This window comes from Salvia hispanica, chromosome 3 (assembly GCF_023119035.1).
Source record: "Salvia hispanica cultivar TCC Black 2014 chromosome 3, UniMelb_Shisp_WGS_1.0, whole genome shotgun sequence".
Classification (NCBI taxonomy): Eukaryota; Viridiplantae; Streptophyta; class Magnoliopsida; order Lamiales; family Lamiaceae; genus Salvia; species Salvia hispanica.
In genome coordinates, this window is record NC_062967.1 from 8,312,885 (window position 1) to 8,382,482 (window position 69,598).

Consider the following 69,598-nt stretch of genomic DNA (forward strand, 5'->3'; position numbering starts at 1 on the left):
TCAATTCCAAAGCCCAACGAGCTGATTGGGCCGTGGGATCAAACTGACCACACCAGCCTATTTCATTTAAATTTGTTTGTTATATATTAGATGCATAGTACTTCTTATTGTATTATAATTAAAATTGGTTGAAAAGGTAACTTAATTCAAAATATGTAATTTTATTTATTTAAAAGCAAATAGTGTATTTGTTTTAGAGAGAAAAAGGCTTTATTTTCTTGTAGGTAATCCATGAATACAACGAATATTTGGTCTCATCGCAATTTTTAATTTTATTATTATCTCGTTCTCTTATTATTTATAGTCCGATAATTTTAATTGTAATTGAATTAAAATATACAACAAAAACAATAAAGTAAAATTTGTCCACTAAAAAGTGTCCGCTATTGCTGCGGACACTTTTTTTTGTGGCTGTGGACAAATAAAATGGGGCTATGGACAAAAAAAAAAGTTGTCCACCAAAAGTTGTCCACCTATAGTGGATGCTCTTACTACTCCCTCCGTTCCTTCATAGTTGAGTCATTTTTCCATTTCGGGAAGTTCCCTCATAGTTGAGTCATTTCCATATATAGTAACTTTTTCATCTTTCTTACTTTACTCTCTCTCTTACTTTATTCACTTTTTACTTTATTCTCTCTACTTTTTTCTCTTTCTTACTTTTTTATCTATTTATTTAACACACTCAACATTCATTTCTTAAACTCCGTGCCGAAAAGTTCTGCCTCAACTATGAGGGAACGGAGGGAGTATAAAATAAAGAACAAAAGTCACTTTAACATACAAAGCATATGAATAATTAACAATATATTTAAATCATGAATTACAAAAATCTAAATGTAAATATGTGAGATAGAGACAGGTTCAAATAAAAACTCATTTTTATTGCATTTTGTAATTCAGTCGTGAAGGCATACGATGGATGAGAATTATTTTCAGTCCTTTGATCGCGAGTTAGATCAACGTGTCAAAATTTCTAAAATTTCACTATGATAAAGGAATATGTTTTCACAAGAATGACAAATAAATACTCCACCTGTTTATTTATAAACATACACATGGTAACAATAATGTGTCTAAAAAATGAGAAGGGAATGCATATAAATACCTAATAAATTTCATTGTGATAAAAGGAATATGTTTATCACAAGAATCACTAATAAATACTCCCTGTTTATTTATAAACATACACATGTTAACAATATTGTGTCCAAAGAATGAGAAGGGAATACATATAGTTCACTGCATGGATGCACCAAAAATCCCACCAAAAATTCATAAAAATTTCATCACAAAACTTTAACCAACTAACAAAATGAAATGCAATGTCACACAACTACAACAACCACTATATAAGCTAGAGAAAATATCAAAAGGGAAACAATATTATTCCTATCCTATAATATTTATGATACTTATGCTCCTTCATCAATTGTTTCTTCTTCAACTGTATAACATGCTCTCCTGCATTTCTTCTGTGCTTTCCTGCCAGTATTTGCTGACAGAAATCGCGGGCGAATACACCAAAACAGAGCAAGCAAGCAATCTTGTGTACATTTGTTTTTTGGTAAAGATACAGATACAGGAATGTGAGAGGCAGAGAGATGCTCATCATCATAAGTCAAGAGCTCGGAACAATGGTGCCAACGTATCCGAGCCCCGCGATTGTGAAGGTGATGACTTGAAGAAACAGGTATATGAAGTAGCAGTTCTTCCCATACATGAAGTCATAGCAGCCACAGATGAAGAGAAACACAGCAAATCCGAGCTCGTGCAGGTTGATCCTGAAATAAACCAACTGTTTTATCAACATTTCTGTTCTTGCATAGGTGTTTAATCATGCTTCGAATGTGACAAACATTCTTACCTATCTCCTAGCAACTTAGATAAGGATATTTTAGATGCTATTTTGCCTGCTTTGCTGTTCTTGAGTGTGTCTCCGAGTTTCTCAGTCACCACCCATTCATTCACCCTTGCAGCTTCCAATAGACCGATAAATGTGGCCTTTGAGCGATGGAACGACATCACATTCTCGAACAGTACCCAATAGAACAATAGATGAAATGACCTGAGTGAAAAAAAGGTTCTAGTGATTTTGCTCATCAGTAATTATTAGAATGGTTAACTTATGTTAGAATGTGTACCTTGGAGTTCCGACTGAGTTGAGGGCCGTGATGATGCAGGGAAGGTAGATGGATCCCCATTTAGGAACGTAGACTTCTGGGACGAGGATTGACAATGGAAGAACAACGCAGTAGAAGAAGAAAGTGAACAAGTGAGCTATGATCTTTCGAACGAAGAAGAAGCTGTAGATCACATAGAACTTCTTGTACAAAGTGACTTTCTGCATTCACAAACAAACAGTTTCTTGATATCAGTTAAAGGTTAGGAGAAGATGAAAAAAGAGACATTCTTGAACTAAACAAACCTTATTTGTTGCAATGTCCACCACCATTTTCCTGAACAAATTGGCAGGGCCACAAGACCACCTGTGCTGCTGGAACCTGAATGCTTTGAAAGTACTTGGGAGTTCACTCTTCACCTATTGTTATGCAATAAAAATTAGTTGATCGCGTTTGAAGATAAAGAAAACGATGAAAATGAAGGAAAATAAGGCTTTAGAAAATGTACTTGTAGATCTCCTAAGTAGAGAAATTTCCAGCCCTTGAGACCAGCCCTAACCGCAAGGTCCATGTCCTCCACTGTGGTCCTGTCCTTCCATCCCCCGGCCTCGTTTATGGCCGCGATCCTCCATATCCCTCCAGTTCCTGAGACATTACCGCACTATTAGCCCTCTTCATTTATTTCTATAAACGGCTGTGGTGGTCTACATAGTCACTACACTCATTTGCCACCCAAATCATCACTAGAAAGTGGGAAGTTTTTTAGCAAATGATGTCTCTTAGTAGCAAAGGAAGTGACCACATTTATGATGGCATCATTTGTTATCATTCATCACAATAAATATTCTCGTTAGGCTGCATAATCTTACACAGTTATATGCATAGTTCCTTTTTTAAACATCTAGACTACATGAGCAAGAATATATTAAAATAAAAGGGGCTTCTCATTAAAAAAATCCCAACTTAGACTAAAGGAACAATAGTATGATGCTTCAGTCACAATTAAAGCATTACCATTGAAGCCAAAGAATGCATGAGTGGCTGATCCAACTTCTTGCTCAACTTTAAAATGGTAATCCAATGACATTTCTTGCATCCTCGTCAGCAAGCATTCGTTTGAATTCACTGCCAAAAAAATAAAAAATGATTTAGTACAGTAAATTAGAAAAAACAAAAAAGTCAAAAGCCATTTCATTAATTAAATAGTCACACAAAAAATGAAAATGAAAATAAAAATAAAAATAGGAAACAATAGTGTACTTTAATTCTGACACCACGTGACACGACAGCTAATCGATGCCACGTCAGACGTTGACAACCTGGCTATGTCACTGATGGTTGATTCTAGTTTTTGCTTGTCTAATTTGTCGGTGTTGACAACTGGGGTCAAAAACAATACAATAGGCTAATTAAATCTAGCCAGTGCGGCTCCACCATTGGTGTCTGCGGCTCTGCACAGAGCATCACACCACGTGGGTGAGCGAATTCCCAACTATAGCCCTATTCACTTGTCGGTTTGGGGGGATAAAATGACCAAACTGCCCCGAAAATCTACCACTTAATTTGCATTGCCGAGTAGTAGAGCATGCAATTTAACGGGGATTATTCTGTCATTTTATTATTTCCAAGAAAGGATACTTTTATCTTACTGCTCCACTCCACACATCGAGAAAAGCGAATTTTGTTGAATAATTCCTACGCCTAAATTCACGTTTTATTTATTCTATTGAACAACATTAACACCACCAATAATAGTTCTACTTAATAATTCGTGTAATTATTCAAGATTTAAATAGAACAGTTATATGACTCAGTGTCAACACCATCCAATAAGTACATAGGAAAACGAGTTATTCTACTCAATAGCTCATGTTACTCTGTTTGACTAAAATTTAGAGTGTAACATTTTAATGCGTCGTGCTAACCATAACTAGAATATAAAAATAACTTACAATTAAGTAATTCTCACACTCCGCCATAAAAGCAGTGACTTGTATATTCTCTTTTGTCTATTTAATGGGGTATAAAAAGAAGGAGAATTGAAGAAGTAAATGTGTTGATTTTATATGTTTATATGTCTGAATTATTTATTAAAAATCAATCAGCAAAGAGAAACTAACGCCGTGAATTGTGGTAGTTAATAAAGAGGAAAGCAGGCTAAAAACGGCCCCACGGCGTGGGGAATCCCCCGTCAAATGGGCCCCACCGAAATAAGATAATTTGTGCACCCTATACTATATAAATAAATTGATGTTACTATTGAATTCACTAACACCACCGACACTTCACGTACACAACAACTTACCTAAAAAAATATTTAAATTAAATCAAAATTTTGTGACATTTTCATACTATAAATTGTGAGCATAAGTGGACACCTAAATTTGTTTCAATAGAGATTATATATTCTACTTCAATATTTTTTTTATATTCTAATAGCTTTATAGCAGTGATGATACGAATAAAAAATAACTTAATAAAGGCTTAAGTCATTTGTTGTTTCTAAATATATCAACCAATGATCATGAAACGCATGTCCAACAAAAACAATTAAGCACATAATCAAGGTAGCGCGGCTTACCGAATCGCCAACGGGCCTGGACGAGAGCAATCTTGGGGTTGTGGATGAGGAACGGCACAGATCGTCGGAGAAAATCAGGCTCGGGCCGGAAATCCGCATCGAAGATGACGACGTACTCACACGGTTTAACGTAATCGCGCTTGAGCCCTTCTTTAAGTGCTCCGGCCTTGTAGCCGCCCCTCGTCTCTCTAATTTGGTAGGTGATATTTATGCCCTTGTTTGCCCATCTTATGCACTCCCTCTCAACCATATCCTAAAAGAAATAAATTGCAGTTTTCATTTAAATTTTTTGGCTAATTATTATCTTTGGTAATACAAGGATAAAACAATTAATGAGGCAACATTCGCTAATTATGGTTTGCTGTCAGGGTTAGTTACAAAATGGTTGCACATCAATAAATGTGAAATCATGGCAAAAAAAATAAATAACTAAATAAAATTATTGTGTTTCTCTTTCAGCGGAAAATGAAAAGTACAAAAATGAAAAAGCTCCAATGGTGAGGAGAGCGTAATGATTGAATTTTATGAAGAAATCAAGTGAGAATTTGAGTAGAAGAAGAAGAAATCAATTGAATTCCAAAACTGATAACTACAAAGAAACGAATTCCTAAATCAGGAGTTACTCGTTTCATCCAACCAATTGAAATCGCTACTTAAGATTTCATCATCTCTCTCTCATCACACATACCTTCACGATTGGATCAGTAGAATCATCTAGAACCTGGATTACAAGCCGATCAGCAGGCCACGAGAGATTGCAAGCTGCGCCAATGGAGATCTTATAAACCTGCCGACAAAAAACACAAAACAGAGCAACAATTCGTGAGTTTCTCTTCTCACACATACCCGTGCGTGTGCGTGTGCGTGTGCGTGTGTGTGTGAAATGGAGAAGAGAAACATTACCTCTTTTTCATTGAACATGGGGATCTGAACAAGGACGATAGGGTAGCCGGCGTTGCCGCTCTCCAAATCGTCCTTCATCGGCTCATATCTGTAGCGCTTCTCCGGCTTCTTCCAGAAGAGGTGGACCAGGACGATGACGACGCCCATGTACAGCCGCTCGATGAACACCATTATCGACATCGCCAGGCAAATGTAGACGCAGACGGTGAGCAGCGGCACGATCAATGGCGCCTTGATTAGCTCCCACAGCAGACCGATTTGCCCCGCGATGTCCGGCGTGTAGCCCTGGAACTGCTCCGGTATGAAATTTTTCCCCGATATTTCCGCCATTGTTGCTCACTTTTCCCCCTCTTTTTCAGATGAGAAATTGAAAAATAAAACAGGGGAAATTGCTCTGCTCAGCTTCTCTCTCTCACTCTGGATTACTGAAACTCAATAGATCTGTTATGACTCCATGAAATTGACGAGTTTCAGATCCAATTTTTTGCAATGCTTCAGCGTTTCTTCACAACAGAAGAGAGACGTCAAAGCATTGCGGCATTGTGAGGAGAGAGAAGGAGGAGAGAGAGAGAGCAATGGTGGTGAGGGAGAGAGTGAGGAGTGAGGGGATTTATAGTCGTTATTTGGTTTGATTAACGACTTCTGCTACTAATATCTCTACTTTCTTTTTTTCCTAATTATTTAAACAAAATCATGGAGATGGTGGGACACTATTTCTTTTATTTAATAATTTAAGGAAATTACTGAAAAGATGAGTGACTGATTTAGTGGTAAATAATAATACTACTGGGTATTATGTGTTTTACTATAAGTGATGTGGACTTTATAGTTTAGGGATGTTATGCCATGCCAAAATATGGAGTGATCCAAGAAGGTGGCATTTCTATGATTGTAGATTGATGAATTGGAATAACATGCAAGTTTGATTGGGTGCTTTTTGGCATGTTTCATTTTGTTGCTATGAATCAGTAATTACTGCATTTTTAGCTAATGGCGGATCCACGTATGGTCGGTGGAGTCGACTGATCTCATCGCCGTCCCATAAGGATTGGAAAATTCTATTAAATCCTGGTAGACTTGGTGCGGTCAACTAGATAGCTCCATTAAATCTAGACGGGGTCAATGGAGTCGGCCGATCCGTAAAGACTAAAAAACTTCATTAAATTTGATTTTTTGAGTTGTTACTGACCCCACAATTCCAAAAGGTCTGCATTTTGCCTTAAATTTATGGTGCCAACGACAATCTTGTTAGCTGTGTTCGATTCTATAGAATTGATTCTATAGAATTTATTTTCTAGGCTCGCTATTGTTTTTAAGTATATGATTATATTGAGCAATGTTGTATGTTAGAGGAGCAAATGAAAAGGAAAATATAGATGTTATTGTTTAAAGTAAATGTGAATGGTTTGGGTGATGTGTATATGGTGAAGTATAGGTGAAGAAAAGTGGCATATTTTGCAAGATTCATGTGAGAAAAGTGTAGCTAGTTCATGTGTGAGATAGAGATGATTTGTTAGTGTGATTATTTCAGTATATTATAATATACTAGAATATAATATACTTTTTGTCTTATAAGTCGGAGCACTATCATACGTTACACAAATAAAGTTGCATTGTGATTATATAAATAAATCGATTTATTTTATATGGGGGACACAATATGATAAAAATCAACTCACATGTTAGTTATAGAGTAGGAGTAGTTGTAATTTTCTTACTTTTAGCTTGGATATTTTGAAATTTTTGCTTGATTATTTTTTTGGAATATTTTAGTCTTATTTTAGTTAATAAAAGTTTTTGTAACATATTTTTTTTAGTTATGTACACTTTTTTTCCTCTTCAAAAAAAATTAAATTACATATATTTCTTGAATTTCCATCTTTTTGACGGAAAATGCATTTAAAGATGAACAAATCGAATAAGAACGTTGTTGTAAAACTTGAAAGGTGAATTAAATTTTAATAATTACATATTCCTTTTCGAAAATGGTGGGAAATTATTTGGCACATTGATTTACGCAATTAAGTTCGCGGTACCAATGGAAACGGCGCCTTACATTTGCCAATAAAGGTTTGAATTATAGCATAATAACATCTCACCTCCCTAGTTTATTTTCGAATTGCAAACGGCACCCAATATGAGGGGCTGAATTGTAAATGTGATAAAACTGCACTTTAATGGCATTTAAATAATTTAATGTATATTTCTACGTTTGAAAGAATTTTTATGTTAATTACTACTCAGTCATTCAATAAAAAGATGGTCACGCTTTTTTGAGGTTTATCTGAAATTTGTCAACTTTCTATTTATGAAAACAAGTAAATCAATTTAATTACTACTCCCTCATTCAATGAAAAGATTATACGCTTATTTTAGGTTTATCTCAAACACGTCAACTTTCTATTTATGAAAATAAGTCAATCAACATTAATATAGTTAACCATTTTTTTTATCTCTATAATTATCTTATTTTATCTCTATAATTATAAATTCAGATAGTACTATTTTTTATCTTTCTGCTTAACACACTTACATTATTACCTTCAGAAATCTCATGTTATTGATCAAATTTAACATTATAAAGAGAATATATAAGATATTATAATAATGGTACAATAATAAAACAAGGGCACTTAATATTCATTTATTTTCCATTGACTACACCTTTTGGCTTAATCTTAACCCTTAACCACCCATCACCCTCCATCGAAGAATCTTACGGAATGTGGATTCAGGAATGTAAACAGCAATCGTCGCTAAGAATAGATGGCTAACGATGAACGGAAGTTAATCTCAACCTTTAAGAATTGGTGCAGTGTAGGGTAAAGGCAACTCTAATACTGAATTAATGAAATTTTTCGGCCCTCATAAAATAACAATAGGATCAACTAACCCCCTCCCAATTTCACCCGAATCCGCCTTCCCGTTCAAAAGTGCAATGACGACTTTCCATATCTATTCCTATAAAATGGTAGTTTATGGAAATATATCTAAATGATGAATAATCACTTTCTTTTCAAATCTAGGCAAAGCATATAGTAGTACTAGTAACTAATAATGGGTCGATCGCATAATTGTACGTGTTAGCTTTGTAAAATCATTCCTGCTCTAATATGTAACATAATGAACATTTGCCTAACAGACCTTTGCTACTTTTCAAGTCACCAACAATAACCTTTTAACAATTCTTGAAAGAAGAAAAAAAGTTAGTAACTAATTTGGTTGTTGTGGTCAAATACACAAGTTGCAATTCCATTAAATACCAACATGATAGTATGTGGCACGAATACATGCGCTATCATGAAAATAATTCATTTCAATATTTAAATCAATATTTTCATATGTGAATAGTTCATGTTGCACTATTATACCACATATATCTAGTAGTTAATTTTTAATTGGTGTTGATAAATTTTAACTTTTTAACTAAAAAAAGATGATAAATTTTAGTAATTTTTTTGTTGTCTCTGTTATATTACTATAAAGTAAAAATGAGAATAAATCAATTTGACTATAACAATGGCTATCTGCAATAGCAAACAAAAAAAAATGACTGATTTGATTATTCTTATGTTGAATTAAGGAACAATTAGCCACTCGACTCTTTTTCTAAATCTAGGTTAGATTAGGTATCAAAAACAGTATTAGGGTCGCTTTCTTATTTCATTAGAAAATTATACGTAGGCCCTCTACCTATTTGAATTTTTGACTCCCTCCATTATCAAGTTTCACTTTTGCAATTTTAGTTTGTCTACACATAAATATTCCCAAAAATTACAATTTGGATTAGCCACTAATCTAATTTCTTACCTCACCATACACTTAACCATTTTAATTAAAATATATTCATGTTGCATTTCATAATTTCATTATGTCTTTTTTAAGAAATTTAATAAAGTTTTTTAAATTTTGACCAATTTAGTCAGAAATGGACTGAAAGCAGCGCATGAAATTGCGAGATTTGTTGCCCAAAACCCAAAACCTCAACAAATGTCTTTTTTGTCGGTCGTATTCGTCTCCTTAATTCACTCCACCTATTTGTATTAATTATTTAATCTTTTTAATCCACTCCTAATTTGATTCGATTTTAATCGTTCCATCTTATTTTTGCTATATTAGTAAATAAATATGGAGTGATAATAATTAATTATTTTGTGTTAGGGGGGCTTAGCACAAGAAACGTAATTTGTCGATTTAAAAAATGAAGACGTGAATCAAAATTATGCTCTTTGACATAAATAAAAAAGGTAGTTACAACTAAATTGTCTTAGAAGACTCTCAATAATTTAAGCTTAAGTACATATGGTGGAACGACTTATTGATGTATCTTATAAGATTGAAATTTAATTCAAATTTGCCTCTAACATATTAGGTGACCGTTTATTTTCTAGTAATAGTATCTAAAGGTTTTATTAATCTCAGTACCCTTCCTAATTATAGAGTATGTTGTTATTTCCCAAGTCAACATTGTTGCCTTTTTTTTTCCTCCAAAGAGTGTTAGAGCATCTCCAATGGTCGGCTAGCGACCGGCTAGCCGATTCGTCGCGCTGGCCGATCGGCTAGCCGAACCATTGGAGGCGGCCAGCGCGAACCGGCGAGCGGACCGGCGTGGGCTGGCCGATCGCTCGGCTGCTGCCGATGCGCTGGCCGATCGGCTAGCCGCCATTGTGGCGGCCCGATCGGCCAGCGCCGAATTTTGATATATATATATTTTTTTAAACCTATATAAACGCGATTTTCGTTTCATTTTCATTTGCACCACTTGTTTTAACGAGTTTTCTCTCTCTCTAACTTTCTCACACAAGAGCATCATCGAGCGATGAGTAACGCGTGTGGTAGCGGTGGTGGGGATGCCGAGGAGTACGAACGGAGGATGAACGAGGCTATGAATGCCTACATGAACCGCGAGATGGAGCGGTACATGCGTATGGTGGAACAGCAGGCGATACCTCGCCCTCCACGGGTTATCCACCGCCGAGCGCTGATTGATCGGGATCACGCCGCTGCACATCAGCGGCTGTACGACGACTACTTTTTAGAGAACCCGCGGTTTCCCGCCAACTTGTTCCGGCGGCGTTTTAGAATGCGCAGGGAGTTGTTTATGCGCATCGTTGGCGCATTAGAGCGTCGATATCCGTGTTTCCGCTTTAGGCACGATGCGGCCGGGCAGACCCGGCCACACCCCTATTCAAAAGTTCACGGCGGCAATCAGGCAGTTGACCTACGGAGAGTCGGTGAGTACCTCCACATCGGTGAGTCGACGGCCCTGGAATGTCTCGAAGGATTTCCTTGTGGGGGCGTGATAAGCGTTTTTCGGTGAGCAAAAGTACCTTCAAGCCCTACTCCCTAGGATTGTCAATTTGATGCGAGATGCACGGGGAGAAGCATGGGTTCCCGAGGATGTTAGGCAGCATCATAGACTGTATACATTGAGAGTGGAAGAACTGTCCAACTGGCTGGAAGGGGGCCTACACGACCGGCTACAAGTCAAAGAATCCCACGATAATCCTCGAGGCCGTAGCTGATTACCGGTTGTGGATCTGGCATGCGTATTTTGGGGTAGCTACTTTGGAGTCATTGGGTCGAACAACGACCTCAACGTCTTGAACTCGTCTCCCCTCTTCAACGAAGTGTCGAACAACGGCCTCAGCGTCCCGAACTCGTCTCCCCTCTTCAACGAGAAGTGTCGGGGGCGTCGGTCCATCCGTCTCATTTGTGGCCAACGGCAACCAACATGATATGGGCTACTACTGGGCGGATGGGATATACCTCGGTGGCCGGTCTTTGTGAAGACGATCAGGCAAACAAGTGATGAAAAGAAGGCCTGCTTTGCGGAACGACAGGCAGTCGACGCGCAAGGACGTGGAGCGCGCATTTGGTGTGCTCCGGTCTCGATGGGCGGCAATTAAGGGTCCAACGCGTTTGTGGGATGTCGGATGCGTTTCCCAGATAATGTACGCCTGCATTATCCTGCACAACATGATCGTCGAAGACGAAGGCGTACAAGCCGACTAGTTGGGCCAATGATAATGAAGCCGGTCCAAGCCACGCAGCGGCCACCCCTAGTGTACGACGTGGGGTACCTCTCGATGAAGCCGGCCGCCTCGGAATTTGCCAACATGCGCCAAGTGGATGCTCATATTCAACTCCAAAAGGATATAATTGAAGAGTTGTGGGCACGGAGGATTGCACGACGATAGTTTTTTTTCTTTATTATGTACCTTTTTAAATGTAATTTTTTTTATATATGTACCTTTTTTAAATGCAATTAATGAATTTTCCCATATATGTCTCGTAAATTTAATTTCGTAATTTAATCGTAATTTTAATTCCGTAAATGTAGTATTTTTTGAATTATTTTTATTGCGGCTGGCCTATGGGTGGCTTAAATCTGATATTGGCGGGTGGATTTTTAGTGCTGCTGACGTGGCAGGGGGAAAATCTGCTGGCCGATTTCTAGCCGAAGTACCATTGGAGATGCTCTTAAAGACCAAATATGAGAAATGGTCCTAAGAGACTACTCTATCAAACGATAGAACCTATTTTTTTTATAGACTCCATGCTAATCGACTTGTATAATCTATATAAAACACCAGCGTCAGTAAAGATTGACTTTCCATAAGGGCCTTGGTCACTAGCTACTAGCTTTTTTAAGGATTGATATCACCTTATTATAAGAAATAAAATATATATGTGAAAACAATTTATTAGCAAAGATCCGCTATAGAATAAAAGGTAAATGGAAATAGACATCTCAGCTAATCACTATATTATTCAATCACGTTCATTTTCATCCTAACATCAATTTAATTATAATAAGATAGTATACATGTAACAAGTTTTACATTTTTTTATCAAGAAGGTGTATGTTAATGTAGTATATAGTAGTAATAAAGTATAAACTCTAAATATGGTATGACTTGGAAAACATTCTAATAAAATGATAAGTGGGGAAGACCCACCCAACCATTTTTATATTTTTTTATTTTGTATAAAATCGTCAAATACGTATTGAATTCGGGATATGTATGGATTCGTTTTAATTACTAAATAATTCAATTTAAATGCAAGATTCCAAATTAGGCTATAGAGATTTTTTTTCAAATTTAAATAATAATGAGATTTGGAAAATTATGAGATGTTATGGGACCGTCGGTGGCTTTCTAACGTTAATATACAATGTGCCAAATCAAAACTGGTTGGTTCAATAATCCATTGATTTCTTATTTGATTTCATGGCCCATTGATATTTTGAGGAATGCCTAATGTAATTTGGCAATATTTAATTATTGTGTAATACCTTCTTTAAATACAGGGTGGACGTTACAAATTTTACATTAAAAATTTTTAAAATAGAAAAGAAATATTGAAAAAGTGAATTGTGTGTATTGCTAGTGAAGATTCAAACTTATCTCATTAGAAATATGACAGTCTATAAGAATAAAAACAAAATCAAGATTAGAATAAAAATTATTTACAAACTTATCTCATTAGAAATATGACAAAGTTTATAAGAATAAAAACAAAATCAAGATTAGAATTAAAATTATTTACAGATAAGAAGTAAAACATTTTTGTCTTTATATAATGATAAAGTATTAATTATAACATGGCTACCAATAGGGCAGGTAGTTCGGTCATCGGTTAGTCGGTTAACCGATAACCGAACCGTTTATCACATTTCTCGGTTAACCGATAACCGAAAAATTCGGTTATCGGTTCGGTTCGGTTCGGTTCCAAAAGAAAGGTGTCTTTCGGTTATCGGTTCGGTTCGGTTCCAATCGGTTAGAACCGATTGGAACCGATTAGAACCGAATTACACATTTAATATTTATTTTTATTAAGTATATTCTAAATAGGTTGTTTTTATTTTTTAAATTTCTAATACAAAGCACCTACATAATTTTTTCTACAAATTTAAATACCAAAAACTCAATGCAGCGCAAATGGTGGTGGCTAGGATGAGAATTTTTCGTATGCAGATTGATACCTATGAACTGCATATATATATTTTTTTAATAATTCGGTTCCGGTTCGGTTAACCGGAACCGAACCGACCCTATTCGGTTAGGAACCGAACCGAACCGAGGCCAATTCGGTTTCGGTTTCGGTGCTTCAATCTCGGTTACTTTTGTGCTCGGTTAACCGGGTTGTCGGTTCGGTTCTAACCGAACCGACCGAATTACCTGCCCTAGCTACCAAACAGAGCAAAGTATTCCAGTCAAACACCAATGTCCATCGTCGCCAACGGGAAATGATGCCCTCAACGTACCCATTTTGATGTGTTACAAAATATTGAACCGAAAAGATGATAATAACAAAATAGCAGTCAATATAGAAGCAATTTAAAATAAAAATAACAATAAAAATTTATGAAAATCAATTTACCAATTAAGTGGTAGGATTTTATTGCTTGAAAAATAGGAATTCATATTGTTACTTATAACCGTGCGAACATTGCAAATTCGGATTAGCATTGCATTAATTTTCAATTGTTAAACTAGCAAAAATAAAGGTATAGTTAAGGATCTATTTATAGAGTCCCATTATTCATAAATCCACTCTTAAAGACCGAACCACCAAACCCTACTAAATTAGGGCTTTTAGATCTAGTTTTTTATGGATAAGATACAGAAATTTATAAATTATTTTCGCCTTCATCACGAGCCTATTTTAATTCATCCGAAGGTAAATAAGTCATACTAACATGTAACGAAGATTTAACTTCGTTCCAGAATATATTACTTCATTCTAGTAGGTTTTTACTTTATTCCAGTAGGTTTTTACTTCATTCCAGTACGTAAATGTGGTTTCGCCGTCGCGTGCCGTTCTTTTTCTCTACAATATCTATCACCACCGCCATGGCACTAATATTGGTTTAATAAACACATGGAATAATGTAATAAATTATTGGAGTGAAGTATGTGTAGAAGCATTTGAAGTCCTACTGGAATGAAGTAAAAATCTTATCCAATGAAGTAATAACGTTCACTGAATGAAGTAATAAACTCACTTGAATAAATTGCATTTTTAAATGTTAATCAAGCAAAAACCCACGTCAATGAATTTGAATGAAACATATGTTGAATCATTTCAAAACCTACTAGAAGCAAGTAAAAACATGTTGTAGTTTCAAGGTATTAGGTATAGAATGAAGTAATAAATCTATACAATGAAGTAAAATGGGCTAGTAATGAAGCAGACTAAATTTTCACAGCAAGACATCTCATCAAAAAACTAGATCTAATGGCCCAGATTTGGTCTCTAGTTCGGTCTTTAAAATTGGTTCGACATTGATCACAACTCCCTATTTTTTTATATATATATATATACATAGGGGATATATATATATATATATATATATATATATTAATATTATTCCATAAAATATCACCCTCTACTGATGTTATACTCTCATAATGTTTATTTAATTTAGAATTGACATATCAACTTCTATGGTACTAGAAAAATTTAAATAACAAAATCACAGTGTCACACTGATATTTGGTAGCTTCTTTTACGTAAAACTATTGCAAACCGTAAAAAAAAAAAATTAAGTAAATACTACTAGTAATAGATCCAAAAAGAATTTGTCTCGAAAGCAATAATAGTTGAAAACATGCTCATAATAAAATACTCTAGTAGTAATAAAAAAAAAAGAAGCAAGCATATATTTATGATTTTGAGGCAAATCACTCATGCATTGATTAACTATTCATGATTTTGAATTACTTATACTAAATGTAAGAAAATATTATTAACTATTCATGATTAAGCCATAATTATTTTGAAGTACATAAGCTTGGGTTAAGCATTGATTTAGGGCACGCCAACAATATGCAGCCGACAAGTCGACAACTTTATTTTCAGGTCCCTACTTCCTAGTCAAAATTTCATATTAGGTCCCTTGCTTTTCCCTAAATTAATAAACCAGGACAATATTTTTTTTAATTTATCATCGTGAAACTTATTTATTGATAACACGATTTCCTCAATCAAGAGCTAGTATATAAATACGTGGATTTCGTAAAAACGAGCAAAAATTATAGGTGTATCAATATAATTATGCATTCATATTGTTGACTAGCCATGGGTTAAATTCATTTTTCAATCTTTTTACATTATTATTATTTTCTGCTTACTCTAGTGAGTTATGATACAATGACTAAAATGAAAGAGTATAATATTCATAAATAAAAATCACTAAGTCGCTTAGGTCAAAGATTTAGAATTCAAGTCCATAGTAACGCGATCTTCAAATTTATATTCATTTATCTATTAATTTGACCAATGCGTAATTTGACAAAAGGCATTCTTAAATCATGTGAATTTATGGTTGATTCATGCGTAATTTGTGTATATTATCATTTAAAATTAACCCAACAAAATATTAATCATGTAGTTATAGCACCAGTGGTGCAATCTATGCTACTAATCAAAACATACTAAAATGAAAAAACCATACATTAAGCTTAAGCACATTTGATTTCATCCTTCTAATTCTATGTAAGCAACGTATAAAAAAATATTGCTATAGTGTAAAGTGTAATACAATTAAAATACAACACCAAACTAGAGAGTTATTCCTATGTCACCCATCATTTGTTAGCATTTTCTATAAAATTCGTAAACATTTGTTTCACCAGAAACGCTATTGTTGCAATGTCGGTCTGCAGTTTTTTAAGACGAAGAAGCTGTCCAACGATATCGATTTTGTTTTTTATAAATAAGCAAATTGTGAAAATACAGTTAACCGTCGTTACAAAAAAAAAGCTTCTTCCCCATATCGTTTACTTCAAACTGCAATCCATTTTCACCTAACGAATTTGCCCCTTAAAATTATGTTTAGAGTCCGCAACTATGATCGACACAGACTAAGAGTCTCTAGTGTTTACCGAAGATGCTCACAAATGACTAGCAACATATAAATACTCATAGATGGACAAGAAGTAAATAAGAAGGATTGCATTGGCATGATATATGGAATATTCTATATATGCCATGGATCAAGGGAAAGGTCACACTTACTGAAGCCATGGTCCCATTGTTATTACTATATTTCAGTGCAGAAATTAATGAGACAACATAAAATAAGACGTGGAGCAGTCGATGAAGAAAGACACCCCTCGTTAAACGGGTTAATTAATTCAACTATTTTATTACATATAAGTAAAGTAATCATGTAGTACCATTATTTATAGAGTCGAAACCAGTTAAAATGGTTTGGAATTAAAGCGTATCAAAAATTTCAACATTTAGGAGTTTTTTAATTAAAGTATTTTAATAGTGATTATAAATATTTTAATTATAGTGGAGACTTTCATCTACGTTTATTACCGAAAAATGCGGGAGATCTACCTATGAGATAAAGTTATATATTTGCGCCACGTTGACATTAGAGAGTTTTCAATTTTTATTTTTGTTTTAATGTAGTGGTTATTAAGGTTGGAAAAAAAGGAATTAAAATTCGTCATGTTTTATTATATTACAAGATCGGATCACCTAAATTTCGTATTTCAGTCAGTCACCTAACAAATTTGAATTCATTCTTACTGAGCCAATTTCTACTAGTACTAATTATATTTTGATTTTATACTTGTAAAAATCACTTATATTTGACTAGATAGCATCTCATGTATAGTCCAATTCCTATGCCTTAATAAGAACGCTCATTGTTTATTTTGAGTTTAATAATTGTAACCTTTTCAAATGTTTAACATTGCGGTGAGATCATTTTTCTTTAGTGTACGAGGATTGACAGATCACGTTAAGATATGTGTTGCTTTTTGCTTATATTTCACTGTTGTTTTATCATGTGTTTTATGTTTGTTGTTTTAACTTTGATTTTGTTTAGAGTTGTTGTGAGATTATTCTATTGTTGTAGGTGAACAAATGGTTTTGTTGGATTATGTGGATGTGTGTGTTTATATGTTTGGATAAAAGTGTTCGCTCTACAATTTTTGGCTTAAATGTTTTTACATATAAAAAAATTGAACTTTGACTTTAAAGTCTCTAAATTTTGTACTGCTATTTAAGATTTTTTTTCATTAGCAAAATTAAACCTTACACAAAATCAAACCGCAAAAACTTGTAATTGTTTTTTAATCCTAAACTTGTAGTACTACTTAGAAAGTACATGCCACTAATGCACCTAAATAAAGCAATAAATGCATAATAGAAACAAATTTATATAGGTGTAAAAGTGGTGTATTATTTATACATACAAAATATATATACTTATATTACTTGATGGACATAATTGGCTAGTTAGAACTTAGATTTGTGATTGGATCAAATGTGTGTTTTATAGTGTGGAGTGACACCAATATACTTGGAGTGCCATCTAGCATGCATGTTAATATGCAGGTTCAGCACATGGCTTATCATAATTAACTGACAAAAAAATTCCAACTTATCATATTATTTGATTATTGCCAGCCCCTATTTTTAATCATTTTATTTCATTTATGCAATATATATGTGTGTGTATATATTATAATTGATCTTGAATTATTTGTGAATGGTATCCATTCGAGAACTATACTATTTTATTATACATTTCATGTAACAACCATAAATTTATTATTCGTGTTTATTTTTACCCTTCTTTAAAGAGAATCGAATAGTAGAGGGGTTAGGTAAGGAGCTTATTCCGCATTCAAAATGTGATATCATAACCTTATTAAGCCTTAATTAATTTCTTAATGCATGTTCTTGTGTTATTGTAGAAAGAGGTTGACCTACAATTACTTCCTAAGACGTCGTTGGTGGTGACTTGGTGGCTGGGTACGTGGATTAGGGCCTTAAGGGATGGTGCCCGAATTTTGTCGGAATGATTATATGACAAGTTGGGCGAAGTCAGAGTATGAGCGGGAACAACGAACTCACAAAGAAATAGAATATCGTTATAGTCTTGCTTATGATATGTTTACTTGGTTCCTCGTGTGTTTTACTTCCATTGGTTGCGGTTGGTTTCTGTCTTTTGATTTTGTTACATTTCTGGGTATTGTTTATGTGTTTTATGTCTCTTGAATTGTTTATTGTCGTGGGCTTTTGGTTTGCTTTAGTTGGGCGGGTGTAGCTATTTGTTTTTACTCTGTCCTTGTTGTCGTCTTTAATTAAGATAGTTGACTCGTCTAAACAATTAGTTGTTTTATGCTTTTTTTCTTATATACTTACATCGCCAACTTTAACGTCTCAATGGTTATTTTGTAGTATAAAATATATTCATTAGTCTTTTTTATAATGGGTAGGGATATATTTGGATTGGAGTATTCGTGGAAAATGAAAACGATGATGAAAACATACAAAATCAACGAAACAAGCACATACAAATTAATGAACAAGAAATGAATAAATAAATGTAATGCATTCATACAATAATTCTCACACAAATTAATATTGAACAAGAAATGAACAAATAAATGTAATGCATTCATACAATAATTCTCACACGATCCTCAAAATTATAAAAAATCTCTAACTTTGATTTATTTTAATATAACACAATATTAAATGCATATATACGTGACTACATTGTTTATAAACAAATTAAAATAGGAGATATAAAGGTCCTATAACTATATGACACTGTCACCAAACACTTATATACTAGTAGTACAAAATGAATCATAAAAATATTTTTGGCATGTGGCACCAAATTTATACGACTAGCCCACAGAGAGTAGCATCTCAAGTTGGGGTCAATTATTTAATTTCTTGTTCCACAAAATAATACTATAATATGCTTTTTGCAGATACGTTGCTTGTAATATGAGCTATAGAATTTTACTTTTAACACTGTCGGCAATCATATAATATAAATATTGGTGTATTTATTTAGGGCCCATTTACAGAGAATTTTGTCAGATTCATAGTGTAACTACTTTTAATTTCACATAGTAACAATGCACCAAATATTATTCAATACATGGATATTGGATGGTACAATAACCTTCCAATACCAATCATTGTACATTATAATTGTACTTCATAAAATTAAATAACCTTAAAAATACTCCTTATTTCAGTTGTACATTTCTTAATATGTTTTGTTGCCTTATGTGGGTTTTGTTTTAATTAATTATACAATTTATACAAAATACTAGTACTATTATTGTATAAATTATAATTACTATATATACTAGAGTTGTTTTGGTATGTGACAGTGCCAACCCATTTTGAGATCTTCCATAGCTGTTAGCTTGGTTATTGTTACAACATTATTTGTTTATTACTTGTTGCAATTTTATTTGGTTTGGTGACAGTGGAAAATGTTGATCCAATTGTTTTACTTGTTCACCTATGTATGTTTTTCATTTTTAATTCTTCTTGGTAAATGTGGGAGCTTGATTGATTTTACGATTTTTATGGCTTAGATTTTTGTAGACATCAAAATAATTTATAATCTTATCTTAATGGAATGGTTAAACTCGCAAAATTTAATAATTAAGTTTGTTTTTTTACCCTAAGATAATTTCCTTGATCTTTATTTCTCAAATTTCATTATTTAATTGGAGGAAACTCAACATCAAAAATACAAATAAACCAATAATCGCTAAATTGCTAGAAAAATCAGGAACTTTGATTTGTCCGTGACTATGAAAATCAGCCATAAAATGAATTTTAATAGTTTTTCTCAAAGGTCCCCAAGAGGTCTAAATTGGGTTAAATTGTAGCAAGTACTATCTTATGTGACATCCAAAAAGTTCAACGAGGACAAAATCACGGTGAATTTTACCATTTTCTTCATAACACTTAACAAATGTCACCAATTTGAAATATGTGTGCGCGCACCAATCAACAACATATCACAAACACAAAATCATACCCTCTCCATCTCACTATACTAGATGCATTTCTTTTTTTAGCACTCATTTTGAAAAAATTATAGTAGTAGTAATAAATAGTTGAAGTGGTGACAGAGTAAAGTAAGAGAGATAATAATATAGAAAAAACTTCTTTACATTATTATCTCTCTCATTTCACTCTTTCTTCACTATAACTATTTATGAGTATCATTTTTTCAAAATAAGTCCTCAAACGAAATGCATCTACTATAGCAGAGTGGAAGGAGTAACATCTTGTCATAGAAACTTTGAGAAAATTGTTATGATTCATTATTTTTACAACTAATTTTCAAAGATGCAAAATGGACCAAAATCTGAACAAAACTTATAGTAGTACTACTTTTTATAGCAATTTGGCCTGATATCAACAATGTTTGGCGAATTTTGCCCATTAATTGGATATTGACACAGGTTTTTGTATTATTGGAACATCGCAAACTCGAATAAATCTTCTGCTTTGAAATGCTATATAAGATCAAGAATTCAAAATAACACCAAATGAATACTAAAACAACAGGAATCTTCAATATCCAATAACCAAAATTACAAAATAATGGTGAACAAATATGGTGTTGTAGCTAGTTTTATTCTCAAGAATCAATGTTGGCATAATAAGAATCACAAATTTGTGGCAAAACTGAAACAGAATAATTCAGCTCAAATCTTGCTAGTAATGTGTCAGCAAGCATGTGGCTGCTTTGCGCATTGAAGGAGACAGGCAAGTGTGTATGGAGCATCAGTTGCACTTGTGTAAAATGGCCTCATTTGACGACAACTCCAAATTCTTGCTATCTATTTTACGAGAGTGTGGATTAGCACATAAAACTATTGTTTTGACCTTTTTAAAGAGTGAAAACAACGATTGCTTTATAGTTTGCTTGATGCAATGCAATCTAGCTTGTCACAAGCAGGAGAAATTTTGATTGGATTAAAATGTTATTTTAATAAAGCTGACTCGAGCAGAGTCTTTCAAGAAGGGGAATATAATGCAGTTCTAGAATATATGACTTGAAGGTTAAGCAAGTTATTATTCATGTTTTATTTACTTCCTAGTTAATAGAATTAGTAGATGGAATGAGAAATTATTTTTTCCTCTTAACAAATTAATTTTCATTTTTTGATTATTTCCTTTTAATTATTTCATATTAGTTATTTTTCTTTTAGTTTTATTTTCCGATTTCTCTTTTGCTTTGTAAAAACCCTCATTGTTAAACTTAAACGAATAATATTATTTTTAATTTTTATATAAAAATGTAGATATTGTATAATCTTGAAAATATCTCACGGTTCTACTATAAAAATAAGTTAAATTATTTGCATGCATACCGTCGCCGCCTCCTCTGTGAAAATCAGCAAACGCCTTGGCCGATCCTCTCCTTGTCGTCGACGAGTGGTGCAGAAGACGGTTGGTGCAGGGGAGTGTGTTGAAGAAGGTTCTGGAATCGATCAAGGAGCTAGTAACCGATGCCAACTTCCACTGCTCCCCCACCGGTTTGTCGCTGCAGGCTTTCGATTCCAGCCACGTGGCGCTGGTGGCGCTGCTGCTCCGTTCCGAGGGATTCGACCACTACCACTGCGACCGAAACATCTCCATGGGGATGAACCTCGACAACGTGGCTAAAATGCTCAAGTACACTGGAAACGACGATATCATCACTTTGAAGGCCAACAACGCCAGCGACACTGTCACTTTCGTGTTCGAAACCCCCAGTACTTTTCGTTTTCTTCATCATAATGATTTAATGAATGATTTAGATTTGCATAGTTTTGTTGGTAATTTGGTAATGGAAGTATGGTTATTATAATAAAATTGTGATGTGTTGTTTTACAGCACGAGATAAGACCTCAAAATTTGGGATGAAGCTGATGGACATTGAGAGTGAGCATGTAGAAATGCAGGAAGCTGAGTACCATGCTATTGTTCGCATGCCATCTGTTGAGTTGTCAAGGATTTGCAAACATCTTAGTAGCTTTGGTGACACAGGTGAAGAATTTGAACATATTTGGTTGGTGTGTTAAGATATGGTGACTCACCCCTACCTCTGTTTCTTGCAGTTGGCATCTCTGTTACAGAGGAAGGTGTGGAGTTCTCATCCAGAGGAGATATTGGAACTGCACAAACTGTGTTTTGGCAGAACACCACTGTTGACAAGGTGAAGCTTAATTCTTCTCATCTTTAGTCTTAAATGGATGATGACTGATATGCTCTTGTTTTGTTATGTTGCGCAGCCAGATTATGCCACTGTGATTGAGATGAATGAGCCAGTGTCTCTCACATTTGCTCTTAGGTATCTCAACTCCTTCACTAAGGCCACCCCATTGTCTACCACTGTCACTTTAAGTTTGTCCTCGCAGCTTCTGGGGGTCGACTATAAGATTGCAGAGATGGGCTACATACGATTCTACTTGCCTCCCAAGAATGAGGAAGATTGAGGAGTATGATCCGATCCTTTATACTTGACTCATTTTTTCATTTTTAGAAGCTTCCTCATAGTTGAGTCATTTCCATATATAGTAGCAGTCTGGATCAAATTTTTCAAGGCCAATTTTTGTGTGAAGATTTTGAAGTCTAGTCAAAATTCAATCATGCATAATGCTCTTGTTCTTCGACTTGTTTAGGGTGATTAGAACTCTATAAAGCCTTGATAGACCTTCACTTAAATAATTGGTACTGTATTAAGCTAATTACAGATTACAACTATTATTGGATACATAGACAAGCTGAATGTACAAATTACAAATTTTATATGATAAAATTTTGATTCTTTTTAGTAAAGCAAACAGTTGGTTCAAGATGGAGTACTAGTGAGTGAAAGTATTTCAGATAAAACAGAAACTAGATTTTGTCGAAGATGTTACAGTTCCAACCTGGTTGACCTGAACTTGTAATGAGGAACACATTATCATAGAATATAAATGTGTAATAATTAAGTAGTGATTAATTGTACTAGCTAGTATGACATCCAAAAAGTTCAACGAGGTCAAAATCACGGTGAATTTTATCATTTTTTTCAATACACTTAACAAATGTTATCGATTTGAAATATGTGTGCACCAAATTTACAACATATTACAAACACAAAATCATATTCCCTCCGTCCCACTATAGTAAAGACATTTTTACTACTACACTAATTTTCAAAGCTGCAAAATAGACCAAAATTTTAACAAAAGTTGTAATTTTTCTAGCTATTTGGCCTAATATCAACAATGTTTGGTGAATTTTGCCCATTAAATGGATATTGACACAATTTTTTGTATTGTTGGAACATAGCAAACTCGAATAAATCTTCTACTTTGAAATGCTATATAAGATCAAGAATTCAAAATAACACCAAATGAATACAACAGGAAATCAAGATCCAATACAACAGGAATCTTCAATATCCAATAACCAAAATAATGGTCAACAAATATGGTGTTGTAGCTAGTTTTATTCTCAAGAATCATGGTTGGCATAATAAGAATCACAAATTTCTGGCAAAACTGAAGCACAATAATTCAACTCAAATCTTGCTAGTAATGTGTCAGCAGTTCTAAGTTAGTCCTATTCTTGGCTAATTATCAGGAAAGACCCCGGCTGCTGCTAAGAGAGCTCGGGGCAGCTCGGGACTATCGTGCCAAAGTAGCCGAACCCAGCAATAGTGAAGAAGATGGCTTGAGGGAAGAGATACAGGTAGTATCTATCGTGCCCATAGAAGATCCCGTAGCATCCACAAGCGAAAAGAAACGAAGCAATTCCCAGCTCCTGTAGTAGTATTCTGGAAAAAAAATATGATCATCATAGTCAGACTAAATGATCGAACACATTTTTAGATCGTCGCTACCTCTCACTCCATGAGATGAGCATATATATAACAGTGTCGTGTGAGGCGATATAATCAAAACATACCTCTCTCGGAGATGCTTAAGCTGTCGAGAACCCTTTGGTGCACTGAATTCAGCTCTGGATTTGCCCTCGAAGGCGTCTCCTAGTTTCTCAGTGACAATCCATTCGTTTGCCCTCTTGGCCTCGAACAGACCGATCATCAAAGCCTTGGTGCGATGAAACGACATTATGTTCTCGAAAAGGACCCAAGGAATGGCCATATAGAATGATCTGTAATCTCCAAACCCCACATTCATCAGAAAATGCAAATGATTCTCAAACTTAGGCCTAAAAAACAACTTGCTAGGCATTAAATTACACTACACCTTGGAGTCGAGATGCTCGTGTTTACGGTGGCAATTATCAAAGTAGCCACAATGGCACCCCATTTAGGATAATCAACTTCAGGCATCAGACTAACCAAGGGCAGCACCACACAGTAAAAAACGAAGGCAAACATAGTTCCCACGACCTTCCGGATGAAGAAGAAGTTATATATCATGTAGAACTTTCGTGAGAGCGATATATCCTGAAAGAAACACAACACATCATATTGAATTACTGTGCAATGCGTGAATGCTGTATTGGTACTGAACGAACCTTGTTCTTTACAATTCCGATCACCATCTTTCTGAACAAATTGGCTGGACCACAGGACCACCGATGCTGCTGAGAGCGATAGGCCTTGAAAGTACTAGGAAGTTCACTCCTAACCTGTTGATGAAACAGGAATCGATTGTGAAGAAACACAACGAGAAATGCAGGGTTGAGAAACTTGTTAGTGAAAATCGAAGTCTTGAGTGCACCTCAATGTCGCCTAGGAAAACAAACTTCCAGCCCATGAGTCCAGCTCGGAGAGCAAGATCCATATCTTCTACAGTGGTTCGATCATTCCAACCTCCAGCGTCGTCTATTGCCCCGAGTCTCCATACTCCACCACTTCCTGAGACAAGTGTAATGCTAGTTATTACAACTAACTAGCATAAAAATGCTAGTTAATGCATATGGTCTATCTATTCCTTTTGTTTAACAAACTACCAAGATTTACTAAATTGTAGTCGTATCTAGTCATGCCTATTGAGTCCTCGCATGTTTTATCTTACCGTTAAAACTGAAGAAGGAATGAATGGATGATCCTCCTTCTTGCTCAATTACAAACTGGAAGTCCAATGATATTTCCTGCATTCTTGTCAAGAAGCATTCATTTGCATTCACTGCAAAATCAACGAAAACGTTATCACAATTTTTTTCAATTCTAAGCAACTCCTCACAGTCTGTGTACAGCAGAGCAATTTATATTTTTTCAATCATTAGAAAGATGCTATCATATGTTCCAAAGGTAAGTATCCTCATGGGAGGATACAGTACTCGTATGTTGTGCTATCATATGCCTTGTACAGATGCTACGCTACAAGAATAGGATTCTACACAATAAACGTAGGCCTATATTTCCTAGTAGCTTCAGAATCCACTTCATGTTCACTCACCACCAGAACTTTGGAATAACACACTACTCTTTTATTAAGCTTCCTAGTCCGACTTTGCCTTAATCCCGAGTTTTTCCCATTTTTAAGCTCACTAGTCTGGATTTAGCGTAGATGAAGGCATACATCTCAGTTCTCTCTATCCCTCTCTCTTAAACTTTTGACAGTTTTTGCACTGTTAGTTTTACTTCTAATTCTTGGCTAAATTCCCTCAAAAAGCCTCTTCAATTTTGTTGGCTTGATGACTTGAATCTAAAATTACTCAGGTACTAATGTATGGCAGTCACCTTGACATCAATCTACAAAATTTCTTCAATCATTTTATGCTAAAAGGAGACAATCAACCAAAAGAGAGGACCCTCACTGCTTACCAAACCTCCAGCGAGCCTGCACAAGTGCGACCTCTGGGTTGTGAATCAGGACAGGCATGGCTCGTCGAAGGAAGTCTGCCTCCGGCTGGAAATCAGCATCAAAGATGGCAACATACTCACACTCTTTGACATAGTCCCGCTTCAGCCCTTCCTTGAGAGCCCCCGCCTTGTACCCCTTTCGACCTTCTCGAAGCTGGTACCTAATGTTTATGCCTTCACTCGCCCACCTCATACACTCTTTCTCAATCTTATCCTGCAACCTTCGTGTTATTAATCACAAGATTAAGACAAACACATAGCAGTTCCATCTCACAAAAGCTCATTTTTTATTCAAGATTAATAGAAATCCATGGGTTCCATCCTAAAAACCAATTGGTGATAGGCGGAGGGATTAAGCTAATTTAGTACACCGATGTGGGATATTTTTTACATTCATTTTATGTTTCAATTATTTCAATTGCCAACAAAGATAACATTTTTATTATTATGAATAATGGTTAAACGACAAGCCCTAACAAGCTGGATGTTTGGCACAATGAACAATCAATCACATCTCTGGGAAACCTAAGCTGCAAATTTGATAAATTGAAAGATTCTTGAAATATGAACAATGATTCATCCATGCTCCAAAGCAAAATCAGGAGAATTAATTAGCAATAATCAAAGAAACGATACCTTATCCTGCAACCATCTTGTTACTAATCACAAGATTAAGACAAACACATAGTGGTAGCCATCTCACAAAACCTCATTTTTAATTCATAGTTTATACTTTTGGATCCAAGATAACATTTTTAGTATGAATAATGGACAAAACGACAATCCCTAACAGGCTGGATTCTTGGCACAATGCACAATCAATCACATCTCTGGAAAAACTGAAAGATTCTTGAAACATGAACAAGGCTTCCTTCATTCATACTCCAATGCAAAATCAAAGAAACAATACCTTAATAACAAGATCAGTAGAATCATCCAAAACTTGAACCACCAACCTATCAACTGGCCAAGACAGCCTACACGCTGCACCAATGGAGATCTTGTACACCTGCCACCAATCACCAATGTGTGTGTGTGTGAGAGAGAGAGAGACTAAAAAAACTCAAAAAAAGCAGCAAATTTTCGCCCAAATCAGAGCTAAACCGACCTCTATCTCATTGTATATCGGTATCTGGACAAGAACCATGGGGAAATCGAGGCTCCCACCTTCCAAATCATCCCTCAACGGCTCCCATTTGTACCTCTCCGCGTGCCTTCTCCGCATCAGCTTGGCGAGAGCAGCGAGGAACATCATGTGAACCCACTCCACAAACAGCAAGAACGACCACAGCAAGCAGAGGTAGAGAGAGAATCTCAACACCGGCACTATTCCATACGATTTCACCGCATTCCAAACCGGCGCGATGACGTCAGCAGGCGAGCCGAGAAGCCATTCCACCGCCGCCGAAGCTGGGCCCATTTTTCCGGCTCGTGGGAGCTGTCAAGTTGCTTCCTTTTTTGTGTTTCTTCGCTTTATTCCACTTCTAGCTTTGGTTTTTCCCCAATCTTGAAGCAATCGAGGAAAAGGGAGATGGAGATGGGGATTTCAGAGGTTCAGATCGAATTTAACTCTGTCATTTCGCTGTCTGATTAACGCTGAACTCGGAGATTTTGTGTTGTGGTGGTGCATTGTTATGGCGAGATTGGGAGAGGGAGAATGTGAAGATTGAGAAGAGAGGTTTATTAGTGCCAAAAACCGAAGCTCACGTGGAAAGTGCGCATTTTTGTCCCATGAAAATAGAATGGTGGTGGGAATATTATCAAAATATCTTTACATTGCTCGATTCTATTTCAAAATAATAATCATAATTATCACAATATGGAATATGGAGCGGTTTAATATTACAGCGAAGAAGATTGTTGTCGATGTTGAAATCAGATTGCAATGAAAGATTGATATTGAACTTTGACTCTATAGAGAATCAAGGTAAAGCTGTCCGAATTATAAAATCAGTAATACTCATATGACAAATAATTTTTTTTCATTGAAATCTATCTTTGGTTTGTGTTACTATTTGGATGGCTTCTACAAAGGTTAGTGGAGTATGATTTTTTGTTTTAAAAAAATAATTACAATACACAAATTACACTAAAATTCAAATATATTGAAAATAACCATTTTCTTGCATTATTAGGCTTATATTGTACTATTATGATAATTATCGTACAAAGACATGTGCTGGTAGTAAGGATCGATACCCAATCCGACCTAAAATTCCCATTAATATTACTCTTAAAGGGGCAAGCACAATTGTGAAGCATTTATTAAAAGATTTGTAATCCCACTTTTTAAAATTGATATGGCCGCTTCTTTAAATGAACTATTGATGTGGACTTATGGCTACCTAAATAAACGAACTAGCACATTGATTAACAAAGCTCTTTAAATTCACCTAAATGAAGAAATTAATTTAAAACTTACTGTTTATATATTTTGTTAAAAGTAATTATAAACAAAAGTAGAGTGGTATGTTTTCATGAAAAAAATCGCACCACAATATAAAGTTCAAATGAAAAGAATAAAAGAATATGTAAATTCAAAGGAAGGTTTGGTGGATAGAAAACATGCTTGTGTTGTCAATTCCACCTACCCGCTAAATTTAAATTAAAATTTATTCATCAATACCAATTCTCATTAATGTCGTCCCAAATTTCCATATTGGGAAAGTTCCTTTTTTATTTTTATTTATATTTTTCTTAAATAAATAGCTTCACCTACGCATATTGTACGGACGTGTGCACATTATCTCGATTCTAAAAAATTGTTGGTATCGAAAATATTGATTTGTAATTTGTCTCAACTCTCAAGATCACGATTGAATTAAAAAAAAAAAGTTTGAATAAAATGGTTCAACTTGATGAGTGGGCGTAGTTACAAAAATGAAATAATGTATTTTTATACAAATGAATTAGCCGGCATGGTCCAATAATATAAATACAATTTAAGTCAAATAATAGAAGGAACCTTTTTCAAATATCTACATGATAAAGATCAAGCAATATGGTCCGATAAAAAATAAATACTTTTACAGTATGGTCATATAAAAAATAAATACTTTATATATTTGGACTGAATAATAGTTGAGTCGTTGGGTATACAGCTTCATAACGTTTTTTTTTTTTGCGAACTTTAGTAGGTGGTAATGTTTAGATTATTTTAGTTTTAGCGTTTTGTATTTTCTAATTTTTTATTGATTGTGAGAAAATCTCAAATAAATCTAATTCGTGATCTTTGACAAGGACATCTATTGCCTTAACTTGAATGACCAATGTATTGTAACACTATTTTAATTTTTCAATATTCATACACTTTCTATTTTTCTACTACTATATCAACTACTCCTATCTCATTTTTATTTTTAACTTTTCTATAGTGTAATACTGCTATTACCTTATCCAGTATGTTCATGGGCAGAGGCCGCAGAGGGATCGGAGAGGGTCAACCGACCCCACCACCGGCATTCGAGAATAGTTGGGAACCTCCTTCCTTCGACCTCCGAATCCACGACTCTGTTCCTAGTAAGTGTTCTTTGTAGATGAAACTAGTGTTAATACCTGTGCTATGCATGAGCCAGACGATTTTTAAAAAAAATATTGAATAATAAGAGGACAAATTTTTAAAAAATGAGAATAACAGTGGTTTTATGATTAAAAAAATTTGTTAATTACAAATTAACCATATATAGAACAATGTGTAAAACATACCTTCATCTTGTTTTAAACTTGACGAAATCAAATTATTTTAACTCAATCCAATTAAACTTTGATCAGTAGTAACACTATCACTTGTAATTATAGGAGATTGAACGGATGCACCCACACCAACTACACAAAGAAAAAAAACTATAATTAGTACAATAAAAAAAGTTACACAACATTTTCAAATATTTAAAATTTGTGCAATTTACGGAAAAAAAAAAAAAAAAAAACTTGCACGACTACTATTAAAGTTCGAAAATACAATAGTAAATACTACCAACTATAATTTATAATTACAATATTGGACCAAATATAGAATAATGATGAGCAACGTTAAAGTTTAGAATAATAATCAGCAATGACAAAGTTGAACACCTAGGCTAAATATTTTAATATAATTAAAAATAACACAATTAAATAATTAACAGATTATTAGAAGCCAATACAGATAACAATTGAGAAGCCCTACTTCCAGGCCCAAAATATAAAAAGATTTTCGAAATAGCCAATTCAACAAAATGATGGAGTCCAATATATTCCATAAGAGAAGCCCACACATACAACTATTCCTTTATCTGAAACCAGCCTAATACAAAAAATTGATTTTTTAAAACGCCCAACACAACATAAATGAAGGAGCCCAATATATATTCCAAAAACTTACTCCTGTACTAACTACAATTAATGAGTATAATAAACAAATATTATGATTTAAAAATATATATTATAAAAAATAAAAAAACACAACACCTCATCTCAGCGCCGGCATTTCAAACCCTATCTCTCCTCCCAACCTCGCCGACTCCGCTGCCAACCACGACAAACGGCACCACCACCGGCATTCGAGAATAGTTGGGAACCGCCTTCCTTTGACCTCTGAATCCACGACTCTGTTCCTAGTAAGTGTTCTTTGTAGACGAAATTATTCTTTTTTCTTCTAATTGGGCTTAGCTTTGCATTTGAATATTAGTAACAATTTATGGCCCAAAAATCTGAACAACTTGAAAAGGAGTTTTAAGCGCAGTTGCCCAATGTGTATCATTAATTTAACATCACTATATTCAAATTTCTAAAAGTCATTTATTTGGTTATTTAATTATATAATAATTATGTTGTTATTAAATGTGCTAATGAATGAGTAATACGAGTAAGGGGCATAATATGAAAAAATAGAATACGGTTTCGAAAACTATAATATTATTATATTCATGAATCATGGGGTTCAATATCAATATGGCCAAAATTTGCTTTCGCAATTTTCTAGACATATTTTTCCGTACTAATTTACTTTATAACAAAAAATGTGATCCTGAGATTTAGAAATATATTCTGCCCTTCAATATTTAATTTTGTGATTTTGTCTAATACGAAAGTATAAATGTAATTTGCATGATTATCAATATATAGACTCAATAATGAATTTCCAATGACATTGATAGTGTTATTTAGTAATAAATAGTTATTTAAATATTATATTTATGAATTATGATGTAGTTCGATCCCACAGTGATTCATTGGACCCGTCACTGAATATATTGTTACATGGAATTTATAGTTACTCTAACTCAATTTTTCACCATATATATATCCTTAAATATTACACCGGATAGAAAATTCAGATTATTATCTACACTTTCTTTTATGAGGAGAATGTATGTCATCCATCACATAGACTTGAACTAAGATACTCAAGCATCGATTCCATGTGAACAACACGTATAACGATTTCATAATAGCAATCCAAGTTACATTCATGTCATAGATAGATCACTTAGGTTCGGGGCCATAAGGCAATGACAATTAGAGTACATGAAGACTCATTTTCGCTGCGATTCAGTTGATTTTCTTAATCAAGCCAGTCTTCAACAGATACATAATTAGAGAGAGTCCTGACATCTAGTGAATTTTGGATCATGTAAAATAAGAGAAAATATTTATATATTTCAAACAATAAAAACACTCGAAACCTCAAACAACTCAATATTTTATAGATTCCACGTTATAACCCCCTCCGTCTCAAGGTAGTCGGGTATTTCTTTTGGGCATGAGATTTAAGAAATTAATATGTTATAGGTTAAAAGTGGAAAGAGTAAAGTTAGTGATGAAATAAAGTAAGAGAAATAAAGAGAGAATAAAGAAAGAGAGAATTTTTTTTTTTTTTTATAAAAAATAAATGATTCAAATAACTTGGGACCACGAAAGTATAAAGTATATAATTTTTGTGGCATATCGAAAATAAAAATAAGTATGAAAATCTTATACTTTCTAGGTAGTATGCAAATACAATTTCAATTATAACTAACAAATGGGTGCTAAAATTTGCATAAATAACAATATAATATGGTTTGAAAATTTACAACAAACAATTATTGGCGGGTAACACTAAATCAGTTTGCAAATCAACTCCCGCCAATTATGCCTTCGCCCCATTTTTTGTTTCAATAAATGAAAAAAATGTGACTGTATTATGCAAAATTCCCACACACCCACTCGAAACTCACCGGGTCAACTCAGCTAATACAAACTACCTCAAATTAATCACTTAATTAATCTTATTGTCCGTTTCATTCCAAACAATATTTAATATGTTTATTATGTTCAAGAAAAATGGATGACTAATCGTGTTTCTGTTAAAAGTAAGGATGATCGTTACTAAGGTGTAAAATAAGTAGGAAAATATATTTTAGTTTAATATAGATCTAGAATAATTATACTACGGAGTATTTTTTATTTACTTATGTTCCAATTGTTGTATCATATTACTCTTTTAGAAATAATTATCATTTAAATTATATTTTTTAATGATTTTTTCTTGTTCATTCAATAACTTTTGAAATTTGAATATAAAATTACATTTTTTTATACTCTTTACATATTTATGGTCAAAATCGAAACTAGTATGACAAAATCATATCATTTTATATATACGGTCAAATTTTAATAACAATTAAAATATAATAACATCAATTTATCAAAATTAATGCCGTTTCATTGTAATATTACTTTAAATTTTGTTTCATTGTCATTACTTTAAATTTTGTCCATTATAATATTAGAAATTCTAAATTTACAAGTTACTATGAGATTGACTAAAAATTAACATAAAAATATTTTTAAATAAAAATGATTCCATTTTTGTTGGGATTTTTCATAAAAAGCATGGGGCAGAAAATTGAGTTTGTAAAATGTCCAACGCTCGTATGCTTTTTAGTTTTCCGCAGAGTAATTTATACGAATTTTATATGTTTTATATGCAACTTAGTGTTTAAATAATTGTGTGATAATTACTCCATTGAAAATCCTAAAAATTAGGATTATCATTTAAAAAACCATAGCACCTTTGAGTACAAATTACAAAGAAGTAGAGCTTTAAAAAATAAAGTAAAATAAAATAAAATTCACGACATTAAAAAAATATGGAAATATTCCGCGTTAATTGAAAATATAAGACTCGGACGAGTCTTGCGAGTCGACTCGGGCAGTAATTAATCTGACTATCCCGAGACGAAAGAATCTACGAGAAGGCGAAGGCTTTTTTGGTTAGGCTGTTTTTATCATTTCCAAAAAATCATCACATCTCACAGCAACGCTACTCCCCTTTTCCCTCTGAATTCCTCTTCAATGGCGGTGTAATTCCACTACCTTTCTAGCCTAAAAGCTGCACAAGTCTCGCTGTTTTTTCGCCCTCGATGCGCAAATACGCGAACCCTAAGTTGATTTGAATCGGCGTCCGAATCGGAATTCAATCGATTATCGGTAACTTCTGTTCGCTTTTTTCGCTATTATTTTGTTCATATTGTCGTTTACTGTTTGGAAATTGTGGTTGTTGCTCTTTTGTTCAGTTTTTTTGGTAACTGGATGTGGAGTTTTAATGTTGGATCTAAAGCCGTCTAGAAATTCGCATCTGGTTATTGTTTTCGTTTTTATTTAATTTTGATTGAGATGCGAATGTGCTGAGAGCTGTGGTGATTAAATGTGATAGGTTTTGATTAGAGAAGATTGGGGAGGAGAAGCTGGAATGGTGAATTAGATTTAGGGGTTGTGTCTGAGGAATTGGATTACAGTTGGTGGTATAATGGAGCCTGCGGTGGCTGAACCGCCAAAGCGGCGGGGGAGAAAACGGAAGAATCGTGATTTGGAAAGCACGGAGGGGCGTGATGGGAAGAGGATAATGTCAACGAGGTCATTAAGGCTCGTGGGAAGATATGTGCGGAAAAATTTTCAGGGAAGTGGGTTGTTTTTGGGGAAGATAATGTCTTACGACTCAGGTTTGTATCGGGTAAACTATGAGGACGGAGATTTTGAGGATTTGGATAGTGGTGAAGTGAAGGTGATTTTGGTGGAAGAATGTGATTTGAATGGTGAGTGGTCGGGGAAGAAAGAGAAATTGGATGAGTTACTGCCAATTAAAGATGTAAATGGTAAGGTTTCGAAAGTTGAGGATGCGCCAGAGCCAGAAAATGTGAATCAAGCTGAGTTGTCACTGCCAAGTGACCAGAGGAATGATGAAGCTGCTGAAGACATCGTAGCAGAGAACCATGATGATGGCAATAGCAATGCAGATGCTGATTCTTCAAATGATTCATGTGAGGATACTCAAGATCAAGACAATAGTTTAGACATGGAAGAGGCACTTGTTCCACCTCCAGAGTTGCCTCAGTCTTCTGGGCACATTGGTGTCCCGGAGGAGTATGTTTCTCACCTTCTCTCCGTACATAGTTTCTTACGCTCTTTTAGTGTTCCACTGTTTCTATACCCCTTTGGACTAGATGATTTTGTAGGAGCACTAAATTGCTCCGTCGCAAATACGTTGTTGGACTCCATTCATGTTGCTATGTTGCATGTTTTGAAGCGCCACATTGAGAGGCTCTCATCAGAAGGTTCAGAGCTGGCATTAAAATGCATGAGGTACCTTATGATTTGAATTTATATCACGAGTCTTGATCTGTTTGTTCTTGTGAGTCTGAGCATTCTCCTTTTTTTGGGTGGGCTGGAGCGGAGCAGGGTTGTATAAATATTATGCACAATAATATTGCTTTCCTTCTCATCTTCTTTCCCAGTCTGCTAGTGCTATCTTGCTTTGTCACTCATACAAGGGACTAGAATCTAGAAATTGTGCTTCAAGTCAGCTTTGCATTAGCTATTAAATTAAATTTCCTATCATTGGAAAATGTTGTGTTGGTTACTTTGGAACTACTATCCTGACAGTTACTTTTGCAAACATTTTGGTAAAATGATCTTGTTTGTCTGTGTGCTTTTTCTTTAACTTCTAGCAAATTATTGTTTAACATTTACTTGCTGCATATCAAACTTCCTGTTTTCTGTCTGTATAGGTGTTTGGACTGGAACTTACTGGACAACTTAACTTGGCCAGTGTACTTGGTCCATTACCTAATGGTGATGAATCATAAAAATGACCCTGACTGGAATGATTTTTATGTCCATTCGCTGGAGAGAGATTATTACACTTTATCAGCTGGGAGGAAATTAATTGTTTTGCAGATTTTGTGTGATTTTATTTTGGACGCTGAAGAACTGAGAGCAGAAATGGATATGCGTGAAGAATCAGAAGTAGGAATAGACATGGATACGAGTACAGTGGTCAAACCTACAGGTGCATCTAGAAGACATCCTAGAGCCTCTGGGTTCAAGGATAGAGAACAAGATGCATATGAGATGAAGTCTTCTCTTGATAGGCAATCTATTCAAGTAGGCAGATCAGAAAGTTCTGCTGATGATGATGCTAATGGTGATGAATGTCGCATCTGTGGCATGGATGGTTTGCTGCTTTGCTGTGATGGATGTCCATTGTCCTACCACTCAAGATGCGTGGGACTGAACAAGATGCATATGCCTGAAGGTTCATGGTATTGCCCTGAGTGTAAAATGAATGCAACTGAACCGAAAATTTTGCAAGGAACAACCTTACGAGGAGGATATAATTTTGGCGTCGATCCATACGGACAAGTATTTGTTGCTACATGTGACCATCTACTTGTGTATGTTTCTAATTTTGACTTGAACCTCTACTTTAGTTTTTTTATTTGCTAAAATTTTGTTTGTCCCATGTGGAATTTGTCCTTGCCATTATCTGAGGTTTCTCAGCTGCCTTATCTAATGTGAAAGTTTATTATCTTTACTAATGTGCTTTGATTTTTCTGGAATTATATGTGCAGATTGAAGGCCTCAGTTGACTCTGAAATTTGTCTGAGATACTACAATAGAAGTGACATTCCTAGGGCTCTCCACGCCCTTTGCTCAAAAGCAGAGCATGTTGCCATATATTCAGAAATATGTATGGGAATCGTGCAGTATTGGCAACTGCCTGAGGAAATTATACCTCTCAATAAGATGACTGAAGTCGGTGTGCAATTAACAAATGAAATTGGAGGTGGTGTATGTACCGCTCATGTGGATAATCTGTTGGACAATTCAGTTGCAAAGACAACTGAGGTTGAGAACACTGGAAGTTGTATCAGTACTACCAGTGCAGCAGATATGACTGTCTCAAGTCTTACGAACTGTGTTCATGAACCTGTTCAATGTGTGAACTCTTCGGATAAGGTGGCCAAACCTATTCAGTTGGGTAACGTTGATTATGCTAGAGAGCAATCTAGTGTTATTGTGAACACCAGCATATGCGATGGACCCACTTCTTACAGTGGTTTAATTGGCCAGCCTACTGATACCAATGGTTTGAGTCAACAAAGCACTTCAAATGCGACAGAAGTTGTTGCCCACTCAACAAGAAACCAGAGCAATTATTACAGTGGTCCAAGCAGCTGTGTTTCTCAAGAAGCCAACATTTCCAATTCGTTCCTGGAACTTAACAATCGGGTGGACAAGCTGTTCTATCGAAATTCATGTGATGGTTGCTCATACATGGGGTCTTCCTTCAAACCATCTGGTTATATAAATAATTATTTGCATGGAGATTTCGCTGCTTCTGCAGCTGCTAATTTGGCCATTCTTTCGTCTGAAGAGAATCATGTCCCTGATCGATCTTCATATAACCGCCGGAAAGTTATGTCTGAAAATGTTTTACTTCATGTAAAAGCATTCGCTTCAGCATATATGCAATTTTTCTGGCCAAATTCCGAGAAGAAGCTTGTTGAGATCCCAAGGGAGAGATGTACCTGGTGCTTTTATTGTAAAGCTAATGTTGTAAGCAAGAGAGGATGCTTATTAAATGCAGCTGCTTCAAATGCCAACAGAGGGGCTATAAAGGTACTTGCTGGTGTTCGCTCTATGAAGAAGGATGGGAGGCTTCCTGGCGTTGCAACATATATTATGTTTATGGAGGAGAGCTTAGGTGGTCTACTTATTGGTCCCTTCCGTAGTGACACTTTCAGGAAAAGATGGCGTAAAGAAGTTGAACAAGCCACTGATTGCATTGCAATAAAAGTACTTTTGCTTGAAGTAAGCATCTTCATTTTTGTACCCATCATCAGGTTACTGGTCCTACTTAATAGTTGTTTAGCTATAGGAGACATAGTGGCATGGACTTAAGGGCCGGTGTTCCATCATGGTTTCTTCTTGTTTGCAAGCTTTCCTTGATTCCTGCTTTAAACTGTTTGTTAGTTCTCCCATAGCTGACCACTGTATTCCTGAAGTTGAAAATTTTTACTGTATAGAATTGTAGTTTAAATGCACAACCCTTGTTTCTGTTTACAGCTTGAGGAGAATGTGCACCCCATTGCCCTCTCTGGAGATTGGATAAAGCTTGTTGATAATGGGTCAACTCAATCTTCTACCACTCAGATTGCAGCAAATGCTGCTGGATCGACCCAGAAGCGTAGACCAGGAAGGCGTGGCCGGAAACCTTCTGCTGCAGTGGAAGTTGCAACCGATGATTGCCAGGATACATCAACTGACTTCACCTGGTGGAGAGGAGGTACACTGTCAAAGCTTATGTTCCAAAGATGTGTTCTGCCTTCGTCAATGGTTAGAAAAGCAGCCCGTCAAGGTAATGTGTTGGACCCTTTTTTTTCCACAGAGAAGTTCCATGCTGGTTGTATTGTGTTGTTTCTGTATATGATTTTGTGGAAATCCATTACTTTATCTGATGACAAGTTAAACGAATAGCAGGTGGTTCAAAAAAGATACCTGGAATAAATTATGTTGAAGGACATGAAACTCCAAAAATTAGCAGGCAGCTTATATGGAGGTCAGCAGTTGAAATGAGTAGGAACATGGCACAATTGGCTCTCCAGGTACATCTGAACACATACAACCCCCACTCCCTATGAGCAGTATATTCGGGCAATAAAATTCTTTTCTGTTATAATTCTGTTCATTCCTGATACAACTATTGACCTTGGATCAGGTTCGGTGCCTTGACTTTCATGTAAGGTGGAATGATCTAATACGTCCAGAGCAGAACCCTCCTGATGGAAAAGGTCCTGATGCAGAGGCTTCTGCTTTTAGAAATGCTTTTATTTGTGATAAGAAGTCTTTGGGAAATGAAGTCAGGTACTGCATTGATTTTGGTAATCAAAAGCACCTACCTTCTCGTGTCTTGAAAAGTGTAGTAGAGGTAGAGAAAATTCCTGTGGATGGAAAGGAAAGATACTGGTTTGCTGAGTCACGGATCCCCTTATATCTGATTAAAGAATATGAAGAAAAAACAGAGAAAAACAACCCTTTAGACATGCCCAAGCTGCAGAGGAGACAGTGGAAGGCTTCTCGGGAAAATATATTCTCCTATCTTGCACGGAAACAGGAAATCATTACCAGGAGTAATTGTTCTTCATGTCATCAAGATGTCTTGTATAGGTATTTTACCAACATATTTGTGTGTTCTTCTGTTCGAGCTCATTACTTTTTTCTCCCTTCATATCAATTATAATTATTTTGCGTGTTTTGGTTTGATCTTCAGGGATGCTGTCAAGTGCAGTTCATGCCAAGGTATTGCAATGATAAGTAGTATTGTATTTGCATCACTATCTTTTCAAACTCACATCATTCTTCCCTAAATGCCACAAAATGGTTTTTCCCAATAGTATAAAATGTCATACTCAATGACCAATAAACTGATCCCTTGTAGTTTGAACTTTGAAGATGATTAAGTTGATGCTAATCCATTGTAACTGTATCTTGCATTTCCTGCTGTCAGTACCCTAATACCCTTTCGCCTTTTATTTTTCCTTAAATCATTCTTTTTTATATAAACCTACTTGTTTTTTTCCGTTAGTGATCTCCCTCTATTATGTCAGACATGTGGAAAAGAGGATGAACTTATCTCCATCTGTTCTTTGCACTAAGGCTAGCAAAAATCACTATGTTCACTTCATTTGACTCTGTATTATTTTCCCTTACACATCACATACTGAGACCTTGTCTGCATGGTGTCTAGATTTTTTTTTTCTCTTCACTGTGGCTCAGTGTTTGGTGATTTTCTTTTCCTGAGACAAATTTGCTACAGTTGGTAAATGTTTGAATATATGTTGTCACTTTATCTCATTCTTCGAGTTTGTAGTGGCAAAGAACTAGTATGTTTTTTCTTCTCTTGGTTATGATTGTATTGGTTAGAGTATAACATGTTTGTCGGCCAGGTTTCTATCATCAACATTGTACAGTCAGTTCAACAGTTCAAAAGAATGAGGAAGGTGAGGTTTTGGTCACCTGCAAGTCCTGCTCTGATGCTCAGGCTCTCGCTCAAGTTCAAAATAGCTATGGGTCCCCTACGAGCCCTTTGCTACTTCAAGGTCAAGACATGCTAAATGGGGTGACTGCTAGCAGAAGTGAAAAATTAGTAGGTTATAAACGTCCATCAGAATCTGTTGGGGTGAAGGATTATTCTTCTGAGATAAAATCAATTAATGCTTCTGCAAATAAGAAGAAAAGTAACAACAAAAATTGGGGTCTTATTTGGAGGAAGGGCAGTGGTGAAGACACTGGCATGGATTTCAGATTGAGAAACATTATTATGAGGGGCAATCCAGATATGGATACGACAAATCCTGTTTGCCGTCTTTGCAATCTACCATATAATGCTGACCTTATGTACATTTGTTGCGAAGCGTGCAAATGTAAGCTTTCTCTGTAAATTTCATATTTGATCTCCGTTTCTTACGTAGTTTTACTTCTTTCTTTTTTAAACAATTCATAAATTTGGAACTGTACAGTACTAATTTATGTGTCCATTTGCTGCCAATTTACAGATTGGGTGCATGCTGATGCTGTGGAATTGGATGAGTCGAATGTCTATCGCTTGGCAGGGTTCAAATGTAGCCGGTGCCGTAGGATAAAAAATCCTGTGTGTCCTTATAAGCCACTAGATGATAAAGTAGAGAGCAAGGCTCCAAAGGTGGAGAGATATGAGCTGGACTCTAATTCTCCGTTTCTTGGACATCACATGGAAGAGCACCCTGCTTACTCTGCAATGCCAATGATGGAAGAAGTTGGTCGTGTAGTAGCAGATGTTCCTCCTGTCATTTCTCCTTCTTCCGAAAGCACTGGCATGATGAACGTTGATTATGGATGGAATAACTCAAACGTACCTCGTTCTGGTTCCAACAAGCTACCAGTAAGGAGACATGTGAAACAGGCGAATGATGCGTACTCTCCTTATCCTTTTGAAGCAAATGTCTTGAATTCTTCTGGAAAATTGCCAGTCAGGCGTCATACAAAGAGCGAAACCAACTCAGTTAACTATTCAGCAGTCAATCCCCATCAAATTGAAACTCCCAGCCCTTTCGAACCCAATGCCGAGAGCTCAGGGGTGAATTCGTTATCCTCTGAGGTCAATTGGGATGTTTCTAATGGGAGCTTTGATGATGGTATAACATTGGACTACGATGGTCTTGGTTTCGATGATATGGACTTTGAACCTCAGACATATTTCTCCTTCCATGAATTGCTTGCATCTGATGATGGTAGCCGCGCAAGTGGCAATGCACCTTCAGGAGACGTCATGCAAAATCTGGAGAGTGCCTCCACGCTTCCAGAAAACGAAATGCTTGATATATCTTATGATGACTACGAGGATCCCATCATATCAATAGGAACAGAGATGGATATTGTGCCTTGCAACATTTGCTCGCACACAGAACCGTGCCCAGACCTCTCATGCCAATTATGTGGTATGTGGATACACAACCACTGCTCACCCTGGGTCGAACGTGAACTCTCCTCATGGGAGGAGAATTGGAGGTGTGGCAACTGTCGTGAATGGAGGTAGTCGAAAACCGAGCTTTTTGTTCCACATTGTTGGGTGAAGTGCTATTCGAGGAAGAAGGTATATAAGTGTGCACTCCGGTTACAAAGTTGAAAGGTATCCATCCACTCATTCTATCCGGTTGAGACTAGAAATCGAGGCAGTGCCAGAGCAGTGGAACGAACTCTCTCTTGCTATTCCCTCGCTGCTCGTTGCTCTGAGACGGGCTGGTTGATCTACGTTCAGTCACAGGGAAAGGGGTGAGCATTCTTATCCGACTTTGATTGATAAGCTGGTTTTTTTGTGTGCTTATCTTATTGATTTGGTAACAGAAAACATTTGGCATTCATTCAATCCAGCATTTTGTAACTAACCATTACCAATCACTTGACATGCTATACTATTCTCTTATGATTGTTCTTACTATTTAGTAATTTATTTCTCATTTTGTCGGGGCATTTATCATGATAAAAAAAAGGAAGTAAAAGAAAAAATAAAAGAAAACATGTTGTGTGGAGTTGTTCACCCATTTTCATCTGTGTGAAGCCCCTTTTTTCTTCTTCACAAAAATAAGTATTTTTTCTAATTTATTACAAATATTGTTCATGGACTGTTATTTACATAAACTAACACGCTAGAATGAAATGCGTTATTTATTTATATAGTGGTGAAGTAAAATCTAAAGCGAGAGTGCGAGACCGGTTGAAAATGTAGCTAAAAAGTAAATCATTAATTTTAGTTTTTAGTTTTATTCTAATTATGGTTTTATCCTATATAAAAATAATAACCAATCCTATAAACGTGTGACGGAGCCAAGAATTTTTATCGAGCACGGCTAAAATATATATAAATGAAATTGAAGAGTTTTAAGAAGGACTCGAGCACGGCTAAAATATATATAAATGAAATTGAAGAGTTTTAAGAAGGACAATCAGTGAGAAATTAAAACAGATAATTTTTATAATAAATACTCCATCCGTCTCGTTTTAGGAGTCTCGGTTGAGTCGGACACATGTTTTAAGAAATGTTTGAGTGTGTAATAAATAAATGTTGTAGTGGATGTTGGGATCCACTTTTAATTGAGTGTGTAGTAAATAAATGTTGTAGTGGAGGTTGGGATCCACTTTTAACAATTTTTTACCTACTGTGTAGGCATTTTTTATTAGTTTACTCAACGGGATTCCTAAAGCGGGCGATCCGAAATTGATCAACCGGGACTCCTAAAGCGGGACGAAGGGAGTAGTTTATATATATCTAAGGAAATTGAAGGTGGGGAATATGCCCTTTCTAGCTATATGCTAGCTGCCTAGCTCCATACCTGCTATAAACATCGACCGATTTGAGAGGCGACTGCCAAATGGTCTAATTTTCACTTATGGTTAGTCATAAATGTCATGATCCTCCACCATCTATAGAATACTTTTCGAATAGACGACAAACGATGTTTTTTAACTTATGCGGCGAGTTACAGTATTACTCATTAAAGTATATCCTTATATCTCTTTAGTTCGTTCACTTCGCACTGCAAATCATTTCATTTAATGAATCCCTCAAAATTTATTTTTTGAGTAAGACGACAAACGATGTGTTTTTACCTTATGCAGCGAATTACAATTAACTCATTAAAGCATAAATTTTTTTATATCTGTTTAGTTCGTTAACTTCACATCGCAAATTATTTCATTTAATGAATCCCTCAAAATTTATTTTTTGAACAAGACGACAAACGATGTTCTTTTAACTTATAGGGCGAATTATAATTTTACACATTAAAGTATAAGAAACATTATATCTCTTTAGTTCGTTAACTTCAAATTGTAAACTATTCATTTAATGAATACTTCAAAATTATGTTCTGAATCCGCAAACGTCGGTACATTTATTTTCCGTACATTTATTTTCTTTCTATAGTACAAAATAGTTTCAGTTTATCATTTGGTCTATAAATCGATTAGATATTCTCTCAATTTAAAAACGAACTAATCATAACCATTTAATCTAAAATATTTGAGATTCAATCTTCTAATCATGCTGAGAGTTTCATCCTTGGCAAGCAGACCCCTACAGAAACCAAAATATGAAATTGGCCCCCACAAATAAATACGAGTTCGTAAAATTAGGGCTCTGATTGCCTGCAACCACGCCCACACGCCTCTTCACTCGTCACTCCCTCTCCTTTTTTTGAGTTTTCTTCCATTTCCAAACAAACCAATTCACTCAATTCTGATTTTTCTGTATAAAGACAATCATTAGATTCTGGTAAGTCTGTTCAGTATCTTTCATTCCCTCCCTCAATTCTTGCAAATTAACATTTGAGTTTCAGTTTTATTATTTGAATTACTTGAAGATTTGTTTGTAAATGGATCAGATTGGCATCCAAGAATCGTCCTTTATGTATATGCAGAGTGATTGTTGTTTGTGATTTGGATAGTTGCTGTGCAGATTTCCGGTGATTGAATTGGTGTGGTGCATAAAAATAATGGAAAATGGGGTTATAGAATTTGATGTTGGTTTAGGCGGGGGAGATGATGGGATTGATATTGAGCCCTCGAATGATGATGTTGACATGCCTGATGGATCATCGAATGATGCTAATTCTCTCGGCAGTGGTAGTGGGGAGACCTCTTTCAGTGTTGGGGTTTACATTCCGGAGGGGGATCATGATCTCGAGCCGTGTGAGGGGATGGAATTCGAGTCGGAGGAGGCTGCGAAGGCGTTTTATAACTCGTACGCGAGGAGGGTTGGGTTCAGCACTCGTGTGAGCTCCTCGCGCCGCTCTAGGAAGGATGGGGCGATCATACAGCGGTCGTTTGTGTGTGCGAAGGAGGGGTTTAGGAATTTGAATGAGAAGAGGACTATGGATAGGGAGATCAAGAGGCCGAGGACTGTGACTCGTGTGGGGTGTAAGGCGTCCCTGTCTGTTAAGATACAGGAGTCGGGGAAGTGGTTGGTGTCGGGGTTTGTGAAGGAGCATAATCATGATCTGGTGCCGCCTGATCAGGTGCATTGCCTCCGTTCCCATCGCCAAATCTCTGGCCCTGCAAAGACTTTGATCGACACGTTGCAGGCTGCTGGGATGGGACCGCGTAGGATAATGTCTGTGCTCATTAAGGAGTATGGCGGGATTAGTAGAGTCGGGTTCACAGAGGTGGATTGTAGGAATTATATGAGAAACAGTAGGCAGAGGAACATGGAGGGTGATATTCAGCTGCTTTTGGATTATTTGAAACAGAAGCAGGCTGAGAATCTTAACTTTTTCTATGCAGTGCAAGGGGATGAGGATCAGTACACCGGTAATGTGTTTTGGGCTGATCCAAAGTCGCGATCTGACTACAGCCATTTCGGAGATACTGTTACGTTTGACACCACGTACAGGTCGAATAGGTATAGATTGCCTTTTGCGCCCTTCACGGGGCTGAATCACCATGGACAGCCTGTCCTGTTTGGTTGTGCTTTCCTAATGAATGAATCAGAGGCTTCCTTTGTGTGGCTATTCAAAACTTGGCTGGAGGCTATGTCTGGCCGCTCTCCGGTATCAATCACCACAGAGCATGATGGTGTGATTCGCTCCGCCATCACACAGGTCTTCCCAAACACTCGCCACCGGTTCTGCAAATGGCATATGTTCAAGCAATGCCAGGAGAAGTTGTCTCATGTGTTGCTACAGCATCCTCAGTTCGAAGCTGCTTTCTACAAGTCTGTGAACATGTCTGAAAGCACCGATGAATTTGAATCGTGCTGGCATTCCCTTGCGGATAAATATGACCTCAGAGATCATAAGTGGCTTCAAGCCATCTATGAGGATCGGAAACAGTGGGTCCCTGTGTATCTACGCGATACTTTCTTTGCTGAAATGTCAGTCACTCAGAGAAGTGACAGTATGAATTCTTACTTTGATGGGTATGTGAATGCATCAACCAATTTGAATCAGTTCTTTAAGTTGTATGAAAAGGCGTTAGAGAGCCGCCATGAGAAAGAAGTTAAGGCGGATTTTGATACTATGAACGCATCACCTGTTCTGAAAACTCCTTCCCCAATGGAGAAACAGGTGTCAGAATTTTACACGAGAAAAATATTCGCAAGATTCCAAGAGGAGTTGGTTAGTACTCTCACTTTTATGGCATTGAAAGTGGACGACGACGAAGAAGTAATAAGTTATCAAGTATCAAAATATGGGGAAGAACACAGAGCTTATCATGTGAAGTTCAATGTTCTTGAAATGAGAGCTACTTGTAGCTGCCAGATGTTTGAGTTCTCGGGACTTCTTTGCAGACATGTATTGGCTGTTTTCAGAGTGACTAACGTACTTACGCTTCCATCTCATTACATCTTAAAGAGATGGACAAGAAACGCGAAGAGTAGTGTTACACTGGAAGAACGAGTCAGTGACCCATACCAGAGTTATTTGGAATCCCACACTGTTAGATATAACACACTTCGGCATGAGGCCTTCAAATTTGTGGAGGAAGGAGCAGAGTCCGTAGATTCCTATAATGTCGCTATGGCTGCTTTGGTAGAGGCTTCAAACAAAGTTGCTCTTGGGTTAAAGAGTGAGGGGAAGTCATCTTTGACCAATGATCGAATGAGGGATGTCTCAGCACGGATTGGAATTCAGGCGAATCAATGCACTGCGGAAGTGCCAGGGAGCTCGGGCCAACAACTGTCTGAGGTTTGTCACTCCATCTAGTTAAACTTTAGTACTTAGCTGAGTTTGGATGATTTTGTAAATATTTTTCTTTAGTGTTATAACAGCTTTTGAATGACTGAATCGTATAATTCTAGTAGACTGTCGTTAATCCTGAATTCCGATATTAAACGTGTTCATATGGTGGATTAGTTAGACTCATTATACAACTACTCTTACATCAACCACATAAATACAGCAATGTGTCTTTATAAATCCACATTATCTCTGTAGGATGACATGGATCGGAAGATTAACGAGCTTTCTGTTGACCTGGAGCGTGCCAACCGCAAGTGTGAAGTATACCGCACAAATCTCCTCTCGCTTATGAAGGATGTAGAGGACCATAAGCAGCGTTTATCCGTTGAAGTCCAAAACATAAAGCTGAGCTTGAAAGATAGCCTATAAGAATGCTTTCCTAGTTTGCATTGATCAGAAAAGAATCTGTCGACTCGTCTTGGGAGCACGATCCTGCAACGAAGTAGTTAGAACTCTAGCAACTAGAAGCCATTTTCTGTCTTTAGAATTTGTTGATGCTGCTTATATATAGGATTTCATAAGTTGCTGTCTGATGTCAAATGATTTATCAGCAGCTAATCAACCATTATTTAGTTAGTGCAGCAAATGATTAAACATTGATTTAGTGTATATAATTTGTGTCCAAGTGCACAGTTGAAATGCTTATAAGTCTGGTGGTTTACCTCAGCAATCTGAATGTTTTGATTTATTTTGAAGATTATACTTTTTTGTGTGATACTATATCATATCTCTCTTAGTTTATTTTCTCTTTCACTCGACTTTCTAAAATATCATTTTATTAAATTCCATGTTCAAAAGAAATGTCTCGTTTATGGCACGACGGATGGAGTACTTTATTAGATATGTGATATACCATGTCTAATTTTTAACCCACGAAACCATAAAAAGAGCATAATCTTTGACTAAAGAAGACATCATCGATTACAGCTTTGAACATAAGAAAAATACATTGCACAGCATCATCGATTACAAATTCCACTATTGATGTTAAAACAAATACACATCCACAAACAAAATATTTGATTGTTACAACCTCGAGCCGTTATCTGCAATATGTGATTCAAATTTTACAGGAATCAATGTTGTAAAACCTGACTAGAAAAGAAGTGGATAATAAAAAGACAACACTTGAGAAAAAGAAACTGAAAGAAACAAGAATAGACCCTTCTCACCCCCTCGCTAAAGCACAAATCTAGTTGTGCAAAAGAATATCAAAACTTGAAAGCCTCCAAAGTGTTCCAACGCTCAGCCGATTACATACAGATTCACCCTCGATTCCGCCAGCCCCTGCATTATATCGTTCAACGCCTCCCAACCGGCGAGGAGGGGGGTGACACGGCAGCTTTGTATGAACATTGGTTACACGCTCGTGAATAACTATGTGCGCGAATGATACCCCGCTCAAAGCAAACCAGCAAGAATAGCTCCAGGATCTGAGGCGGGAGTCGGTGGAGTTACCGGCTGGGCTTGGGGCGGCATCGGTGCAGGTGATCGAGAAGGAACAGGGATGCTGATTAATTGCTCCTTAATAAACTCCTTCAGTCTGTAAATATGATGGCATGAAGCTCAACATTAATCACCAGATAGTTTCAAGTGGTACTGGGGTGCAAGAATGAACATATATAGATATACATACTCGAATGTGAGTGCTGGATCTCCCGATGCAACGGTCATTCGCAGCTGTGTTCTGTCTGCTGGATCTGTTTCTATTCTTATCTGGTGATAATATCCCCAAAATTGCAGGAATCAATATCATGGCAATCACAAAGCAAATTATCATACATATAGGGTTAACTTTTAGATATCAGCTGAAAGACTCTGGAACAAAGCATTTCTATTTCATTAAGAACTAAAAGCATACCAAACATAGCATGGCTCGAGTGCTTTCGGAGTAGAACGTAGTGCTGACAACTAAATTGTTAGCATTGGGATCCTGGATGGGAAATACAAAAGATGAAGTAATGTTCAAGATACGAGGCAGAAAATAATAACCATATAAAAAAAGGAACTTATAGGAACGAAGCACTTACGAGGCCAGGGCACACTGTCAGGTGCAAACTGCTAAATAAGTTTGCCATTTCTGCAAGCAGCATGGGTCTAACACCTCTAACCTGGTGAACAAAATCGAAAGATGATAAGGACCTAGTTATTTTATTGGGGTGATAGGGAAAGAATTAACTAAATTCTAAAGGACCATACAACTTCTTGCAGCTTCAGTGGAGGTCCTGAGAGTGATCTCCATTGTGGGAAAAATTCCTCAGGAGAAACCAAAATTGGCTGAAGAAACTTGTTCAAGACAGCGGGAAGGCGAAGTTTTACATTGACCTGTTCATGCAATGTATTACTTCTAATGAAAAATTAACAGTTCCAACTCAAGGACCTTGATTTATATTTTGATTATAGGTATGGTTCTTGAATAATACCAGATTGGCTCCAAACTTGTATGAGAAGTCCAGCACAGCTGAATCTCTGCTTGGTTGGAGGTTGACTACTTCAAGTGGACATTGAACCTGAGGGGGGGAACGTATTTACTTTCAACATTGAAACCGATATAGGAACTGAGCAAAATCCAGCAAAAGATATTTTAGAGATTCAACCTGCGCCCTCGGGGGAATAGTATCCGGTACTAGTGAGAGCTCTGTCTTTAGATGTGATGGGGGCAATATCAACGCTTGCACTGACACTAAAGGGGCAGTGTTCTTATTTCCCAAGAAGAGAATAACTCTACCTTGATGACCTCGCCAGTCAGCTTTTATGCCAATCTGCAACACAACAAAGGTTGAAGTAACTAGGAAACAATCGTTTGAAGCTCATGCTCATATATTTGATACTGAAAAATATGCCCTGTGAAACTGAATAAGGAAATGATAAAGTGCACCTGGATATTGACATCCTCATATAGAACACCACTATCCTTCAGGCATAATGCACGGAATTTTTCCCCAATATCACCAATTGGCTGCAAGTATCAAAGGGAAAGTAAGAAGAAGAGAAATATAAGCTGCAGACAGAAGTAGGTAACAGTGAAGTTCTTTTGCACCAGCCCAGAAGATAAAACCCAACACAGCACTTACAAATTATCAAACAAAATTCTAACATGTTAATTTTCCCAAAATGCATACTATACTTATGAAACAAGTATATATTACTATTACATACAAGTAAGTAGAAGAAAATGATACCTGAACTGTACTAGTCTGCTCTTCAACAGGTGCAAGGGCTAAATCATCTAGATTCGAACCACCTTCCAAACTGGAAGGTACACTTGGATCAGATTGAGGAGCAGTACCTGGTGGGCCTTCAATAGCTAATGGCCCTAAAAGATCTCCAAGGAGGTCAGGAGACGGTGTACTAGGAGGTTGGGGATCCACTACTGCCAAAGTCCCATTTGCATGTGCTAATCCTTGTCCAGAGGTGCTTTCGTCCTGCACACATATTTGCTTATTGGATACATATTCAAAACTTATCATTTAAGAAGTGAGTCCAGTCAGAATCTACAGAATGATATCTCACCGTGTTATTCATGGTAGGCACCTTCACAAGACCAAGCTGGGGTGCAGGTTGGGTCCCATTTTCAGGGCGTTGATCAGTAAGTACCAAAGCATTAGAGGTGTGCTGCTGTGCCCGCAATTTAATTGCACTTTGCTCGGCTGTATCAGCCTCAGAATCTTCAGCTTTTCTTATCAATGATGACTATAACCAAAAAATTGGCATGGTCAGCATTGTTAGTAAATCGAGACAAAGTTACATTAACAAATGATGGTGCGACATAATAGATAGTTGACCAATACTAAGTCGACATCCACATTCTAACCTGTCTCTCAGGGAACTTTGGCATTTCAGCAAGTATATCCATTAGAGCTGCACCTTTCATGCTCAAAGCAAGATATTCAACTGCACGTTGCTGTATTTCAGCATCAATACAACTCTCATACCTGGAACATACAATCTTCAACCTCAGTGGAAAACCAGAACATAAAATAAAACTAACTAAACAAACAATAGTTGTTTCATGTAATTACTTTCTGAAGATTGCCCAGATTTGCTTCTGTAGCTCCGCGTCAGGTGGTTGAGTGTGCATTAAAATCTTTGCATACGTGGAAAGAAGGATAGAAATTGTTGGTGTCCTGGTCATATATGATTTAGTTAAATAAGTACAGAAGTTAGGACATATAAAGAGATATACAATGATAGGACTTACGAAACAGTGGGCAGTTTCTCATGTATAATGTTGAAAATTTCCCTTGGACTCCATCCTGGTCGTCTGGCTAGAAGATGACTATATTCTCCAAGGATATATGCACTGACCTGTGATATCATAAAATTGTTTTAACTGAAATATTATGGAGAAATTGGCTATAGAGATTCTAGACAGATACATAAATCCAAACATCCAAAGAGATACTGAACTTTTATTAACCAATAACATTTTGATTTCACCACTCAGATTTTTTGACTGATTGGCATCAGCCTATCCAGCACTTAGTTGGTCTATTGTAATGAAATTATTGTAAACAACTTAAGAAATACTCCCTCCGTCCCAAAAGAATATGCACTCTTTCCTTTTTAATCCGTCCCACAAGAATATGCACTTTCCAATTTTAGAAAGTATTTTCTCTAATGAGGTGGGACCCATTCTCCACTAATAATACTTTGATTACTTTTTCTCTCTACCTCTCTCTTACTTTACCAATTTTACATAAAAACTCGTGTCGAACCCAAAGTGCATATTCTTTGGGGACGGAGGGAGTAGATGATATGAGCACTGAGCAGATATACAACTAGTTTATTTTATGGTACATATTATATTAGAAGTATACAAAACTTGTACAAGAATCATGTAACATTTATCATGCAAGTCAATACAGCTCTTGATTCTGGTATGCCTTCTTTTACAAAATACTAACAAAATTTGAACAATCAGTGAGTCTAACACACCTTCACCATCGTCTCATGAATGGCAGGCTTGTCAAGGTACTCTCGGGCTTTCATAGCTGCATATGGCTGGTAAGATAGAAGCATGAATATACAAAACAAGTTGTGTGAAAGTTCATTTATCAATTATTAGGCTACATCAACTAGCAGTTACAGAAATAACATGAGAACTGAGAAGCTGTGTCAGTTACCTGTAAATCCTCATTATTTGTAACGAACTGCACGACACGGAACCAAATGTCATCGCTTACGAAATCCCCTGCCTTATCTATCAACTGAAGAATCACATCCACATACCTGAAACGAGGAGAAATATGTCACTGAAAAAGTAGATCAAGTAACTTCCTTGTGTATGACTATACTCCTAAATAAAACTCGTAGCAAAGTCCTACACACGCCGAGATATTTCATATGCATAGTTTGCAAAGAAATTGATCACATAATGACATAAATATCTAGCTTTTACTTGTTGCTAAAGAAACTTTTGGTAAGGTTTTACAAATTCACAACAAAATTTTCATAACTGCGCATAGAACTGAATTAAGAAAAATTAAAATTCACCTCTGGTGTAAGCAATTAAAAAAGACACTTACTCTCACTTCTTGCTTAACTCTCAATTAGTAAGGGGGAAAGGAAAATAATCACTCATAAAATACGTCACATGACTATGGCGGGCTTATTTATCTGTTCTCTAACTCAAACCCAACTTATTCTCAAGTGTAAATGAATAGCCTTTTATGAATCAATTTCATACCATGACAAGTCTGGGGCAAACTTCTCTGCAAGAATTGCAGCTTTAAGTGACAATTCTTCCCGCATTGCAAAGTCTGCTGTGCTAAGATACTGAAACCAGATGATGGCCAAGCATGTATTACTTTCCTTGTTGGTTATATCAACCAATAAAGGTTTTTTAATGCATTCACTACAAGCTTGTAATTCATGTGCACCTGTAATAATTCTTCAACTATGTCCTTTGCATTTGAAACATCACACATGCCATACAGCAAATCAAGGGCACGTCTCCTGATACTGTTAGAATAAAGCATGGTTAGATATGTGTGTCAACTGTCAAAGCTAGTAAAATACTTACAAGAAGAAAAGGAGAGAGATCCCTTGCTCAATAACTTCTTAATTACAAAACATTTGTAAAATCCAAATAAAGACATAATCATGGTCATGACATGTGCCTCTTTTATAGGTGGAAGCAACTCTATGCGTTTATTTATATGACGATAACTAATGGTGAGTGGTTATTTAAGTCTTCAACACTCAACAAGCATGAAAATAGTAATAGGTAACCTGATATCGGGATCCTTCAGTGAAGTAATGATCTGAGCTTGATGTCTTTTAATAATATCTTGCACATCTGTGACCATCAACATCCGAGTCATGTTCTCCTGCATTAAACAACCAAAATCTTTGCAATCAGGACCACAATTATGCAGAGTCTTGATAAGACAATTTTTTAGGATTCCAACAATATAACCTTAACAAAAAAAATATTCAATCTTGTGTTAAAGAAACAAAAAACAGGGAGCAAGTAGCAATATAGTGAGCGAAGATCTAACCAAGCCAAGGTATCTTATATTAGGTTCACGAACAGCAATAAATTTTCCAAGCAGTGCAACACATTGAGACATCATTTCTTTCTCAGCATCAAGATGCATGACCTGCATATAAAGAAGTTTAGGTCCACAAGTTATTGACAACTCTAATAACACATCTTAAAAGGAATAAACTGATAAGACATCATTTTGCATGTTCAGAGAGCCTCTCCGGTAATTCAATATTAAATGTAAAACAGCCCTTTGAGGTTTAGGCACCCCTGGAGACACGAAGTACAGATTCATGAATTTAATGGAGCCAAGGCATAAAAATTCCATGTCAGAATAAGACTCTACGGGGAAGATAAATCAAGAGAACTGATTCGAAACAAAAAAAAAATTAACAGCGATTACTTACAAGAGAAAGAGCTTCAAAAAGAACAGCATGTGATGCATTATTCTTGTTTACATTTTTGACAACATCAGTTCCCATTAGAATCCTTTGCAGAACCTGAAAATGGCCAATAAGGAAATATCATAACATGCCACAACCATATTTAATTTCCACACAAACACCAATATGTATCTACGGAAACCAATACAGCAACATACTGGGCAGAGAGGCTGACAGCTACAAATGTACTAGTGATTACGATACGAAACCAAAGCACACCAGAATAGCCAATAGAGTAAAAAATAATATCAGACCTCAAACAATGACCTCCTTGTATTTGGATCTTCAACAGTTGGAAAATATTGGAGAGCCCTCATAGTCTTAACCTGCAGTGCAGGCACGGACAGAAGAAAATGGTTAGATTTTAGAAGAATGAAATTCAGCAAATACTTATCGCTCCTACTTGAATCTAGAAATTCAGCAAATACCTAAATCCGATAAATAAAATGCAACCAAGAAAATATTTTGATATCCTAAATTATTCAGTGTCACCCTCTTCTAAGGAAATAGTGTCAAGAAAAGCACAAACCTGAAGCCAAGGCGAAGGAATACCATAATAAGTGTATTCTTGTGGAATATCCTGATTTCTAGCAAGTCTTTCCAGGGTCTTAACACATTTTGGTAGACAACTCCAGTACGCCTCATGGTTGTTGGACACTAAAGCAACTAAGAGACTCATAGAAGAAGTCAGTACTCCTAAATCACGTTCATCTAATAGCTGTGCCATCCTATCTGACCTGTCAATTACGAGGAAGAGAACTGGTATCAGATTCTTCCAATCAATCAACAACACTAACAGAGAGATTGAGAGTAGATGCTTTACCAGCCATCCACATTAACCACGTCAGGATTTTTTCTAAAGAGGCGCAGCAGACATAGTGCAGCCTTCTTCCTAACAAGCGGTCTGCAGCTGCTAGATAACTAAAGAAAATAGGAACTTTCAGAAATATTTATTAGGTCACCCTGCATAATACCTTCAGAAGTGTGCACTTACAAGTAATTTTTGAACATCAGGAGCCAGAGATTCAGCAAATTCTCTGCCACCAATGTTTCCAACCTTAAGAGTTGTGATCAAATGGAATAAGCATAAGTTAGTAAGGGGGAAACATTAAGAACTTGAGGCAGAACACAAAAATTATTATGTAAACTAAAACCAATATGGTTGCATGATTTGCATCAACTATTTATAAAGAGTTATACGGACAGAAAATCGGACACCATACCAATGTCAAAGCAAGACACTGAAAAGTCTCGTTGCGGCCAATAATGTCATTGCGGACAGTATTAATTGCTAATCTCAGGAAATCGTGATTCTCATTTAGAAGACATGATGTCACGATGTAGCCAACCTACAGCAACTCGGAATGTGTGAAAACATTTGACAAGTGATGGACAATATTCTATTCCTTTTTCTGATTTTTCTGCAATACATACCTGTTTTTCAGGATACTTTGGTGCAGATATTAAAGATACAGCTTCCATGTGACCAAAATCAACATCATATCCTAGCATATAAATGTAAAGCATTTTCCAGACATATTTCTTCTTCTCATAAGGTGACAATCCCTGTTCAGTAACAAATAAAATAAAAATAAGCAAAGCTATATCTCACCGAGAAATAACAAATATTAAAGGTTTGAGACACTTCAGAGCCCCAGCTTACTAAGGTAGCATTACAACTGGATGGACATTGGCATACAAAGATCATGAAGTCACATAATTATTTTTCTCATTAGGGAAAACAAAAGAGATTTGCATATCAATTCATATGTTTACACTTTGTTTCTGGAGTATTCATGGGCCAAGACCATAACTAACAAGTTAATTTCTGCCACTTAATTGAGCTAGATCTAACATTTTGTTTCTCATTTCCCTCTTCATATGGCTTGGTTCAGAAGAGGCACTTTAGAGGGAAAAGACAATGATAAAAAAGTTTTGCCTATTTTTCAGTTCATCATATTGATTTCCTGACCAACCCAAAAAATCCTTGAATATATGTGCCATGACTTTTAGGACCAAATCATACGGAGCACATCCAATATATGGCACCTTCTTAAATCCTATTGCTGCTTCCAATCATATTTCTCTATTCTCCATGCTTAAAACAGCTGAAAATTCCTAGCAAATTAACACACTTTGTCTAATACTATGAAGTACATAAAAGAGAGAACCCTATCAATGGATGGTTCTTGAAAAGAACAGAGATGGGAGGAGACAAGAGCCATAAGAGACATTGTCATTTATCAGATTCATCTAATTCCATGGATGACATAATGCTATCCTCGGTTGAAACACTGAGCAATGCATCAGAAGCCTACAATGAGGACAAATGCTCTTTTACTTAAAGATTACATGCCTATCCTCAAAAGTACAGTACAATCAGAAGGGTGTTGAACAAATTCATGAATACCTCTTATTTTCAAATCTAGGCTATCTAATAAATCTACATCCACTTCCATTTGTCCTTTTGTGACTCTTATATCATTCACAGTTTTTAACTGAAGCTGAGAGGGAGGGGCATAACATTGCATCACAGTAACAGATCTCATGGAATACAAAAATGCTGATGATTTAACAGAACTTTAGTCATTGTGGTTCACATTAAAATTGCATCAATGAACATAGTTCAACTTGATTGAATTTCTAACTCTGCATGAACAGCATGAAGACAATGAGAACCATTTTGAGGCAGTTCCATGAAGTTCACCATCACACCACATCAGACAGTACATTCCTATACACATGAACTAGGATTCCAAAACTATTTCCATGGCACGTGTGCTTCAATGCAGCAATACAAGCCAGGCTATCGATATCAAGCCGCCTCTCAAGAGTAAGACAAATGGAGTAGAAAACATTTTCAAATGTTTTATAGCTAATTCCTGGAACATATAATTCTAATCATAAATAATCTACAGAATGCATTCATTCAACAATGCCAAGTATTCAAGTAGCTGAAACTCATCTTCTACAGCAAGCTATCAGTAATGAGTATACACAGCTCGTAAACCCCCAATCCATCCCTCAGCAAATAACCAGAACCCAAAATCCAACCCCAATCCAGCCTATAAACCCCTTAAAACACCTCCTCACTCAATAGCACGACTACAATACCCCCAATCAGTCCAACCTACATTCACGAAATAGAAATCCCAATCGCGCAAACCCTGAATTCCAGCTCGTCTCTACACCAGTATGCCACAATTTCACACCACATCAGCTAATTCATGAGATTCCGAAAGACTTCAAACTCAAACAGCAATCACGCACGCCAAAAATAGCTCACAAACACCTATCCTATCATGTACAAACTTGCCTTCTCGTGCTTAAAGCGAGTTCGAATGTTCCCGAGCTCCTTATCAACACGAAGGCGCTCCAGCTCCTTATTCTGACAGTTCCGGATGTCGCTGATGAAAACCGATAACCCTCTCATGCCGGAAAGCGCCATCTCTCAGATCCAGCAATTCTCCAGATCCGACGTCTATCAATTCGCAGATCTCAATCAAATTGCGAGCAGAAAAATGATCGGAATTCGCAGCTTTCCGGTGATATTCCGCCGCCGATGTGTGGATGCGTAGAGCGAGAAATAGAGACTGTGTTGTGAGGTGCGATCTAGAGAGAGAAAACTGGGAAAAGCCGTCGCACAATCAAAGAAGACTTTTATTTTGGTGTTTTTTTTCTCTAAATTTCGTTATTCTATTTTTTTTAATTTTCATTTTAATTTTATTTTGGATTTTTATTACAATGTTTTTTGTGGCGGGTCAAATCTTCGTAACGGAAGAATTCCCATAATATAGATTTGTATTTCAGAATTAAAAAAAAAGGACATTTATATAAAAATTAAACTACTAAGGATTTTTTTTTTTTCAATTGTTGCAGATGAATTGATTTTAAATGTGAAATATAAAAGCTTCAGTTGTTTTTGAAATATCACAGATAAATTGATCATTTTTTTTTATAAAAAACAAAACATATTTTACTATTTATTTTACTCTTAGTTCGGATGGAAACATGTTTCAATTTGAAAATTGACATGCAATTCCATTGTTTAAGTACCAATTAGTCCATAGTTTATACACTAACATGTGCAATTCCATTGTTTAAGTACATTGAGTGTGTACATTTTTAAAGAACACTTTTTCTTTTTATGAATAAATTGCTAGCTGTGACTATGTCATGATGACCATTTTGAATATTCCTTGAAAAAAGATGCATTGATAATCTTTTTCCTACAACAGAAACCAAATTTGACCAATTTAATATTTTCAGGCATGAAGTAGGTTTTTTTCGTCTCTTTGAGTTGTGTATGAAACGAGGTTGGGAGACAACATGGGCTGATGGGCCGAGAAAGTGTCCAAAATAAGGCTTTTTTTACAAGCATATAGTCAGAGAGTTTATTGGGCCAAAAAAATAAGCCCAATACGACTGCATATGGTATTCATGGTGTATTTAGGATTTTGATTAAAAGATAAATATTAAAAAGAATAGTCAATAGTACAGGTAAATATTAAATTCAAAAGTGTCTCAATTTTTTTTCACCCATCCATATTGTTAAGTGTCTCATTCATTGTTTACAACTTTTATTCCTACATTTCACTAATTCATCACATTTACAATTTATTCTAAAAATTAATGATACTTCGTTTGTTCTATAATAGAAGTCTTATTTTATTTGAGCATAGATGAGCCTTATTTATACTATATCTTAGTTTTATAATAATAAAATGAGAATTGAATAAATTAGTGGAATGTGACGTATATTTATTATTTATAGTAAAAATAAAATAAGAATTGGAATGGTTGAAAATAACAAAATAAATTTTTTAATATAAAATAAAAGGAATAGTAGAACTCAAGTTCTTCTATATTTATATTTTTCATTACTTTCCTTAAAACTTATACACCAAGGCCATGTTTGGTTGGCGGGAAAGTAAAGTTGGCAAAGAAAATGATTCTTGGGAAAATGAATCACGAAAATATGATTCCTAGTAACTTTACTTTCCTATGTTTGGAAAATATCAAGATTTTAAATTTATATTTAATTTAAACACCAAACTAAAAATATACTTATTATTATTTTATTTATAAAAAGAATAATATTATAAATTTTTTATTATATTATTAATTAGAAATAATAATAATTATATATATTTATTATTACGATGAATAGTGTAAATATGGATTATCCATCATAATATATAATACTAATATAATTATAATTATTGTTACATGGAGTATTACAGTACTCATTTATTATAACAATAAATATAATAATTATTATATTATAATTATAATATTTACGAATATTATAATTGAATAAATTTTATAAATTAAATTTCACTATCACTTTATTGATTAATTGTTAATTTATAAAATAAAATATTTATTATACGATTTATATTATTTAATTATATTTTAATTATTTAATAAATTATTATTATTATAAATTATTATAAAATAAGTTATAATTATGATAATTTTAATTATAGTTTTTTTTATAGTGAAATTAAGTATGATTTATAATTTTAAATTATTTTTAAAATATTGTAATTATTATTATTATTACTATTACTATTATTATGTTATTATTATTACCATTATTATTAATAAAACTATACTATATTGTTTAAATATGTAAGAATACATAAGAAAAGTTAGGATTCAGAGTACTAACTTTCCTTGTTCTCGAATTCTGATTTCATTCCTAATTTGATTAAAAATCGAAACAAACAAAAGAATTTAAAATTTAAGAAATCAGATTACTAGGCAGATAGAATCCCGAGAACCAAACATGGTCCAAGTCTAACTTTAGACACAATGGAAATGGAGTATAAATAGTGGTACTGGTTTTTGACTCATTTATTTAGGGTTACTACCTCATACTCTCAGTAGTCCAACCTAAAGCAAACACAGTCAGGTGGAATTCCGCCGCAGCAGTTTCCGACTGAAACGATGTCGCTTTGTATTCCGCCGGGTGGATTCACCGCTCCGAATCTCCACTGCTCATCTCACCAGCGCACGAGCAGAAACGTCGCTCTCAAATTCACCGTTTTCGCCAACTTTTCTCCCTCCAATCAGCCGTCGTTAAGGATCGCCGCCGAGAATCCGTTCCGGATACAATGCGCCGGTCCTGACACCGCGACGGGGAAGACTAGTCAGCTGGAGGATTTCGAGGAACCGAAACTCGATGACGGTGGCGATGATGTCGGCGGCGGTGGAGGAGGGGAGGGAGATAGCGGCGGCGGTGGTGGAGAGGGAGATGACGGCGGCGGTGAAGATGAGTTCGGGCCGATCGTGAACTACGAGGAGGTTTTGATGGAGGCAGAGAGCCGCGGCGTGGTGCTGCCGGCTGATTTGATCGAGGCGGCGAAAGCGGAGGGGCTACGGAGGGTTTTTCTCACTAGGTACTTGGATCTCCAGGTGAGAATGCTTGTTAATAGTTCGGAATTTGAATCAGAAAGCAATAAAATTGCTGCACTTATTTGATTTCACATTGGTTACTGGCATTTTTTGGATTGATTTTTGCAGAGTGCAGGCTGGCCGCTAGGGTTTCTGATGAGAAATTTCTCGATGCTGCGGAACCGAATGCTGGCGGATCCATCATTTTTGTTTAAAGTTGGAACAGAGGTGAGATTGAGTTTATGCATTTGCCATTGCACAGTTCAACAGGGTATGCCTTATGATGCATGTCGATTTTAGTGAGCGAACAATAAGAATATGGCTGGTTATGTGGCAATCCTCGGTTGTGTTTCAGGTGGTAATTGATTCTTGCTGTGCAACTGTTGCTGAATATAGAAAAAGAGGGAAGGAGTTTTGGGCAGAGTTTGAATTGTACATGGCAGATTTGTTAGTGGGTATTGTCGTTGACGTTGCTTTGGTTGGTATGCTGGCCCCATATGCGCGTATAGGCAAGAAACCAATACGCGGTGGAAGTGGCTTTCTTGGGAGTATGCAGCTGGCTACTGCTGCTCTCCCCAGCAGGTCACTTGTGCATTTTATTATAAATCTTTTTGGTTATTTATTGAATATAGAAAATATGCAAGGGACTTCTGAGGTAGATACTTATCAATCTCCGATTATGTGAACCCGCAGTCAGATTGATTGATTGTATCTGGATTCAGTGATATTGCACAATCACAAACGTCCATAGAAAACTAGAAGCAGTCTATTTGTCTCAAGATGCTGCATCTTGTTTTTTTGGATATGTTTTTCTGATATTATAGCAGAGTAACTTCAAACTTATTTAGATTATGAATTTATTGGCTGCACAGTGTTTTTGAAGCTGAGAGACCAGGAGTTAAATTTTCATTGCAGCAACGAGCTGCTTCGTTATTTTACAAGGTACCACATCATGATCCATTGTTTAGGCAAAAAGCTGATCTTCTCCTATGGTCTCTCGTTATAGTTAAAAAGCTAAGCTATTCTGATGTTATTTGATTTCTGATGGGTGATATTCTCTTCTGAATGTAGGGCGTGTTATATGGCGCAGTTGGTTTTGGATGTGGTATTATCGGCCAAGGCATAGCAAATGCGATCATGACTGCTAAAAGGTATATATCTATATAATTCTTCAGTCTGATTTGGGAATAGCAATATCTCCTTGCATAAAATGAATCCCAAACATGCACCATGTGGAGGAATGTAGTTTTCTTACTCTTAAGTCAATAACTCCTACAATCTGTAAGGAATTAATCATCGAAAACTTTGCTGCTGTAAGGAATCAATCCTTTTTTACCCATGTGTTGTTGACTCATCTTTCGATAAAGTTTGTATCAATTTCAAAAAATTTCCTTGGCGGTCATTTCACTTTTCATCTGAGACGATTTTCTGCATAACAGGAGCATCAAGAAGTCAGAGGAGGATATACCCGTGCCCCCCTTAATAAAAAGTGCTGCTCTCTGGGGTATGTAATCATCAATAAGATATTCGACCTGTTGTTAGTTGCTCGGGAGGCTATAGATTCAGCTATATGATTCAGATAACATCAAATAGCCTGATAGTTTTCTTTAAAGATTTACTTATTTGATAGCTATGACTACGAAAACATATATGAAAAGCTTCTACTGGCCAATTCGTCGCAGAAACTCAAATGTATTAAAACAAGATTATCAGGTATCAGTTTAGCAGCAGTCTCACACTGTCTGTATATGTTTGCAGGTGTTTTTCTCGGAATTTCCTCAAACGTCCGTTATCAAATTATAAATGGATTGGAAAATCTCGTTGAAGCTCGAATCCCACAGGTTGCCAAGCCTTTCACCGTGGGCATACGGTTCGCCAATAACTATTACGGTGGAGTGCAGTTCATAGAGTGGGCCAAACTGAGCGGGGTTCAATAATTAAAGCTCTTGGCATCTTCACCCATGTACCAAGATGCAGTTGATTTTGCTTCTGCACACATTTAGATTAGATAAGTACTTCCATGCAGCTGATGTTTCATCTAATATCGACTTCAATTTTATGGCCTTGAAATTTAGAACAAGTTGTTAAATCTATTGTACTGTGTATATCTTATGTAGCATGGCTCTCGATTTATCCGCGATAATCATATTTGTTTAATCCACGATAGTATGTTTTATTTTACCTCAAAAGTTATATTAACGTCATTAATTTGACAAATTAATTAAAATTCAGTATTCACTTTATTCACCTTTTCTGTAATTAATAAAGAACCAAGTTTATTTTTTGTTATCAACAACAATTTTTAAGATGATAGAATCAAATAAAACAAACAAATAACAATAAACATAGTATTAAACGGGATTAAACGATTAGTGATTAAGGAATGTACATAGTACTAATATTTTTCTAGATTTATTATGGAGTATATTTTTGAGGAAATATTAATTTCATTAGTGGATTGGATTTCTTTCAATTTTAACGGTTAAATGCCCTAATTATTGTCGGGGATAAATGTCACATTGCAACAATACATCTTATTTTGAATTTGTGGTACAATTGCTTTTATGGCATGTTATATTGTTAATTTGTTGTGAGTACTTATCAGCTGTTGTTCGATGATTTTGCCAAGATACACTTTAACTACTCCATGTTTTTGCAAATTGCAAGTCATTTACTACTAGTACTTATTAAAATGAACCCAAACTTTGGAATAATTTTCAAACTTTAGTAATATCACAATCTCTTGGCGAAATTGAGCTGTGATAGTGAGAGACACTATTTAATTTGGTATGGGTCAAATGTCAATTCACTTCATTTATTTAGACAGTTATGGCTGGGGTCAGTTGCAGCTCAATTTATAAAAACATGACGTGATAAATTTTGGCAAGCAAATGAGGCAATCACACATGTTATTGGAGATTGAGCTGGCAAACTGAAAGTCATAATTCAAAGCTCTCTCCATAAAAATAAAGTAGGATCATCTTGAATTTTGTAAAAATTACATGTGTATTTTCTTGATATTATGTACTCCATTAGTCAGCATTACAAAAATTTAGCTTCACAAAAAAATGCATTTTTACTTGTGCAAATGGACTTCTTTGTTAACTAGTAAATACACAAAATACAGATGTATCAGAAAAATATCCAGAATTATATTTTCACCGGTTCGAATATAACATGGTAAAATTATATTTTTCCCGTCCTCTAAAAATAGAAACTTTTAAAAAGGCACAATGTCAATGCAAAATTGGTAAAACAAGAAAAAAATATAAACAAGTGTGTTAGTGGACAATATATCTCACCTCATTAAAGAGAAAGAAATAATCTAAAAAATAAACTTTCTATTTTCAGAGGATAAATGGAATAATAATATACTACTAGTATATGACAAATCTTTCTAAATTGTTTGCAGTGTGTGAGTTATATTTTCATTATGTGTGGGTAGTATGTGTATTAGTATGTTTAAAACGTGTGTGTTCTGATTGAAGTGTGAGTATTGTGCGTGTATGTCCAGTGTGCGTGAGTATGCAATAGTGTGTGTATGTCCAGTGTGCGTGAGTATGCAATATTTGTGTGTATGTCCAGTGTGCGTGAGTATACAATATTGTGTGTGTGTGCGCGCGCGCGTGTGCATAATGTGGGTTACGAAGTACTTCCAATTATTTGAAATTTCAATTATTTTGACCGCTGAATCAAGTTGTTGAATTTAGATGATTTGAATTTGGAATTGAATTCCGAACTCAAAAGGTTTATCAAATTATCCTAATATTATTAGTAATGGTAAGAAAAACTTAAGGCAGTGAAAAATGTTATGTTACACATCCTATTTGAATGCTACTACTTGTGAGCAAAACTTTTGTTGACTAATGTTGATATCATTTATTTTGTTTTGTTTTGTTTTGTATTTTTAATCTTAAAAAATATTGATTACTTAAATGTCAAAAATCTATATATTTAATGTTAATAACTGCAATTTAATAGATAAAGTTTTAATTTATTTTAATGTAATTTGTAAATTATTGGCACTAATAATAAAATTTATATAATCAAAGTAAATAAAACATGCAACAAATCACCTATACTAATTTTTATTGCTATAGAATTAATCTTTGTGGGGCTAAAATGGTCAAATCCTCCAAATGTATTCGACACTCGGTACAACAAATTCGGCATTTCAAACTACGAACACACAGTTCACACACTCTAACAGAGTCAAAGAGTTCACAGAGAAGGCGAAAACTGCATTTCGCGTGATTCAAGCTCATCAGGTTTCGCCGCAGCTGATTCCAATCGATTATAATTTTGATTCTCTTTAACAAATCGTGCATGCTGTTCCTGTAATTTCTCGTAGAACTGCGAATTGTTAAAATTTTTACTCTTTGTTTAATTCCTCAATTGGATCGCAATTAAATTCTCTCTTGTTCATGATTACACATTCTCTAGGAAAATTTCGCCGCATAAACACTAAATTTCAGCCTCTTTTTCCGTTGATAATTGTAATTTATCGCATCCTAGAATGAAATGCCGCCTCTTTTCTTAATTAGGTATTTTAGATAAAACTGTTGTTAGTGACGCTGAATGTAGTGTGAGCTTAACTCGATAATATTCAAGGCTCTTTGTGTTTGGGCAATTCAGTTGTTGTTCATATGGATTATACATTTGTTGTCAAAACCTTTAATGTAAACTACAATTGCATCTCAATGGAAATGAAATGTGGAAGGAAAGAAATAGAAGGAAATATAGCATATATATGAGGATACTAAACCAATGCCTGCATTTTGCTTCTTCCATAGAACTTAGCTCTAACAAGCTTATTGAATAATCCAAATGACACTATCAAGAAGCTTGGTCTTGCTGCAAGCGTGGCGATTTGGGGATTTTCAACTCGAGGAAAATGCAGTTAGGATCCTCATTCAACTCTAAATTGTTAGCTTTTAGGAGGATGCAGCTGTAGTACTAGTACATTATTGCTCAAAGTTCTTCCTCGTCGTGGGAGCTTAGCACAGCTGAAGATAGTCTGTCTATGCTTTGCTTTACTCAGAACCAAAATTTCTAAAACTAGGAACAAAATTTCTTGGTGCTCCCTTTTTTCTGAATATATGTATTATTCCTTTCATTTAATGGACTAATCAGTTGCAGTTTAATCTTGCCAGCGCACTACTCTTTCCTTCTTCGTCTTCTTAAACCACAGTTTTCTTCAGATAGAAACATCACAGTTTTGACTATGCCCGCTTAGTCTTTCACTACTATGCTTTCATTTCCAGAAAGGTAGATATTTCTAAACTCATTTTTTTGTTCACGGTAGGTGGCACCAAAGGAAGATGTATCTCAAGTCGAATTTGTCATGGAATGTTTTGATTCCTGCTGAGAGCCTCGATGCAGGAGGTCTGATGCTTCAAAAAGCTATAATCACTCGCCTCATGGCTGATTTTGCAGCCAAGAAGGCTACTAAGGACCTCGGCTATTTCCTTGCATTGAGCACAGTGGGGAAGATTGGAGAGGGGAAGGTCCGGAAGCAGTCAGGTGATGTTATCTTTCCTGTAGATTTCAGCTGCATAACCTTCAAGGTTCTGCCAGGTGAAATCTTGGAAGGCGTTGTCCACAAAATCCTAAAGCCGGGCGTGTTCCTGAGGTGTGGACCAGTCGAGACCATCTTTCTCTCCCACCAGAAAATGGATGACTACCAATTCGTGCCCGGGGAAAACCCCTACTTCATGAATGGTAAGTCCTCAAAGATCGAGAAGGGCGTGGTGCTGCGGTTCCTGGTGATCGGAGAGAAGTTTATCGAGATTGAGAAAGATTTTCGAGTTGTAGGCAGCCTCGAGGGAGACTACCTTGGGCCTGTTTCTTAGTAAGTCAAGTCCAGGAAACTTGGTACTTTCTGACCTAAGACATGTTAGTATATGTGAAGTTTGTGCAGTTTAGCATTTGATGGTATGCTTAAGATTTTTTGTTGGACCTTAACTAATGACTAACTAGTCTTAGATTTGCAATTTGGAATTCTGTTGATGGGAATATGTAGTATGGTCTCCTGTTTTATTTCTTGATTGTTTATTGTTTATGTTATGTCATGTCAAATTGCAAATCAATCTTTTTATTCTATAGTTTGTATGTTAAAGTGATGAATTTTTATACCATGAGTATTTTAGCCAAAACTATACTCCTAAGTCCTGCCCATTGTCGATAGGGGTTAATTAACAATAAAATTATTACTACGAAATTTTGGTCAATTTTTTAGTTTACTACGTGCCAGTGACGGATGTACATAAGTTCCACAAGGGGCAAATGCCCCTCTTAAAAAAAATTCGTTTGTGCTATTTTGAGCAATTTGTAATTTTTTTTTTAAATACCCTTATATATGCCTCTTCAGAGATCCTTAAAATGCCTTTATCTATATGTTTGCCTCAGGTATATAAAATTTCTGGATCCGACCCTTAAAATGCCTTTATCTATATGTTTGACTCAGGTATATAAAATTTCTGGATCCGGCCCTGCTATGTGCTTTTTAAAATTTGAATGATAAACCACAAAGTTTCAAAAATTCTTAATCATCTTGCTATTTAACTTTTTTGGGGGGCAAAATTGATGCTAAAATAGTATTCACGCGTAAATTTTTTTGGTGATATCAATGAAATGATAGTGTATTAATGTAATAACGTGCACGATTAAATGATTTTGTTTTGAACCTAAGAAACTAACATAAAAAGAATAAACAAATTTGGTCAAATAAAATAATCGATAACTTTTGAAACTTAGTAACATGTTATTTAAATTTTGGAAAATATAAGATAAACTAATTTTTTTAGAATTAAGCCAATTAACAATCTAGTGGTGAATCAAGAAGAAAGCGAAAGTTAACACGTTTTATGTGCATATGGTGAAATGGGCCATTAAAACGTCACTATTTCCGCGAAGGTGCATACACGCTTTCTTCTACGCGCGTAGGATCTTTGGATTCTATTCATTTCTCTACGTCCACTAGATATGCGGTTTCCTCCTTGTGCCTTTTTTATTAATGTGTCGGTGGCACGAGCACGGACTTCACTTTCATATTTTTCTCAATTTTTTATATTTTTAAATACAATTCTGATTTTTATATAAATATCCACTTTAAATAAGAAGAGCTTTTTAAGTATTAACTCTAATTATTTACTGACATATTTATACTGTTTTACAATTCGATGCATGTGAATAATGTGCACTAGGTGTGTGGACGAGAAATGGGCTTGTTTTGCCTTATTTTAAAATATTTCTAAGAGTCTATAAATTATAGAATAATCATGAAGATTGTGAAAAGATAAATTAAGGAATTATTTTTATAATGATTGTATAAGTTCTTGAAGGTTTTCTTTTTTATATAGTGTATAGACTATAGTATGATGTTTAGAAGCTTATTTTGTCAAACACTTTGAAGGAGGTGAGGTTATAAGCTCAATAAAATTGTATCTTAAACCATCTCCAAGGGTACATTAAAACCTAAAATTAGATAGGTATTTAGCTCTAATAATATTCAAAAACCAATCCTATTTTTGGTTTTTGAGAAAAAAATACCTATCTTTAGGTTTATACTAAATCAATATCTAAAAGTTTTTCAAATTTTGTGAGTAAAAAATGCATAATATAGAAAATATTCTTTTAAGTTTGAGTTTAGTGTAAATGGTTAGAGTAAAATCAATATTTAATGTGAGATTTATGTTAAAATGAGTTTGAGTTTAGTGGAATGTTTGGGGATGCTCGTAGTACTGCTCCCTATTTAGTAGTGACTCCAATGTAGTACTATATAGTATAGTAGCAGTAGTAAATTTTTTGATTATTGGTTTCAGGGAACAAAAACAATTATTTAATGAAAGATGTAGCATGGGATTTTATTTTATTTGTCGCCTTCTTCACTCTATTGTCAAGGCAGAAATCAATTATTTATGTATGCCAAACTATTGTTAGTTGTCATTAGCTGGAGACACGTAATTATTTGCATGGTTCCTATTTAAATGACTAATAACATGTTACTTCTAATTCACATTAGGACTAGATTTGAACACTTAAAAACTCATCATAAATAAAGGAATAAAAGGACGTATCTTAATCAATTATACGCACTATAGTAATAATTAACTTGTATATGACATTAAAAGTAATATTAAGGTGATTAATCGGCCCTGTCACGGATTAATTATCCACATTTATTAGCTAAATATAGAAAAAATATATTTTTAATTGCCTAAAAACACATAAAATTTAGTTGAATTATGATTGCTACCACAACTTTGAAAAAATAATATATTAGATATAATTTCACTAAAAATTCATCACGAAATAATTGATAACAAATTAGAATTTCATAATTTTATAATTAATTTAAAAAATTGTAAGAGTATGATTTTAGGACAATTTAACAAATTATAAAGTACTACTAGTGCAACATGGGATCCGAAATGGCATTATGGCAGTGATTAATTATCGAGTAATTAGTTAAATGTCTGACGTTAGTAGCAGTATTTGATTTCAAATTGGGCGAAAAAGATAAGATCCACGTGATTTAAGAGAAACCGACAGCTCATTTGCTTCAATGCGTAATAGCCACCGGCATATTATTATTTTATAAACTACCGGCACTATAAAAAATAAAGTTTAATTTGTTACTCCTTTATTATTTGAAGTTACAGAGTATTTAAACCATCTCTTACTTTTATATTCTATATAAAAAATATTCAAATCAAATGAGTACACTATAGAATAAAACAATTAATTTTTTGATTGATAGAAGAAAATCAGATTATGATCAATTAATACCGATTAATGACTTTCCAACCATTTATTATGTAATCTAGAATATCACATAATTATAAAAATTAAATTATTACGATGTAATTTTGGTGTCTAATTAAGTCATCGTATCATCTGAATACTATTTTGGTAAATATTCGAATTGAAAATTTTTAAATACCGCGTGCAAAGTTACAAATATCTTAATTACCAATTTCCAACGTTCCACGTGGCCGCAAGCAAGAGCGAGTAGATTGAACGGAAATGATTAGGCGAGTGATGATTAGACGTCTGGGAAGCGAGTGGGGCCCTAGCGACTGGATACCTCTCCTCCCTCCTTTTTTTTCCAGCTTTAAATACATCCGCATTTTCTCCTCCAAATTTATCTCAATTCCCCAAATTTACGAATTCAGGGATTCCAATCCGAAAATGGCGACCGCAAGAGTAGATCTGGACGGCAATGCGATTAAGCCGATTACGATATGCATGATCGGCGCCGGCGGCTTCATCGGCTCGCATCTCTGCGAGTACTTGATGGACGAGACTGCTCACAGGATTCTCGCCGTCGACGTCTACAATGACAAGATCAAGCACCTCCTCGAGCCGACCTCGCAGTGGGGAGACCGCATCCAGTTCCACCGCCTCAACATTAAGAACGACTCGCGTCTCGAAGGCCTCATCCGCATGGCAGATCTCGTAATTTTCCCTCGCTTCTCTTGCATTTTGTTCCAATTGCTAGGTTTTGGTTCCGGATCTGAATTTTCTGGCTTCTTTGCTGCTTGCGTTGATTGAGTCTTTGCGTGGCGGATATTGATAAATCGTAATTGAGCAATGCGTCTTCACTGTTTATTTTGTCCTGATTTGAAGTTCAGTAGGTAGATATTGCCTTGATTTATGAATCTCTTGGATCTGCACTGGATATGTAATTTGAGCTGAGGCTATATAGTTTTTGCGGAGGTTTCTTACGATTTTATGCTGAATTACTGCTTAGTGGAAAATTTCTAGTTCCGTCTTACTGTAGTGAATTAACTACTACTAGTATTTGCTAGACTTCAGACTATTTGATACGAACCTTTTCCTGTTTCAGACCATCAATCTTGCTGCTATATGTACTCCAGCTGATTATAACACGCGTCCACTTGATACAATTTACAGCAATTTCATCGATGCTCTGCCTGTGGTGAGTTTCTCTGTGTTTCTAGCTTTTAAATCTTCAGGTTGTAAGATGTTACGATTTGGTATGATTTACCTGTTGATCAGTTTATAAGTTTTTCTGGCTCTTTTGCATATAGGTCAAATACTGTTCAGAAAACAACAAGCGTCTCATACATTTCTCCACTTGTGAAATTTATGGGAAAACCATTGGTGCTTTCTTGCCAAAAGATAGCCCACTACGGCAGGTAACCATTCCGTTACTATTAGGTTCATCATAACAAGTCTTTATGGTTGATCTGAAGGGTTTTATTTGCAGTAGATGTACTTTTTTCATTTTTTTAGCTTGGTTGTGTCGCTCAATTGCTCATGTATTAGAGTAGGATATTTTGTTCCGGTTACTAGACCTAGATTTTAGTTTGTCCATTGCTGTAATTACATTTATTCTTTATCAGATTCCATAAGATTGGTATCCTCCTGAGGAATGATTATTTGCATTTGCTTTGATCTTGAACTTTACCTTCTGAAGATCATATATGCTCTGTCAATAGTGCTT

At 35.6% G+C, this 69,598-nt stretch overlaps 9 protein-coding genes across 14 annotated transcripts in view; 6 read left to right on the forward strand and 3 right to left on the reverse strand.

Annotated features, from left to right (window-relative positions):
* Positions 1–1,215: 1,215 nt before the first annotated feature.
* Positions 1,216–6,195, reverse strand: LOC125213660 (glucomannan 4-beta-mannosyltransferase 2-like). The gene is made up of 9 exons (XM_048114320.1): positions 5,605–6,195; positions 5,390–5,488; positions 4,702–4,954; positions 3,135–3,245; positions 2,629–2,765; positions 2,426–2,539; positions 2,142–2,341; positions 1,865–2,065; positions 1,216–1,781 (listed from the first exon to the last, which is right to left on the reverse strand). The coding sequence occupies exons 1-9, from the start codon at positions 5,932–5,934 to the stop codon at positions 1,619–1,621; spliced, it is 1,608 nt and encodes a 535-aa protein (XP_047970277.1). The 5' UTR covers positions 5,935–6,195; the 3' UTR covers positions 1,216–1,618.
* Positions 6,196–21,140: 14,945 nt separating this feature from the next.
* LOC125209181 (proliferating cell nuclear antigen-like) lies at positions 21,141–22,927 on the forward strand. Its single transcript, XM_048108791.1, has 5 exons — positions 21,141–21,171; positions 21,807–22,163; positions 22,285–22,437; positions 22,509–22,606; positions 22,683–22,927. The coding sequence occupies exons 1-5, from the start codon at positions 21,141–21,143 to the stop codon at positions 22,884–22,886; spliced, it is 843 nt and encodes a 280-aa protein (XP_047964748.1). The 3' UTR covers positions 22,887–22,927.
* An 848-nt stretch (positions 22,928–23,775) lies between these two features.
* Positions 23,776–27,933, reverse strand: LOC125214721 (glucomannan 4-beta-mannosyltransferase 2-like). 3 transcript variants are annotated; one of them, XM_048115851.1, is made up of 9 exons: positions 27,324–27,925; positions 27,126–27,224; positions 26,177–26,429; positions 25,425–25,535; positions 25,128–25,264; positions 24,922–25,035; positions 24,648–24,850; positions 24,346–24,552; positions 23,776–24,214 (listed from the first exon to the last, which is right to left on the reverse strand). In XM_048115851.1, the coding sequence occupies exons 1-9, from the start codon at positions 27,633–27,635 to the stop codon at positions 24,040–24,042; spliced, it is 1,611 nt and encodes a 536-aa protein (XP_047971808.1). In that variant the 5' UTR covers positions 27,636–27,925; the 3' UTR covers positions 23,776–24,039. The 3 variants fall into 3 exon arrangements, with proteins under 3 accessions (XP_047971808.1, XP_047971810.1, XP_047971809.1); XM_048115853.1 differs by having other exon boundaries at positions 26,177–26,436; positions 27,324–27,465; XM_048115852.1 differs by lacking the exon at positions 23,776–24,214 and having other exon boundaries at positions 24,366–24,552; positions 24,646–24,850; positions 27,324–27,933.
* Positions 27,934–33,460: 5,527 nt separating this feature from the next.
* Positions 33,461–41,495, forward strand: LOC125214720 (DDT domain-containing protein PTM-like). The gene is made up of 10 exons (XM_048115850.1): positions 33,461–33,670; positions 33,897–34,822; positions 35,248–35,913; positions 36,091–37,333; positions 37,589–37,880; positions 38,003–38,127; positions 38,241–38,689; positions 38,793–38,821; positions 39,469–39,945; positions 40,078–41,495. The coding sequence occupies exons 2-10, from the start codon at positions 33,990–33,992 to the stop codon at positions 41,094–41,096; spliced, it is 5,133 nt and encodes a 1,710-aa protein (XP_047971807.1). The 5' UTR covers positions 33,461–33,670; positions 33,897–33,989; the 3' UTR covers positions 41,097–41,495.
* Positions 41,496–43,213: 1,718 nt separating this feature from the next.
* LOC125216176 (protein FAR1-RELATED SEQUENCE 5) lies at positions 43,214–46,465 on the forward strand. Of its 4 annotated transcripts, none has more exons than XM_048117817.1 (3): positions 43,214–43,331; positions 43,441–45,741; positions 45,991–46,465. In XM_048117817.1, exons 2-3 carry the CDS (start codon positions 43,552–43,554, stop codon positions 46,162–46,164), a joined length of 2,364 nt encoding a protein of 787 aa, XP_047973774.1. In that variant the 5' UTR covers positions 43,214–43,331; positions 43,441–43,551; the 3' UTR covers positions 46,165–46,465. The 4 variants fall into 4 exon arrangements, with proteins under 4 accessions (XP_047973774.1, XP_047973775.1, XP_047973777.1 ...); XM_048117818.1 differs by having other exon boundaries at positions 43,477–45,741; XM_048117820.1 differs by having other exon boundaries at positions 43,504–45,741.
* Positions 46,466–46,757: 292 nt separating this feature from the next.
* Positions 46,758–56,371, reverse strand: LOC125214243 (AP-2 complex subunit alpha-1-like). The gene is made up of 27 exons (XM_048115179.1): positions 56,045–56,371; positions 54,163–54,294; positions 53,952–54,077; positions 53,723–53,785; positions 53,552–53,649; positions 53,258–53,465; positions 52,983–53,054; positions 52,693–52,785; positions 52,299–52,400; positions 52,030–52,127; positions 51,678–51,759; positions 51,485–51,573; positions 50,922–51,027; positions 50,734–50,799; positions 49,997–50,103; positions 49,818–49,922; positions 49,610–49,730; positions 49,309–49,488; positions 48,978–49,220; positions 48,674–48,754; positions 48,393–48,557; positions 48,219–48,305; positions 47,995–48,120; positions 47,826–47,906; positions 47,657–47,728; positions 47,432–47,511; positions 46,758–47,338 (listed from the first exon to the last, which is right to left on the reverse strand). The coding sequence occupies exons 1-27, from the start codon at positions 56,174–56,176 to the stop codon at positions 47,197–47,199; spliced, it is 3,057 nt and encodes a 1,018-aa protein (XP_047971136.1). The 5' UTR covers positions 56,177–56,371; the 3' UTR covers positions 46,758–47,196.
* Positions 56,372–58,599: 2,228 nt separating this feature from the next.
* On the forward strand, positions 58,600–61,288 carry LOC125216840 (protein RETICULATA-RELATED 1, chloroplastic). Its single transcript, XM_048118617.1, has 7 exons — positions 58,600–59,148; positions 59,257–59,355; positions 59,483–59,709; positions 60,000–60,069; positions 60,199–60,278; positions 60,567–60,631; positions 60,886–61,288. Exons 1-7 carry the CDS (start codon positions 58,681–58,683, stop codon positions 61,062–61,064), a joined length of 1,188 nt encoding a protein of 395 aa, XP_047974574.1. The 5' UTR covers positions 58,600–58,680; the 3' UTR covers positions 61,065–61,288.
* Positions 61,289–63,289: 2,001 nt separating this feature from the next.
* LOC125212186 (DNA-directed RNA polymerase V subunit 7-like) lies at positions 63,290–65,166 on the forward strand. Its single transcript, XM_048112282.1, has 2 exons — positions 63,290–63,395; positions 64,433–65,166. Exon 2 carries the CDS (start codon positions 64,449–64,451, stop codon positions 64,977–64,979), a length of 531 nt encoding a protein of 176 aa, XP_047968239.1. The 5' UTR covers positions 63,290–63,395; positions 64,433–64,448; the 3' UTR covers positions 64,980–65,166.
* A 3,104-nt stretch (positions 65,167–68,270) lies between these two features.
* The window catches only part of LOC125214329 (UDP-D-apiose/UDP-D-xylose synthase 2-like), a 2,909-nt gene continuing 1,581 nt past the window's right edge, over positions 68,271–69,598 (forward strand). The window contains exons 1-3 of the mRNA XM_048115314.1: positions 68,271–68,586; positions 68,978–69,070; positions 69,183–69,290. Of these exons, the coding sequence (XP_047971271.1) occupies positions 68,320–68,586; positions 68,978–69,070; positions 69,183–69,290 (468 nt within the window). The 5' untranslated portion in view covers positions 68,271–68,319. The remainder of the gene's footprint in view (positions 68,587–68,977; positions 69,071–69,182; positions 69,291–69,598) is intronic.

Coding starts and splice junctions, on each gene's coding strand:
- LOC125212186 (XM_048112282.1), top strand. CDS start 64,449: ATGTATCTCAAGTCGAATTTGTCATGGAATGTTTTGATTCCTGCTGAG.
- LOC125214721 (XM_048115851.1), bottom strand. CDS start 27,635: ATGGGCCCAGCTTCGGCGGCGGTGGAATGGCTTCTCGGCTCGCCTGCT. Junction 26,430..27,125: donor CTACTGATCTTGTTATTAAG/GTATTGTTTCTT, acceptor CGAAGGTTGCAG/GATAAGATTGAGAAAGAGTG. Junction 24,851..24,921: donor TCGGAATTGTAAAGAACAAG/GTTCGTTCAGTA, acceptor TGTTTCTTTCAG/GATATATCGCTCTCACGAAA.
- LOC125216176 (XM_048117817.1), top strand. CDS start 43,552: ATGGAAAATGGGGTTATAGAATTTGATGTTGGTTTAGGCGGGGGAGAT. Junction 45,742..45,990: donor CGGGCCAACAACTGTCTGAG/GTTTGTCACTCC, acceptor TTATCTCTGTAG/GATGACATGGATCGGAAGAT.
- LOC125209181 (XM_048108791.1), top strand. CDS start 21,141: ATGTGGCTGCTTTGCGCATTGAAGGAGACAG. Junction 22,164..22,284: donor TTTCGTGTTCGAAACCCCCA/GTACTTTTCGTT, acceptor GTTGTTTTACAG/CACGAGATAAGACCTCAAAA. Junction 22,438..22,508: donor TAGTAGCTTTGGTGACACAG/GTGAAGAATTTG, acceptor TGTTTCTTGCAG/TTGGCATCTCTGTTACAGAG.
- LOC125213660 (XM_048114320.1), bottom strand. CDS start 5,934: ATGGCGGAAATATCGGGGAAAAATTTCATACCGGAGCAGTTCCAGGGC. Junction 2,540..2,628: donor TCTACTTAGGAGATCTACAA/GTACATTTTCTA, acceptor GCATAACAATAG/GTGAAGAGTGAACTCCCAAG. Junction 2,342..2,425: donor TGGACATTGCAACAAATAAG/GTTTGTTTAGTT, acceptor TTGTGAATGCAG/AAAGTCACTTTGTACAAGAA.
- LOC125216840 (XM_048118617.1), top strand. CDS start 58,681: ATGTCGCTTTGTATTCCGCCGGGTGGATTCACCGCTCCGAATCTCCAC. Junction 60,070..60,198: donor CTGCTTCGTTATTTTACAAG/GTACCACATCAT, acceptor TTCTGAATGTAG/GGCGTGTTATATGGCGCAGT. Junction 60,632..60,885: donor AAAAAGTGCTGCTCTCTGGG/GTATGTAATCAT, acceptor ATATGTTTGCAG/GTGTTTTTCTCGGAATTTCC.
- LOC125214243 (XM_048115179.1), bottom strand. CDS start 56,176: ATGGCGCTTTCCGGCATGAGAGGGTTATCGGTTTTCATCAGCGACATC. Junction 54,078..54,162: donor CAAAGTATCCTGAAAAACAG/GTATGTATTGCA, acceptor GAGTTGCTGTAG/GTTGGCTACATCGTGACATC. Junction 52,401..52,692: donor TTTTTGAAGCTCTTTCTCTT/GTAAGTAATCGC, acceptor CTTTATATGCAG/GTCATGCATCTTGATGCTGA.
- LOC125214720 (XM_048115850.1), top strand. CDS start 33,990: ATGGAGCCTGCGGTGGCTGAACCGCCAAAGCGGCGGGGGAGAAAACGG. Junction 37,334..37,588: donor TAAAAGTACTTTTGCTTGAA/GTAAGCATCTTC, acceptor TTCTGTTTACAG/CTTGAGGAGAATGTGCACCC. Junction 39,946..40,077: donor TTGTTGCGAAGCGTGCAAAT/GTAAGCTTTCTC, acceptor GCCAATTTACAG/ATTGGGTGCATGCTGATGCT.